At 47.4% G+C, this 72,089-nt stretch overlaps 2 protein-coding genes across 3 annotated transcripts; both read left to right on the forward strand.

The window, feature by feature from the left end:
• The first annotated feature begins 2,615 nt into the window (after positions 1–2,615).
• lg13h18orf21 (linkage group 13 C18orf21 homolog) lies at positions 2,616–34,425 on the forward strand. Of its 2 annotated transcripts, XM_024440888.2 has the most exons (6): positions 2,616–2,695; positions 2,847–3,022; positions 20,174–20,196; positions 20,720–20,931; positions 31,491–31,729; positions 32,477–34,425. In XM_024440888.2, the coding sequence occupies exons 2-6, from the start codon at positions 2,925–2,927 to the stop codon at positions 32,628–32,630; spliced, it is 726 nt and encodes a 241-aa protein (XP_024296656.1). In that variant the 5' UTR covers positions 2,616–2,695; positions 2,847–2,924; the 3' UTR covers positions 32,631–34,425. The 2 variants fall into 2 exon arrangements, with proteins under 2 accessions (XP_024296656.1, XP_024296655.1); XM_024440887.2 differs by having other exon boundaries at positions 2,645–3,022.
• A 1,865-nt stretch (positions 34,426–36,290) lies between these two features.
• Positions 36,291–55,544, forward strand: LOC112265857 (retinitis pigmentosa 9 protein homolog). Its single transcript, XM_042295214.1, has 5 exons — positions 36,291–36,588; positions 36,859–36,886; positions 37,045–37,171; positions 41,675–41,765; positions 54,998–55,544. The coding sequence occupies exons 1-5, from the start codon at positions 36,470–36,472 to the stop codon at positions 55,083–55,085; spliced, it is 453 nt and encodes a 150-aa protein (XP_042151148.1). The 5' UTR covers positions 36,291–36,469; the 3' UTR covers positions 55,086–55,544.
• Positions 55,545–72,089: the final 16,545 nt, after the last annotated feature.

Consider the following 72,089-nt stretch of genomic DNA (forward strand, 5'->3'; position numbering starts at 1 on the left):
TTGAATATATAACCCCTAATTAATGCACCCATCATTCATTGAAGAGCCCTTTCAGTTATTCGTTACTAGTAGGTGGATGATTGGTGAGACTAGAGACTCGAACATTTTTTGATGTTTATCTAAAAGTATAACATTTTTTGATATGCTAGAGCGCGCGAAAATGCACGTAAGCACTCTCCTCTCTCTCTCTCTCTGTCTCTGTCTCTCTCTCTCTCGCTCTCTCTCTCTCTCGCTCTCTCTCTCTCTCTCTCTGTCTCGCTCTCTCTCTCTATCTCTCTCTCTCCCTCTCTCTCTCTCTCTCTCTCTCCCTCTCTCTGTCTCTCTCTCTCTCTGTCTCTCTCTCTCTCTGTCTCTCTCTCTCTCGCTCTCTCTCTCGCTCTCTCTCTCTCTCTCTCTGTCTGTCTCGCTCTCTCTCTCTCTCTCTATCTCTCGCTCTCTCTCTCTCTCTCTCTCTCTCTCTCTCTCTCTCTCTCTCTCTCTCTCTCTCTCTCTCTCCCTCTCTCTGTCTGTCTCTCTCTCTCTCTCTCTCCCTCTCTCTGTCTGTCTCTCTCTCTCTCTCTCTCCCTCTCTCTGTCTGTCTCTCTCTCTCGCTCTCGCTCTCACTCTCTCGCTCTCTCTCTCGCTCTCTCTCTCTCGCTCTCTCTCGCTCTCTCTCTCGCTCTCTCTCTCTCTCTCTCTCGCTCTCTCTCTCTCTCTCTCTCTCATTCACACACACACATACAACATTGACTAAATGAAATGGAACTCAGCAATCCAATGTAACATTTGAAGTGAGAGAAAACCAGGGTAGGCTAAAGTATTTTTGATCCGCTGTAACGCACAACTGCTATACTCGGCTATTTTAATCTATTATAGGGTGGGGGCCCCGCATGTCTGACAGCACCTGATTAAGTGGAATATTTACTCTCCCACAAAGTGAGGGGCCATCACTTACACTTTAGACTACTCCATGTATTACCGTCAGATCACTGTCACAATCACATTGTGTCATTTAGCTATATGACTAAAAAGAGAAGAAACACTATGTGTCATTATGCGTTATCCCCTCCATAACAATTATAACATAAATAACATAAACGATACATAGATCGTTTTGGAGACATCAACATCACATCATATCAACGGTCTTAATCAGCGCAATAGGAATCGAAACATGTATTTAAAAATAATAATAAAAAATAATAATAAAATAATAGCATATAGGCGTATAATAAACAATGTGTAATAAAATCCACATAATTACCAGTAGTATGAGCGGATCGTTAAATCCCTCTAGTCCTGTCGAGAAGGTGCTCTTAAAAGGGACGTACCTCTGTTCGATGCTGCTTCGTGGACACCATCGGAAGGTGTCTCACTTCAGGGACTCGGGACGTGGGGCAGTCTCTAGCCTAGTCATCATCATCATCATGTCCTACAGAATATCATTCGTGTTTAACAATGCCGCACTTTTACTTATTCTGTCATCAACTCACATCTCTGCGTAGTCTTATATAGCGGGTCGGCTGCAAGACCGTGTTGCTTGCTTCGTTTGATATTTGCCGCACTCTGCGCGACGAGTGTCATCTGCTGCTGCGAGCGCGCGCGGTTTGACATTGACTTTGACTATTAATTTTGCTTACAGAAAAAAACTGACGAAAAGCAGAATTTACTTCATAAAAATGTTTCACTGAAAAATACATAATACACGGCATAAATAGAATACAGGACACAAAAACATAGTAGTGGATTTTTTTTTCTCAAAATATGAAAACTGAATTGTTAACAAATTGAATGATTGAAATTCGATTTTTTTAAAGAGATTTTAAGAGCTAGAGCTGTTGTACAGCGTTCTTTTTCTCAGAAGACTGGTGGAGAATTCAACTCTTTTGGGAGAGAGCAGGTCATACAGTGGGTTCCCCCATCGCTTTAAAATATCACATTTCATTTCCACTGCCCTTGGGGCAATTTTCTGCTGGAGGCAAGTCAATGCTATTATTTTCCAGGATCTATCAAGAGCTGGGCTTGTAAGACCATGGAGGTCTGTCTGTCCTTCTGTGATCTCAGATGCAGTTGAGGGTGTATCATTTCAAGCCAACAGTGCCAGTATTTGCGCTGAAAACTCGATTCCTCGAACAGTCCATTCTCATTCTGCTGGGCAGTGTTCAACATTCACCCTCAGTTCTATTGGTAGTAATGATGTCCAGTCTTTCATCTGGATCCATTTCTATGAGAGCAATCATTGAAGGTGCTGTAGGCCAGTTGACCTTCTATTACAAGCTGACCACAGTGACAGCTTACAATGACCAACCTTAGACTCATGGGGCACGGGATGTGAATGCTCTAATTTATTTCTAAGGGGTGAAATTATTTAAGGCCTAAAGCCAAGGATATCACATGATGATTCGGCTATTTGACTGGTATTTAGGCTATTGGCATAGACGAACATGCTGATTAGCCTAGCCTACTAAATAGAGGCTGTCATATAAGCATTATAGCATTATATGTTTGCAATTCCCCTAAATGTTTGAAGACATTCTCAAACTATTTTCCGTGTTTCATACTCGATGTAAATCATCATAATGGGTTGAGCGGGGTATCATACAAATTAATCGAACTACAGCCAGTGAGGCACACAGGGCTATTCCTCGCTTTCCCATAATGCTTGCGCTTAGCCTGAAGCATTGTGGGATTGCAACATTAGGACGGAAAGTGTAGGGTAGGCTATCATGCAAAGAGAATGATCACTGTTTAAACCTAAACAAATAATTTATCTATCATATATCTTATCGATTTCTATTGCTCTTGAAGATAATTTTCAAGGTAATGTGACTTCTAAACTCTTATTTCTCTTATCAACGCTCCAAAAGAGGTTAAACAAGGCGGCCAGGAAGTGAACAGCCTTTCTCACACGCGGATTCTCGAGTCGGTGGCAAAGACAGAGAAACATGGCTTTTACAGACCCCACAGGCTCAAGTCACACGTTTTTAAAGGATGCATCGCTACTGTATCAAGACATTTGTCCGGAGCAGTCACGTTTTCTCATGTAAGCGCTCTCTTTATTACATAGAACGTAATAGCTACATCTCGTTCATATTTGATGATGTAATGATCATATAGTGACACTAGGTGGCAGAGTAGCACAGTGCAATTAATTTAAAATTGTGTAACTTTACGAAATTCAATATCATGCCAAGTTAATTTGTTCCGTTTTTGTATTGTTCTTTTCAGTGTTTTAATTTTTTTTAGAACCAATGTAATTTGTATAGTTATTGTTGTCTTGAAACAATGTCATGCATTTTGTAACTACATATCCAGCAGGACACACATTAGCCATGGATACGCTACACACGCAAGCACGCGTTTGCCAATGTACAGAGGTAGTTCCTAACCAGGCCTGCTTTGTCTAATACCATTTTTTTAAGTTAGCATGCTCCTGTCCTGTATGTTTGCATACATCAATTCGAATAGCAGGCAGCCTTAATGAGCTAACCCAGCCGCCAGAAACTGTGCCGTACCATCTTGGTTCTTCTGGCTATCTGCTCGCCATCCCGAGCCCCCCGGGAAATCAATGCCATGACATTGCTAAGAGCTCGCTGCTCCGGAGCTCGAAGCTGATAGACCACTACAATGGTGCCAGTCTGTCACTTAATAATTTGTGGCACAAATCCAATGCATGTCACTATATTAGGATTTTCTTGCTTCATATCCAAGAAGGAAAAACGTAATTGCTTTCATACAGGAATGGCTTGAAATGTGAAGATGACAATCTATTTTCATAATGAGACAGATGTATTGGTTTTCTATCCAAAGTTGAAAAGGAAATGTGGTGCTCTATTAAATAAACACACTATACCAGCAACATGGACAGTGTGGCGGTATACAGGAGCAGTGGCATCTAGTGGTCAAAACGTGGTATGTTCACACTACTTTATGGTAAATAATGCAAGGGACTTAAATGATACACTTCTCTGAACAGGGGTTATTTTTATTTTTTTAACTCTCCAGATTCACAGGGAATTACATTACGTAGTATGGGGAAGCATTACCACAAGCCACAGCATCATACTACAGAGAACTGACACTGGTTGTTGGACTGGGATGTGGGGGGTCTGTGGGTGGCATTTTACATTTTTGGGGGGATTCCTTTGTCTTACTCATTGGTAGGAAGAAGTTTTGTTGAAATCGGATGTTGGGTACAATTTTTGTTGAATATCTGAATCCTATAAATTAAAATGGCTAATTTGTCTGCAATCAATTAGCTTAATTTTTCAGTGATCTAATTATATTTGAACAAAAAAAATCAGGAATGCTAATCATATCTGTTACTATGTACAGAAATGATTTCAGAACCGTCTGAGATGATGAGATGATAGCCTAGTGGTTAGAGCACTGGACTAGTAACCGAAAGGTTGCGAGATTGAATCCCTGAGCTGACAAGATAAAAATCTGTCGTTCTGCCCCTGAGCAAGGCAGTTAACCCACTGTTCCCAGGCCGTCATTGAAAATATGAATTTGTTTTTAACTGACTTACCTAGTTAAATAAAGGTCAAATAAAAATAGAGACCCACTAATCAAAACAGGAACTCATTCCATTTTCATCACCTTTTTGATTTCACAGAATGATGATGGCATTATACTGTAGTTAGAGAAAGTCACGTGTCATTTCCTGGAGCAATCCTCTAAGCCACTGGCTGCTGTAGTGTGGACTGTGTTTGAGTTGGGCCTGGGCCAGTAACCTCTGAATCCCTTGGTCTGTTTTTCCTCTCACTCACCTGAGCCAGAAAATTTGTGGTAGAATTTTAAAATGGAAATGAAAATAAAAGGCCCGGTCGGGATGGATTTACGGATGGATTTAAGGAACGTTACTTTTAGGTTACCCGTTAAGAGTTTATCCAGATTTTTGAGTCTCTCTGTGGAAAGAACCGATTTATGTGAAATGTGTTGAACAGATCCTACTGATATCACAGCTGTCCAAGCCTGGAGGGTTATATATGTTGAATAGATGGATCATTTTTTTTAAGCCATTCAAGGGGAACTCCACCAAAAACAATGTCTAATTCATTTTATTTAAAAAATCTGTTTGGACCTTTTATTTTTTGAAAGGATAATAGATTCTCCTTATGTGTTAAACGGATAGGGAAGATGCAGCACAGAAATAACCATGATGTGAACCCCGCACTCTCACATTATATAGACCAGGGATACTTAACTCTTAACCTATGAGGTCCGGAGCCGGCTGCTTTTCTGTTCTAACTTATAATGAATTGCACCCACCTGGTGTCCCAGGTCTAAATCAGTCCCTGATTAGAGGGGAACAATGGAAACATGCAGTGGAACTGGCTTCCAGGTCCAGAGTTGAGTTTAAGGGATATAGGATATAGACTAAGGGATATAGACTATGAGAACTATAGTTGTGGTCGGTGTTACCCATTGAGCCACACTCAAGCACAGATGATTTGACCTTTCTTACATGTCAAGTCTACAATTGTGTGTTCGGCTACTCATTGGTACCATATCTTGTTATAGGTTACATGAGGAACAAAACACAGAAACAAGTGTTGAGTGTACTAGCTGTCACGAGAGTAAGGAGAAAAGGATCCTCAACAAACCAACTTGGTGGCATGTCCTGTAAGGATGTGTAGAATAATACAGACATTCTATCATCTTATTTATGCACAGAGCAGTCATCCTGCGTACCGTACCTAAGGTTCCCTGAAGTTCCTCCCTGCTGTTTGTGTCTCCACTTATGGTTTCAGCCATGCGTCACTGGAGTGTTTGTTTCCAGTGTTCGTGTCATTACTCATATTTCCTGTCAAGCCACTGAGGGAGGTATGTGGGCTATGACAGGCCGAGGCCAAGCTGACCAAAGCAGCTCGTTATACCGTCACAGGCATAGCGCCGAGGCACTTTGGTGTCGATGACTTCTCTCCCCACCACCCTTCCCCCTCCAACCCTCACCTGCCCATCTCATTGGTCAGTGTCACCCCCTCCCTTCTCTCACCCCTTGACCCTGAGGGATTGCGCCTCTCCTAGCTTCCCCTGCCTGAGACCCAGACTGCTGCCCGTGATTGCTCGTGCAATCTCCAGTTGTGGGCCATGCCATCTGTAGAGCCACCAGGGGGTGGTAGGAGGGGGGTGGCTTGCCATCTGTAGAGCCACCAGGGGGTGTTGGGGGGGGCTTGCCCCCATCCCTCACCCTCTTTTCCCCTGCCACTCTAGCCAAGCTGTTGCATTGGACCATCTGCGTTATTATTTCTGAGGTTTGGTTAGTAAACGGGGCGTTGCTCTCTCTCCTCCACACTCTGATTGTATCAAATGTCCATAGAGGCCCAGAGACTGAGCCTTGCTGATTTCCAGACTTTAAACTCTTTGTTGATAGCATCTGGCCTAAAGTGGGCTCTGCCCTGTTCTAACTGGGTAGTGGGGGCCAGTGTTTATCTTCCACTAAGTATGCATTTAAAGGAGATTCATGTGAAGAATGTTAATTAGATTGGCACGGCAGAGAGCCCCACCTTTCTGTATCTCCAGGGGCTCATCTGGACAGTGGGATGGGATGTCTTTCATTGAGCCTCTACCAGGCAGACAATCAATCAAATGTATTTATAAAACCTTTTTTTACATCAGCTGATATATCAAAGTGCTGTACAGAAACCCATCCTAAAACCCCAAACAGCAAGCAATGCAGGTGTAGAAGTGGCCAGGAAAAACTCCCTAGAAAGGCAGGAACCTAGGAAGAAACCTAGATAGGAACCAGACTCTGAAGGGTGGCCAGTCCTCTTCTGGCTGTGCCGGGTGGCGGTTATAACAGAACATGGCCAAGATGTTCAAATGTTCATAAATGACCAGCATGGTCAAATAATAATAATCACAGTGGTTGTCGAGGGTGCAACAGGTCAGCATCTCAGGAGTAAATGTCAGTCGGTTTTTCCTAAGCCAATCATTCAGAGTTAGAGACAGCAGATGCGGTAGAGAGAGAGAGTCGAAAACAGCAGGTCTGGGACAGGTAGCACGTACAGTGAACAGGTCAGGGTTCCATAGCCGCAGGCAGAACAGTTGAAACTGGAGCAGCAGCACAGCCAGGTGGACTGTGGACAGCAAGGAGTCATCAGGCAAGGTAGTCCCGAGGCATGGTCCCAGGACTCAGGTCCTCCGGGAGGGGAGGGGGGAGAGAGAATTACAGGAAGCATAGTTAAATTCACACCGGAGAAGACCTGAGAAATACTCCAGATATAGCAGTTTGACCCAAGACCCCCGACAAACTATTGCAGCATAAATACTGGAGGCTGAGGTAGGAGGGATCGGGAAGTGGAAGTGTTTGTATTAACTGGAGTGATTGGTAGTTATGTGACTTAGGTCACTGCTGTTGATCTCACTTCTGAAGGTTTTCAGATGTTACATTCCGGTTAATAGATGATCGACCCAAAGTTAAAAGAAGTCAGAAGTTGATCATGTTTTCTAGAAAAGTGTAATTGTAACTCTGTATTGTTTGAATGATCTAATGTCAATTCCTTATGTGAACAAGCTGGTTAGTCCAACAGAGGAGTATGAGGAATCACGTTGTTCAACTGTAGGAAGACTATTCTGTCTCCTAGTTGTTCTCATCCAGCGCTTTTCCTGCATCTCACTGCCACTTGTTCCCACCGTCTCCTTCTCCCCCTCATTACCCCTGTTTGTGACACTAGCCCTTCCCCTCCAGCCCAATCTAAATACTTCAATACAGCCTGTAGTTTGGAGACATTACTGAGACTTGACCATGAGTCAGGCTGTCCAACATCAGATTTCAGTTCAAAGTCCCATCTCTCTATAGCCACGGTGTGTGACTAGCAAACCGCTGTCAGTGTCTCCGTGACAGTCCTTCGGCAGGTCAGCGTGAGATTAAAGCCCCACGCGAGGCCCCCTATCCCATCTCTCTATAGCCACGGTGTGTGACTAGCAAACCGCTGTCAGTGTCTCCGTGACAGTCCTTCGGCAGGTCAGCGTGAGATTAAAGCCCCACGCGAGGCCCCCTATCCCATCTCTCTATAGCCACGGTGTGTGACTAGCAAACCGCTGTCAGTGTCTCCGTGACAGTCCTTCGGCAGGTCAGCGTGAGATTAAAGCCCCACGCGAGGCCCCCTATCCCATCTCTCTATAGCCACGGTGTGTGACTAGCAAACCGCTGTCAGTGTCTCCGTGACAGTCCTTCGGCAGGTCAGCGTGAGATTAAAGCCCCACGCGAGGCCCCCTATCCCATCTCTCTATAGCCACGGTGTGTGACTAGCAAACCGCTGTCAGTGTCTCCGTGACAGTCCTTCGGCAGGTCAGCGTGAGATTAAAGCCCCACGCGAGGCCCCCTATCCCATCTCTCTATAGCCACGGTGTGTGACTAGCAAACCGCTGTCAGTGTCTCCGTGACAGTCCTTCGGCAGGTCAGCGTGAGATTAAAGCCCCACGCGAGGCCCCCTATCCCATCTCTCTATAGCCACGGTGTGTGACTAGCAAACCGCTGTCAGTGTCTCCGTGACAGTCCTTCGGCAGGTCAGCGTGAGATTAAAGCCCCACGCGAGGCCCCCTATCCCATCTCTCTATAGCCACGGTGTGTGACTAGCAAACCGCTGTCAGTGTCTCCGTGACAGTCCTTCGGCAGGTCAGCGTGAGATTAAAGCCCCACGCGAGGCCCCCTATCCCATCTCTCTATAGCCACGGTGTGTGACTAGCAAACCGCTGTCAGTGTCTCCGTGACAGTCCTTCGGCAGGTCAGCGTGAGATTAAAGCCCCACGCGAGGCCCCCTATCCCATCTCTCTATAGCCACGGTGTGTGACTAGCAAACCGCTGTCAGTGTCTCCGTGACAGTCCTTCGGCAGGTCAGCGTGAGATTAAAGCCCCACGCGAGGCCCCCTATCCCATCTCTCTATAGCCACGGTGTGTGACTAGCAAACCGCTGTCAGTGTCTCCGTGACAGTCCTTCGGCAGGTCAGCGTGAGATTAAAGCCCCACGCGAGGCCCCCTATCCCATCTCTCTATAGCCACGGTGTGTGACTAGCAAACCGCTGTCAGTGTCTCCGTGACAGTCCTTCGGCAGGTCAGCGTGAGATTAAAGCCCCACGCGAGGCCCCTATCCCATCTCTCTATAGCCACGGTGTGTGACTAGCAAACCGCTGTCAGTGTCTCCGTGACAGTCCTTCGGCAGGTCAGCGTGAGATTAAAGCCCCACGCGAGGCCCCCTATCCCATCTCTCTATAGCCACGGTGTGTGACTAGCAAACCGCTGTCAGTGTCTCCGTGACAGTCCTTCGGCAGGTCAGCGTGAGATTAAAGCCCCACGCGAGGCCCCTATCCCATCTCTCTATAGCCACGGTGTGTGACTAGCAAACCGCTGTCAGTGTCTCCGTGACAGTCCTTCGGCAGGTCAGCGTGAGATTAAAGCCCCACGCGAGGCCCCTATCCCATCTCTCTATAGCCACGGTGTGTGACTAGCAAACCGCTGTCAGTGTCTCCGTGACAGTCCTTCGGCAGGTCAGCGTGAGATTAAAGCCCCACGCGAGGCCCCCTATCCCATCTCTCTATAGCCACGGTGTGTGACTAGCAAACCGCTGTCAGTGTCTCCGTGACAGTCCTTCGGCAGGTCAGCGTGAGATTAAAGCCCCACGCGAGGCCCCCTATCCCATCTCTCTATAGCCACGGTGTGTGACTAGCAAACCGCTGTCAGTGTCTCCGTGACAGTCCTTCGGCAGGTCAGCGTGAGATTAAAGCCCCACGCGAGGCCCCCTATCCCATCTCTCTATAGCCACGGTGTGTGACTAGCAAACCGCTGTCAGTGTCTCCGTGACAGTCCTTCGGCAGGTCAGCGTGAGATTAAAGCCCCACGCGAGGCCCCCTATCCCATCTCTCTATAGCCACGGTGTGTGACTAGCAAACCGCTGTCAGTGTCTCCGTGACAGTCCTTCGGCAGGTCAGCGTGAGATTAAAGCCCCACGCGAGGCCCCCTATCCCATCTCTCTATAGCCACGGTGTGTGACTAGCAAACCGCTGTCAGTGTCTCCGTGACAGTCCTTCGGCAGGTCAGCGTGAGATTAAAGCCCCAAGCGAGGCCCCCTATCCCATCTCTCTATAGCCACGGTGTGTGACTAGCAAACCGCTGTCAGTGTCTCCGTGACAGTCCTTCGGCAGGTCAGCGTGAGATTAAAGCCCCACGCGAGGCCCCCTATCCCATCTCTCTATAGCCACGGTGTGTGACTAGCAAACCGCTGTCAGTGTCTCCGTGACAGTCCTTCGGCAGGTCAGCGTGAGATTAAAGACCCACGCGAGGCCCCCTATCCCATCTCTCTATAGCCACGGTGTGTGACTAGCAAACCGCTGTCAGTGTCTCCGTGACAGTCCTTCGGCAGGTCAGCGTGAGATTAAAGCCCCAAGCGAGGCCCCCTATCCCATCTCTCTATAGCCACGGTGTGTGACTAGCAAACCGCTGTCAGTGTCTCCGTGACAGTCCTTCGGCAGGTCAGCGTGAGATTAAAGCCCCAAGCGAGGCCCCCTATCCCATCTCTCTATAGCCACGGTGTGTGACTAGCAAACCGCTGTCAGTGTCTCCGTGACAGTCCTTCGGCAGGTCAGCGTGAGATTAAAGCCCCACGCGAGGCCCCCTATCCCATCTCTCTATAGCCACGGTGTGTGACTAGCAAACCGCTGTCAGTGTCTCCGTGACAGTCCTTCGGCAGGTCAGCGTGAGATTAAAGCCCCACGCGAGGCCCCCTATCCCATCTCTCTATAGCCACGGTGTGTGACTAGCAAACCGCTGTCAGTGTCTCCGTGACAGTCCTTCGGCAGGTCAGCGTGAGATTAAAGCCCCACGCGAGGCCCCCTATCCCATCTCTCTATAGCCACGGTGTGTGACTAGCAAACCGCTGTCAGTGTCTCCGTGACAGTCCTTCGGCAGGTCAGCGTGAGATTAAAGCCCCACGCGAGGCCCCTATCCCATCTCTCTATAGCCACGGTGTGTGACTAGCAAACCGCTGTCAGTGTCTCCGTGACAGTCCTTCGGCAGGTCAGCGTGAGATTAAAGCCCCACGCGAGGCCCCCTATCCCATCTCTCTATAGCCACGGTGTGTGACTAGCAAACCGCTGTCAGTGTCTCCGTGACAGTCCTTCGGCAGGTCAGCGTGAGATTAAAGCCCCACGCGAGGCCCCCTATCCCATCTCTCTATAGCCACGGTGTGTGACTAGCAAACCGCTGTCAGTGTCTCCGTGACAGTCCTTCGGCAGGTCAGCGTGAGATTAAAGCCCCACGCGAGGCCCCCTATCCCATCTCTCTATAGCCACGGTGTGTGACTAGCAAACCGCTGTCAGTGTCTCCGTGACAGTCCTTCGGCAGGTCAGCGTGAGATTAAAGCCCCACGCGAGGCCCCCTATCCCATCTCTCTATAGCCACGGTGTGTGACTAGCAAACCGCTGTCAGTGTCTCCGTGACAGTCCTTCGGCAGGTCAGCGTGAGATTAAAGCCCCACGCGAGGCCCCCTATCCCATCTCTCTATAGCCACGGTGTGTGACTAGCAAACCGCTGTCAGTGTCTCCGTGACAGTCCTTCGGCAGGTCAGCGTGAGATTAAAGCCCCACGCGAGGCCCCCTATCCCATCTCTCTATAGCCACGGTGTGTGACTAGCAAACCGCTGTCAGTGTCTCCGTGACAGTCCTTCGGCAGGTCAGCGTGAGATTAAAGCCCCAAGCGAGGCCCCCTATCCCATCTCTCTATAGCCACGGTGTGTGACTAGCAAACCGCTGTCAGTGTCTCCGTGACAGTCCTTCGGCAGGTCAGCGTGAGATTAAAGCCCCACGCGAGGCCCCCTATCCCATCTCTCTATAGCCACGGTGTGTGACTAGCAAACCGCTGTCAGTGTCTCCGTGACAGTCCTTCGGCAGGTCAGCGTGAGATTAAAGACCCACGCGAGGCCCCCTATCCCATCTCTCTATAGCCACGGTGTGTGACTAGCAAACCGCTGTCAGTGTCTCCGTGACAGTCCTTCGGCAGGTCAGCGTGAGATTAAAGCCCCAAGCGAGGCCCCCTATCCCATCTCTCTATAGCCACGGTGTGTGACTAGCAAACCGCTGTCAGTGTCTCCGTGACAGTCCTTCGGCAGGTCAGCGTGAGATTAAAGCCCCAAGCGAGGCCCCCTATCCCATCTCTCTATAGCCACGGTGTGTGACTAGCAAACCGCTGTCAGTGTCTCCGTGACAGTCCTTCGGCAGGTCAGCGTGAGATTAAAGCCCCACGCGAGGCCCCCTATCCCATCTCTCTATAGCCACGGTGTGTGACTAGCAAACCGCTGTCAGTGTCTCCGTGACAGTCCTTCGGCAGGTCAGCGTGAGATTAAAGCCCCACGCGAGGCCCCTATCCCATCTCTCTATAGCCACGGTGTGTGACTAGCAAACCGCTGTCAGTGTCTCCGTGACAGTCCTTCGGCAGGTCAGCGTGAGATTAAAGCCCCACGCGAGGCCCCCTATCCCATCTCTCTATAGCCACGGTGTGTGACTAGCAAACCGCTGTCAGTGTCTCCGTGACAGTCCTTCGGCAGGTCAGCGTGAGATTAAAGCCCCACGCGAGGCCCCCTATCCCATCTCTCTATAGCCACGGTGTGTGACTAGCAAACCGCTGTCAGTGTCTCCGTGACAGTCCTTCGGCAGGTCAGCGTGAGATTAAAGCCCCACGCGAGGCCCCCTATCCCATCTCTCTATAGCCACGGTGTGTGACTAGCAAACCGCTGTCAGTGTCTCCGTGACAGTCCTTCGGCAGGTCAGCGTGAGATTAAAGCCCCACGCGAGGCCCCCTATCCCATCTCTCTATAGCCACGGTGTGTGACTAGCAAACCGCTGTCAGTGTCTCCGTGACAGTCCTTCGGCAGGTCAGCGTGAGATTAAAGCCCCACGCGAGGCCCCCTATCCCATCTCTCTATAGCCACGGTGTGTGACTAGCAAACCGCTGTCAGTGTCTCCGTGACAGTCCTTCGGCAGGTCAGCGTGAGATTAAAGCCCCACGCGAGGCCCCCTATCCCATCTCTCTATAGCCACGGTGTGTGACTAGCAAACCGCTGTCAGTGTCTCCGTGACAGTCCTTCGGCAGGTCAGCGTGAGATTAAAGCCCCACGCGAGGCCCCCTCCCATCTCTCTATAGCCACGGTGTGTGACTAGCAAACCGCTGTCAGTGTCTCCGTGACAGTCCTTCGGCAGGTCAGCGTGAGATTAAAGCCCCAAGCGAGGCCCCCTATCCCATCTCTCTATAGCCACGGTGTGTGACTAGCAAACCGCTGTCAGTGTCTCCGTGACAGTCCTTCGGCAGGTCAGCGTGAGATTAAAGCCCCACGCGAGGCCCCTATCCCATCTCTCTATAGCCACGGTGTGTGACTAGCAAACCGCTGTCAGTGTCTCCGTGACAGTCCTTCGGCAGGTCAGCGTGAGATTAAAGACCCACGCGAGGCCCCCTATCCCATCTCTCTATAGCCACGGTGTGTGACTAGCAAACCGCTGTCAGTGTCTCCGTGACAGTCCTTCGGCAGGTCAGCGTGAGATTAAAGCCCCAAGCGAGGCCCCCTATCCCATCTCTCTATAGCCACGGTGTGTGACTAGCAAACCGCTGTCAGTGTCTCCGTGACAGTCCTTCGGCAGGTCAGCGTGAGATTAAAGCCCCAAGCGAGGCCCCTATCCCATCTCTCTATAGCCACGGTGTGTGACTAGCAAACCGCTGTCAGTGTCTCCGTGACAGTCCTTCGGCAGGTCAGCGTGAGATTAAAGCCCCACGCGAGGCCCCCTATCCCATCTCTCTATAGCCACGGTGTGTGACTAGCAAACCGCTGTCAGTGTCTCCGTGACAGTCCTTCGGCAGGTCAGCGTGAGATTAAAGCCCCACGCGAGGCCCCCTATCCCATCTCTCTATAGCCACGGTGTGTGACTAGCAAACCGCTGTCAGTGTCTCCGTGACAGTCCTTCGGCAGGTCAGCGTGAGATTAAAGCCCCACGCGAGGCCCCTATCCCATCTCTCTATAGCCACGGTGTGTGACTAGCAAACCGCTGTCAGTGTCTCCGTGACAGTCCTTCGGCAGGTCAGCGTGAGATTAAAGCCCCACGCGAGGCCCCCTATCCCATCTCTCTATAGCCACGGTGTGTGACTAGCAAACCGCTGTCAGTGTCTCCGTGACAGTCCTTCGGCAGGTCAGCGTGAGATTAAAGCCCCACGCGAGGCCCCCTATCCCATCTCTCTATAGCCACGGTGTGTGACTAGCAAACCGCTGTCAGTGTCTCCGTGACAGTCCTTCGGCAGGTCAGCGTGAGATTAAAGCCCCACGCGAGGCCCCTATCCCATCTCTCTATAGCCACGGTGTGTGACTAGCAAACCGCTGTCAGTGTCTCCGTGACAGTCCTTCGGCAGGTCAGCGTGAGATTAAAGCCCCACGCGAGGCCCCCTATCCCATCTCTCTATAGCCACGGTGTGTGACTAGCAAACCGCTGTCAGTGTCTCCGTGACAGTCCTTCGGCAGGTCAGCGTGAGATTAAAGCCCCACGCGAGGCCCCCTATCCCATCTCTCTATAGCCACGGTGTGTGACTAGCAAACCGCTGTCAGTGTCTCCGTGACAGTCCTTCGGCAGGTCAGCGTGAGATTAAAGCCCCACGCGAGGCCCCTATCCCATCTCTCTATAGCCACGGTGTGTGACTAGCAAACCGCTGTCAGTGTCTCCGTGACAGTCCTTCGGCAGGTCAGCGTGAGATTAAAGCCCCACGCGAGGCCCCTATCCCATCTCTCTATAGCCACGGTGTGTGACTAGCAAACCGCTGTCAGTGTCTCCGTGACAGTCCTTCGGCAGGTCAGCGTGAGATTAAAGCCCCACGCGAGGCCCCTATCCCATCTCTCTATAGCCACGGTGTGTGACTAGCAAACCGCTGTCAGTGTCTCCGTGACAGTCCTTCGGCAGGTCAGCGTGAGATTAAAGCCCCACGCGAGGCCCCCTATCCCATCTCTCTATAGCCACGGTGTGTGACTAGCAAACCGCTGTCAGTGTCTCCGTGACAGTCCTTCGGCAGGTCAGCGTGAGATTAAAGCCCCACGCGAGGCCCCTATCCCATCTCTCTATAGCCACGGTGTGTGACTAGCAAACCGCTGTCAGTGTCTCCGTGACAGTCCTTCGGCAGGTCAGCGTGAGATTAAAGCCCCACGCGAGGCCCCTATCCCATCTCTCTATAGCCACGGTGTGTGACTAGCAAACCGCTGTCAGTGTCTCCGTGACAGTCCTTCGGCAGGTCAGCGTGAGATTAAAGCCCCACGCGAGGCCCCCTATCCCATCTCTCTATAGCCACGGTGTGTGACTAGCAAACCGCTGTCAGTGTCTCCGTGACAGTCCTTCGGCAGGTCAGCGTGAGATTAAAGCCCCACGCGAGGCCCCCTATCCCATCTCTCTATAGCCACGGTTTGTGACTAGCAAACCGCTGTCAGTGTCTCCCGTGACAGTCCTTCGGCAGGTCAGCGTGAGATTAAAGCCCCACGCGAGGCCCCCTATCCCATCTCTCTATAGCCACGGTGTGTGACTAGCAAACCGCTGTCAGTGTCTCCGTGACAGTCCTTCGGCAGGTCAGCGTGAGATTAAAGCCCCACGCGAGGCCCCTATCCCATCTCTCTATAGCCACGGTGTGTGACTAGCAAACCGCTGTCAGTGTCTCCGTGACAGTCCTTCGGCAGGTCAGCGTGAGATTAAAGCCCCACGCGAGGCCCCCTATCCCATCTCTCTATAGCCACGGTGTGTGACTAGCAAACCGCTGTCAGTGTCTCCGTGACAGTCCTTCGGCAGGTCAGCGTGAGATTAAAGCCCCACGCGAGGCCCCCTATCCCATCTCTCTATAGCCACGGTGTGTGACTAGCAAACCGCTGTCAGTGTCTCCGTGACAGTCCTTCGGCAGGTCAGCGTGAGATTAAAGCCCCACGCGAGGCCCCCTATCCCATCTCTCTATAGCCACGGTGTGTGACTAGCAAACCGCTGTCAGTGTCTCCGTGACAGTCCTTCGGCAGGTCAGCGTGAGATTAAAGCCCCACGCGAGGCCCCCTATCCCATCTCTCTATAGCCACGGTGTGTGACTAGCAAACCGCTGTCAGTGTCTCCGTGACAGTCCTTCGGCAGGTCAGCGTGAGATTAAAGCCCCACGCGAGGCCCCCTATCCCATCTCTCTATAGCCACGGTGTGTGACTAGCAAACCGCTGTCAGTGTCTCCGTGACAGTCCTTCGGCAGGTCAGCGTGAGATTAAAGCCCCACGCGAGGCCCCCTATCCCATCTCTCTATAGCCACGGTGTGTGACTAGCAAACCGCTGTCAGTGTCTCCGTGACAGTCCTTCGGCAGGTCAGCGTGAGATTAAAGCCCCACGCGAGGCCCCCTATCCCATCTCTCTATAGCCACGGTGTGTGACTAGCAAACCGCTGTCAGTGTCTCCGTGACAGTCCTTCGGCAGGTCAGCGTGAGATTAAAGCCCCACGCGAGGCCCCCTATCCCATCTCTCTATAGCCACGGTGTGTGACTAGCAAACCGCTGTCAGTGTCTCCGTGACAGTCCTTCGGCAGGTCAGCGTGAGATTAAAGCCCCACGCGAGGCCCCCTATCCCATCTCTCTATAGCCACGGTGTGTGACTAGCAAACCGCTGTCAGTGTCTCCGTGACAGTCCTTCGGCAGGTCAGCGTGAGATTAAAGCCCCACGCGAGGCCCCCTATCCCATCTCTCTATAGCCACGGTGTGTGACTAGCAAACCGCTGTCAGTGTCTCCGTGACAGTCCTTCGGCAGGTCAGCGTGAGATTAAAGCCCCACGCGAGGCCCCCTATCCCATCTCTCTATAGCCACGGTGTGTGACTAGCAAACCGCTGTCAGTGTCTCCGTGACAGTCCTTCGGCAGGTCAGCGTGAGATTAAAGCCCCACGCGAGGCCCCCTATCCCATCTCTCTATAGCCACGGTGTGTGACTAGCAAACCGCTGTCAGTGTCTCCGTGACAGTCCTTCGGCAGGTCAGCGTGAGATTAAAGCCCCACGCGAGGCCCCTATCCCATCTCTCTATAGCCACGGTGTGTGACTAGCAAACCGCTGTCAGTGTCTCCGTGACAGTCCTTCGGCAGGTCAGCGTGAGATTAAAGCCCCACGCGAGGCCCCTATCCCATCTCTCTATAGCCACGGTGTGTGACTAGCAAACCGCTGTCAGTGTCTCCGTGACAGTCCTTCGGCAGGTCAGCGTGAGATTAAAGCCCCACGCGAGGCCCCCTATCCCATCTCTCTATAGCCACGGTGTGTGACTAGCAAACCGCTGTCAGTGTCTCCGTGACAGTCCTTCGGCAGGTCAGCGTGAGATTAAAGCCCCACGCGAGGCCCCCTATCCCATCTCTCTATAGCCACGGTGTGTGACTAGCAAACCGCTGTCAGTGTCTCCGTGACAGTCCTTCGGCAGGTCAGCGTGAGATTAAAGCCCCACGCGAGGCCCCCTATCCCATCTCTCTATAGCCACGGTGTGTGACTAGCAAACCGCTGTCAGTGTCTCCGTGACAGTCCTTCGGCAGGTCAGCGTGAGATTAAAGCCCCACGCGAGGCCCCCTATCCCATCTCTCTATAGCCACGGTGTGTGACTAGCAAACCGCTGTCAGTGTCTCCGTGACAGTCCTTCGGCAGGTCAGCGTGAGATTAAAGCCCCACGCGAGGCCCCTATCCCATCTCTCTATAGCCACGGTGTGTGACTAGCAAACCGCTGTCAGTGTCTCCGTGACAGTCCTTCGGCAGGTCAGCGTGAGATTAAAGCCCCACGCGAGGCCCCCTATCCCATCTCTCTATAGCCACGGTGTGTGACTAGCAAACCGCTGTCAGTGTCTCCGTGACAGTCCTTCGGCAGGTCAGCGTGAGATTAAAGCCCCACGCGAGGCCCCCTATCCCATCTCTCTATAGCCACGGTGTGTGACTAGCAAACCGCTGTCAGTGTCTCCGTGACAGTCCTTCGGCAGGTCAGCGTGAGATTAAAGCCCCACGCGAGGCCCCTATCCCATCTCTCTATAGCCACGGTGTGTGACTAGCAAACCGCTGTCAGTGTCTCCGTGACAGTCCTTCGGCAGGTCAGCGTGAGATTAAAGCCCCACGCGAGGCCCCCTATCCCATCTCTCTATAGCCACGGTGTGTGACTAGCAAACCGCTGTCAGTGTCTCCGTGACAGTCCTTCGGCAGGTCAGCGTGAGATTAAAGCCCCACGCGAGGCCCCCTATCCCATCTCTCTATAGCCACGGTGTGTGACTAGCAAACCGCTGTCAGTGTCTCCGTGACAGTCCTTCGGCAGGTCAGCGTGAGATTAAAGCCCCACGCGAGGCCCCCTATCCCATCTCTCTATAGCCACGGTGTGTGACTAGCAAACCGCTGTCAGTGTCTCCGTGACAGTCCTTCGGCAGGTCAGCGTGAGATTAAAGCCCCACGCGAGGCCCCCTATCCCATCTCTCTATAGCCACGGTGTGTGACTAGCAAACCGCTGTCAGTGTCTCCGTGACAGTCCTTCGGCAGGTCAGCGTGAGATTAAAGCCCCACGCGAGGCCCCCTATCCCATCTCTCTATAGCCACGGTGTGTGACTAGCAAACCGCTGTCAGTGTCTCCGTGACAGTCCTTCGGCAGGTCAGCGTGAGATTAAAGCCCCACGCGAGGCCCCTATCCCATCTCTCTATAGCCACGGTGTGTGACTAGCAAACCGCTGTCAGTGTCTCCGTGACAGTCCTTCGGCAGGTCAGCGTGAGATTAAAGCCCCACGCGAGGCCCCCTATCCCATCTCTCTATAGCCACGGTGTGTGACTAGCAAACCGCTGTCAGTGTCTCCGTGACAGTCCTTCGGCAGGTCAGCGTGAGATTAAAGCCCCACGCGAGGCCCCCTATCCCATCTCTCTATAGCCACGGTGTGTGACTAGCAAACCGCTGTCAGTGTCTCCGTGACAGTCCTTCGGCAGGTCAGCGTGAGATTAAAGCCCGACGCGAGGCCCCCTATCCCATCTCTCTATAGCCACGGTGTGTGACTAGCAAACCGCTGTCAGTGTCTCCGTGACAGTCCTTCGGCAGGTCAGCGTGAGATTAAAGCCCCACGCGAGGCCCCCTATCCCATCTCTCTATAGCCACGGTGTGTGACTAGCAAACCGCTGTCAGTGTCTCCGTGACAGTCCTTCGGCAGGTCAGCGTGAGATTAAAGCCCCACGCGAGGCCCCTATCCCATCTCTCTATAGCCACGGTGTGTGACTAGCAAACCGCTGTCAGTGTCTCCGTGACAGTCCTTCGGCAGGTCAGCGTGAGATTAAAGCCCCACGCGAGGCCCCCTATCCCATCTCTCTATAGCCACGGTGTGTGACTAGCAAACCGCTGTCAGTGTCTCCGTGACAGTCCTTCGGCAGGTCAGCGTGAGATTAAAGCCCCACGCGAGGCCCCCTATCCCATCTCTCTATAGCCACGGTGTGTGACTAGCAAACCGCTGTCAGTGTCTCCGTGACAGTCCTTCGGCAGGTCAGCGTGAGATTAAAGCCCCACACGAGGCCCCCTATCCCATCTCTCGCCGCTGCCCGTGCCGCCCTGTTTGTTGCCTGACTGCAAATATCAGGAGTCACTTTTGGCGTAGTGTACTGTGGCTAATTGTAGCGTGACTTATGAAAGGCCTAGTCAACAGTTTATCCTAAATAAGAGGCAGACAGTAGAGACAGCCCAGACTACAGGGAGGTGGGAAGCCCTGTATTGTAGATACATCCTTGTTTGCTTTTCTCCCGGATGTTTTCCGCCAAACGTTGGAAGCCCTTGGCAAACTTTTTCCACAATAGCAAATGTCCCTTAGCAGTGTGGTTGGAGTTAGGCATACTTGTTAAAAGTGAATTGTGTTTACATTTTCAACACTGAATAGGAGTGTTTAGTAAGAGTGTTTCAAGAGTATCAAAACGCACCTCGAGTCTTGCTTCAGTTTACAGATGAATCAACATTAACTTACAAATTCAGGTTTGGCAGAATTTTTGAAAAGTAAACTTCACCTTCAAACTCCGCATTGATGCCCCTCAAGGCGTTGTGAAAGAAAAACAACCCAAAACACAAACTCCAAGCTATGGGAGTCTCCTCAGATCAAACACTGTTCTATCTAAGCAGATAAATAATTAAGTGACAGCTGTTTCACAACAAAAACCTAACTTTTCTTCTGTGTTTGTTTCTCAGGGGGAGACACCAGAGAATGAAAGGTAAGAAGTAGCTATAACCTTGGCAAAATCATTTTGTCAGTTATAATTTAGGCTGGTTTATTTCTCTTGCATTTATCCTATGTTCATCACACCTATTGCTTAAGCACAGTATGAGAATGCACATACAGCATGGTGCTGTAGGCACTAGGCATGAGGGAAGAAAACACTATAATCCCATGTTAATTACACTGGTGGGTACTGGTAGCTGTCCCCATCAGAGAGAGAGAGAGAGACACACACTCTCGGTACTGCACAGTTCTCATCATCACAATTATTTACTATTTCATACTCATGATCCCCTGGACTCAATATATTTCATTTGACACTCAACTCTATCCCAAATGTTTATTTTGTGTTAAATGTAACGACGGCCTCAGCACTGTTATATTTTGTAAATTTCCCTTTACCATAGTTCACATTATTTTTTTCATCTAACCTAACCTACACCCTCATACTGTACCATAAACACATACATTACTTCACATCCCTCAATGTGTACTTTATTCTTCCTCTCCTCTCCCAGCTCCAGCCAAGTTCCAGCCCATCCCTGAAGAAGAGCTCTGTCCCTTCTGTTTCCAGTGGCGTCGCCCAGACAACCACCACATGCGGCTGCATCCCAAGCGGCATGCATCGGTGAGGGTGCAGAGCGTGTTGCGGAGGGAGGGCAAGGGCAAGAGGCTCAGCCTGGCTCAGATGGACATCTTACGGAGGTTCAGGGGCTCCTCATCAGCTCTGGTGAGACTTGTATTCATTTGTGCAAAATGTAACAAAAATGTTGCTACAGAGAAAAAAAATTGCAACAAAAACAAGTGTTTCTTATTGGACAAGTTCAGGTAGCCCCTCCCCGCTTTGGTCCCTTTTTTCTGTTAAGTTTTTAGTGAATATGACCAAAGACTATCTAGTATATTGACAAGATCGTTAAGTAACCGCTCTAACAATGGAAATACATGTCCTCACAGATGGAAGGCAGGCGGGAGGAGGCGAGATCAGGTGGGACCACTCCAGCCAATGAGAGGGCAGATGCATGCGTGGACAACGGGCACAACTTTTGTTGTTTTTTTGCCACGCGCGTTCACTTATCAGTGCATTCGTAACAAGCTAACCATTACAAAACTTCTATTCGATCAACTAAGCAAATTAACATTTACATTTTTTGTTGACCAAATACGACACTCATTAACCTCCATACAAAAATTGTGGTCTTAATTTCGGTCGGCGTAAACCCTCTCATTTCACCTCTTCCTCTCTGATATGTGCCTGATCTCTACCTCTGCAGTTTCCATCCACTTCACTGATAAGCCAGTTCAGATAAGAAAACTCCACTACATGACCAAAAGTATGTGGACACCTGCTCGTCTAACATCTCATTTCAAAATCATGAGCATTAATATGGAGTTGGTCTCCTCTTTGCTGCTATAAAAGCCTCCACTGTTCTGGGAAGGCTTTCCACTAGATGTTGGAACATTGCTGCGGGGGCTTTCTTCCATTCAGCTACAAGAGCATTAGTGAGGTCGGGCACTGATGTTGGGTGATTAGTCCTGGCTCGTAGTCGGCGTTCCAATTAATCCCTAAAGTGTTCGATGGGTTTGAGGTCAGGGCACTGTGGAGGCCAGTCAAGTTCTTCCACACCGATCTCGACAAACCATTTCTGTATGGACCTCGCTTTGTGCCTGGGGGCAGTGTCATGCTGAAACAGGAAGGGGCCTTCCCCAAACTGTTGCCACAAAGTTGGAAGCACAGATTCCTCTAGAATGTCCTTATGCTGTAACGTTAAGATTTCCCTTCACAGGAACTAAGGGGCCTAGATCGAAACATGAAAAACAGGCCCAGACCATTATTCCTCATCCACCAATTTTATAGTTGGCACTATGCATTGGTGCAGGTAGGGTTCTCCTGGCATCCGCCAAACCCAGATTTCTCCATCTGACTGCCAGATGGTGAAGTGTGATTCATCACTCCAGAGAACACGTTTCCACTGCTCCAGAGTCCAATAGTGGAGAGTTTGCACCACTCCAGCCGACGCTTGGCATTGCGCATGGTGATATTAGGCTTGTGTGCGGCTGCTCGGCCAAGGAAACCCATTTCATGAAGCTCCCGACGAGCAGTTCTTGTGCTGACGTTGCTTTCAGAGGCAGTTTGGAACTCGGTAGTGAGTGTTGCAACCGAGCACAGACAGTTTTTATGCACTTCAGCACTCGGTGGTCTCGTTCTGTGAGCTTGTGTGGCCTACCATTTTGCAGCTGAGCCTTTGTTTTTCCTAGACGTTTCCACTTCACAATAACAGCACTTACAGTTGACCGGGGCAGCTCTAGCAGGGCAGACATTTAACGAACTGACATGTTGGAAAGATGACGGCGCCACGTTGAAAGTCACAGGGCTCTTCAGTAAGGCCATTCTACTGCCAATGTTTTCCTATGGAGATTGCACAACTGTGCTTGCATGACACCTGTCAGCAACAGGTGTGGCTGAAATAGCAGAATCCACAAATTTTTATGGGGTGTCCACATACTTTTGTGTATACATAGTGTATGTCAAGAGTAGCGTGGTCAGAGGGCAGTTTTCTCCATCAGGGACACAGAATCAGGAAAGTACCATTTTGATTTGACAAGGCCCTCTAGATGTCGGAGCTGAAAATGGCTTAATGAAGACTCATATCGGGCGAAACTTTGCCTCATTGAAAATCTCTGGCAGCATCTAATGCATTGTCCCATACTGGCATTGTCCCATACCTTTTTTGGGTATGTGAAAATGAAAAGTTTTATAGTAAGTGAAATTTTGAAAATGTAGTGTGCTTTAAATTCCACGATGTCATATTCGTTCAGGCTTTTCATCTAGTAGAATTTGCTGCACACTACTGAGGAAGAGAATCATGTTTTCACAACAACGTGTTTGACAACAGCTGATAGTAGGTGATTGTATGTAGTATGATAAGCACACAGTACGTTTCAGTACATAGTAGGCAAGACAGATTTTGGTCACTGCCAGTGTGTTGAAGTCAGGTTGGGTATTCCCCTTTCCTGTACAGTGGCCAGCTATTCCCCTTCCAAACCACTAGTCTCCCATCAACTTTCTAGAGGGAAACCCTCAGAGAGCGAGCCAACAGATTGCTATGTCAATAAATCAATCACAATTTATAAAGCCTTTCTTTGTAACTGCAGTGCTTCTACATGGTCTTGTTTGGTATGCAGCTCTGGACCCGTACAGACTCAGTCCTCACTCTGGTCAGGCTCACTGAGGAATCCCTAGGCAGCCAGGGTCTTGTTGTGATGGGTCAGCTAGATGACGATCACAGAGGAACAGGTCTTGTTTGGTATGCAGCTCTGGACCCGTAGAGACTCAGTCCTCACTCTGGTCGGGCTCACTGAGGAACAGGTCTTGTTTGGTATGCAGCTCTGGACCCGTAGAGACTCACTCTGGTCAGGCTCACTGAGGAATCCCTAGGCAGCCAGGGTCAGGTTGTGATAGGTCAGCTAGATGACGATCACAGAGGAACAGGTCTTGTTTGGTATGCAGCTCTGGACCCGTAGAGACTCAGTCCTCACTCTGGTCGGGCTCACTGAGGAACAGGTCTTGTTTGGTATGCAGCTCTGGACCCGTAGAGACTCACTCTGGTCAGGCTCACTGAGGCTCAGTTGTGAATCCAGCTAGGCAGCCAGGGTCTTGTTGTGATGGGTCACAGAGGAACAGGTCTTGTTTGGTATGCAGCTCTGGACCCGTAGGTCACTCTGGTCAGGCTCACTGAGGAATCCCTAGGCAGCCAGGGTCTTGTTGTGATGGGTCAGCTAGATGGCAGCTGAGGAACAGGTCTTGTTTGGTATGCAGCTCTGGACCCGTAGAGACTCACTCTGGTCAGGCTCACTGAGGAATCCCTAGGCAGCCAGGGTCAGGTTGTGATAGGTCAGCTAGATGACGATCACAGAGGAACAGAAAGCATTTAGTTAGTGGAGACCGAGAGGGACAAAGCCAAAGGAGATTAACGCTTAGGTTACGTCAGTCAAACACAAGTAGTTCGACGAGAGAGTAGTTATTTTGGCCAATTCGGTTGCAAAAGGTACACAAGTGGAAATTATACCGCTAGATATCTGTATTGCTTGATCTCTGTAGGTAGTTTTTTAGGACCAAGGACCTCTCCTGAAGTGTGGTTTACTTCACTTCAAATGTGTGTTAGTTTCATCCAGAGAAAGCACTGTGTATTTGAACAGTACTAGAGCAAGTGGCTTCATTATCAGTATGAATTCATTGTTACTCTGGATGAGCTTCCTGAACAAAAGAACTCTATTGTGTAGACGTTGATATTTTCCCTCCTTTCGTCTGACTCGTAAGTGAATCCTCTTTAGCTGCATTTTTCGCAGAGATATTTTTACCGTTCAACTTCGAGATCCCTGGTCACTCGGCCAGACATAAAGTAGCAGTGAGTAGCCGAGCTCCACAAGCTGTGTACGTGCGAGGCCCCCGTAGACATGCGTGGTTGTGAGTGTACTGAATAACCCTTAAAGCAGATGAGGCACTCTGAAGATAATTGGAAGAATCCTCTCTCTCCTATCTCTCTCTTCTCTCCTGGTATTTGTCAACACCTTCTAGTGGGAGCTGCTGATGAGACAGACAGGAAGATTAGATTTATCACCCTCTCTCTTACTCCACAACCCCCCTCCCTCCTTGTCATTATTTGCCAACCGAAGTCTTTCGCTCAGGAAGAGGGTGATAAATAATGTAAGGAGAGCGAGATGAAGGGTCACAGATCCCAGCTTTAAGAGGGCTTTGTTTTTATGTCTCATTTCTGTTTGTAATTTTAGGATTAGTGGAGATGTTTCCTAGGCCTATATGGCTGTTGAGTAGGACTTGGTTAGTGGCATTCACTAGGCCATTTGGCCAGTAAATGTAGGAAGTATTTTAGTATAATGAAGTTATAGATCTATTTTCTAGTTACAGCTTCTGTATTTCGAGAATGCCCTTTTAGAGTTCTTGTGGTTACACACACACACACTACATTATATTCAGTTATATGTAGCCTATTTACTCATGTATTTGTATCTCCTGGTGTAAAGCCCCTTGATTGTATATCACTCCACATTAGTTGCCCCCAGGTTTCAAGAGGAAGATGAATGAGTTTCCCATAGCTTAATTCTGTCTGATGTGAAGCTCGTGGGTCTATGTATGCAACTGGTGCAGAGAGATAAGGAAATGTTTGCTATGGTCCGTGCCACTGAATCTTTTACTTCTGTAGGTGTGTAATAGTTGGATGGTGAAACTTTCATCCAGCCAATCAGAAAAGCAAGGTGAAGCACGTCAGGGATTCTTCAAAGTCAGGACAATACTTGTCCTGCAAAAAAAACAATTTGTATAGGATTTTGCAAGCTGTAGGCATTTATAGATAAATGTGTGGTGGAGCATACCGTAAAAATGATTTGGCAATCAGAGTTTATTCGAAAAACACATTTAATCATCTTTTGTTGCAATAAAGACAAAAGGAAAAATCCACCTGTCGAGCAGATAAATCTGTTGATGTTTTGAACATTTCTTCTATAGCTGCCGATTCCATTACACGCTGCAAGGATTTCGTTTTTCATTGATGCTTACAGTGCCTTGCGAAAGTTTTCGGCCCCCTTGAACTTTGCGACCTTTTGCCACATTTCAGGCTTCAAACATAAAGATATAAAACTGTATTTTTTGGGAAGAATCAACAACAAGTGGGACACAATCATGAAGTGGAATGACATTTATTGGATATTTCAAACTTTGATGGAGTCTGCAAAAGACCTGAGACTGGGACGGAGATTTGTCTTCCAACAAGACAATGATCCAAAACATAAAGCAAAATCTACAATGGAATGGTTCAAAAATAAACATATCCAGGTGTTAGAATGGCCAAGTCAAAGTCCAGACCTGAATCCAATCGAGAATCTGTGGAAAGAACTGAAAACTGCTGTTCACAAATGCTCTCCATCCAACCTCACTGAGCTCGAGCTGTTTTGCAAGGAGGAATGGGAAAAAATGTCAGTCTCTCGATGTGCAAAACTAATAGAGACATACCCCAAGCGACTTACAGCTGTAATCGCAGCAAAAGGTGGCGCTACAAAGTATTAACTTAAGGGGGCTGAATAATTTTGCACGCCCAATTTTTCAGTTTTTGATTTGTTAAAAAAGTTTGAAATATCCAATAAATGTCGTTCCACTTCATGATTGTGTCCCACTTGTTGTTGATTCTTCACAAAAAAAAATACAGTTTTATATCTTTATGTTTGAAGCCTGAAATGTGGCAAAAGGTCGCAAAGTTCAAGGGGGCCGAATACTTTCGTAAGGCACTGTATGTATCAGTGTGCATAATGTGGCTTATATTTGTGGTCCGATGTGTGTGGCTGGCTGTCGGTCATTGAGTTTGTAGGTACATTTACTCTGTGTGTGCAACTTGCCAGAGTGCCTGTGTTGGTGGAAAGTGTGAAACACCGGTAGCCTTGGGACCAGTCCACACTGTGGCTTCGTGGTTGATCATGTTCAGAGTTTCCTCTTCTACTCAGCCAGGTGACTGACAGACAGGTGTTGAGCTGTGGCTGGACTCCTCTCGATACTGACTTGAGCCTCAACACCCACAGTGACCAGTACCAGTTGAATATGCATGACAATAATTCCCTAAACTCCTCTGTGAACACTGACCAGAGCACTCATCAATTGTATGTTTTGTATTTAGATCAAAGGAAAATAACTTGTGAAATATGCAAGGAGAACAGACATTTGCTTTTGACCCCTGTTCACATAGACAATATCTGTGGTATATTTTGTTGATCTGGTCCCAGATCTGTTTGTGCTGTCAAAAAGACGTGGAACCAGGGTATTTTGCTGCCGATCGCATCATTTAAAGTCTAAAAGAACCAGTAGGTGCTGTTGACATTTCAAGGCCTGATCGCCAGTCCAAAAGGATCTAGGCTATGTGCTATAAAGAAATTCCAAACTTGACCGGTCTCTCTGGAGGTCTGCTGCGGAGTAGGGTGAACTTACCCCCAAGATAGACTCTGATCAAATGGTTAAGGTTTGGATTGGGTGAGCTGATCCTAGACCTGTACGTAGGGGAAACTTTACCCAATAGCCCCTGTTGCTAGGGAATGGATGGTGAAGGATTGTATGGGGCCACACGAGTTACCGCTCATCACCACTGTAACCTGACACTGGAGTTAATAGACGTTGAGCTCATCACAAGGCCTCTTTAATTGTTTATATACAGTGCATAAATTGCACCTGCAGTTCAGCCAAGTTATTGGTCATGAATTGATTACTTTTCTCTAGGCATGTTTTTTTTCACACTCAAGTGATGGACAGACATTCTGGGAAGGAGAAAAGGGTTTACTTTTGTTCTTCATTTGGTGGCTCGAGGAGATTGACATTTGCAGTGGTCAACTTTCGGTCATAAATTGGTGACCTTTGTCTAGTCACATTTTTGTTCATGCTCAATGATGAAGGGTTAATCTTTTTGGTCTTTTATTGACGCCTCTTGTGTGGTTTTGTTTGCCCTTCAAATTCTTGGCCTGCCCATATTAGTTGCTGTATATCCTGATCCCTGGCAAACTATCAGATGTCTAGACCCCTCAGTCTACATACCCTGTCTACATGCTGCTAGCTAGACCGCTCTAGGTCTGTACCCCTCTAGCCAGAATCAACAGAATAGATTGAGCTGATGAACACACTGCGCTCAATGTCCTCAGCCAGTGTCTCACGTGTAGGTACTCAGCACACAGACGATACATGGATTAGGGGTCAATTAGATGATGATTGGGCAAGATTTTATTTGAGTCGGTATCATGATTCTCGTTACTATTCGACAAACGTTTAGGCCTAATTGATAGGTCTTTCCGGAGGAGGGTTAGTGTGTTGTCTTTATTCTCATGGTGGATTTCTGATTTGGTTAAAGGTAGAGCTAAGTTAGAGGAGGGAGATAAAAGCTGTTCTCTTTAACAATTGTTCATACCAGACCAAGTGCAAATCATCACTGGGCAAAATAAACTTTTCTTAGGCGCCGTCATGACACACTAGATAGAGGATTGTATCGCCTGCCAGCTGATGATGATAACCTATCCACCACAGGTACCTGGGCACCCTAAACACGCCCACCCCCTTGGCCGCTCTCTGTCAGGGCTCTCAAACTCCTTAATGAGTTGAAATGTAGGATTAAAGGGATACTTCAGGATGTTGGCAATGAGGCCCTTTATCTACTTCCTCAGTCAGATGAACTGGTGGAGACCTTTGTCTCTGTGTGCAGTTTACCCCAAAATCCAGAAACTCCCAAGTGATTCCAAACATTGAAACTAGTTCAGTGGAGTTTCTCTCCCTTTCTCTCTCTCTCCCTGCAGCACTGTACTGAAACAGCTGCAGGAAATGGGTCATGAGACCTGTGAGGTTGCTGGATGCAGGCCTCTCACACAGCCTCATCAATGATTATCTTCACAAATGCAGAGGTGCATCAATGGTGCACCAGATATGTTCAACATCACTATCAACGACCTACTCGCCTAACACTATGACTGTATCCATATTGTGTTTCTATTCCTTTTAAATTGATTGAACGAATATGGTCAAAATAGTCATTTCTCTGTCGGGAGTCCCCTGCCTATGATGATATATGAAAATGGCACCCCTTATTGTTGTGTGTTTTTAGGGCATATCAACATTGACTCACTTCCATATATGGCCTTACCAAACCCGGCTAAATGCTTTCAGGGTATCCAAGAGTTTCGCTCTGTTTTCATAGTGTTTTTTCCCCAGCACTTTAATCCAGAGTTTTCCTGGAGGGTGTATATATGGATATATATGACTGTTGCCAGTGACAACAGTCAACCCATCTACAGGCTCCACCCCCTTCCACCCCTCCTGTTGATCGATTGGCTGGCTAGCTGTTGGGCTCCGGATGGACTCGACCTCTGTGCTTCTCTCTGCTATATAAGGCTGGACACACAGGGCTCAGTAGTAAACATTCTCACTCAGGTAATCACTGGTTCAGTGAAACTCTACTCTGCCAAATCAAATCTCAGCAGCAACATGGCTACCTTTTTGTATCGGTGAGTTGTTCCACAGCATCAGCATTCAGCACTGTCAACAGCCTGACTTGGAATCTTATGACACTGCGTGATTTGTTTCTGTTTCGGAACATCTATGGATGCATGCAGTTTTCCTTAAGGAAATGAATTAGTGTCGGTATCAGAGGGTTTGGGATGTCATTAGGCATGTGCTTGTCAGTGAAATTGTGCATGGCCAAAGCCATACAGTACATCTGTTAGGTCTAGATTGCATTGCATTTTGTTTACTTGCACACAATATTTGCTGTAGAAGCACAACAGGAGGACATGCTTGAAAGTCCATATTACACACACGACAGGCCATTTTGTAACCTAGATATAGGATAGATGCAGAGAGAAACTGAGTTTAGTAAGCCAATGTTTTCCTCCTGAGACAAGTCTTACAAGTAATTGTCTGCTGTGAGAAGTGGGGTGGGGGGGTGACTGAGTCGGGCCTCTGGTTGCCTGCGTCACTCAGGTTATATGAGCGCCTTCTCCTTTTAGCCCTCTGTCACACAGTAGCTTCTCTGTCCTCTCTCCCTGGCCCCTCTGTCCTCTCTCCCTGGCCCCTCTGTCCTCTCTCCCTGGCCCCTCTGTCCTCTCTCCCTGGCCCCTCTGTCCTCTCTCCCTGGCCCCTCTGTCCTCTCTCCCTGGCCCCTCTGTCCTCTCTCCCTGGCCCCTCTGTCCTCTCCCCTGGCCCCTCTGTCCTCTCTGGCCCCTGGCCACTCTGTCCTGGCCACTCTGTCCTCTCTCCCTGGCCACTCTGTCCTCTCTCCCTGGCCACTCTGTCCTCTCTCCCTGGCCACTCTGTCCTCTCTCCCTGGCCACTCTGTCCTCTCTCCCTGGCCACTCTGTCCTCTCTCTCTGGCCTCTCACCCTGGCCCCTCACTCTGGCCTCTCACCCTGGCCCCTCACTCTGGCCTCTCACCCTGGCCCCTCACTCTGGCCCCTCACCCTGGCCCCTCACCCTGGCCTCTCACTCTGGCCTCTCACCCTGGCCTCTCACTCTGGCCTCTCACCCTGGCCCCTCACTCTGGCCTCTCACCCTGGCCCCTCACTCTGGCCCCTCACTCTGGCCCCTCACTCTGGCCTCTCACTCTGGCCCCTCACTCTGGCCTCTCACCCTGGCCTCACACCCTGGCCCCTCACTCTGGCCCGCCCTTCTGGCCCCTCACCCTGGCCCGCCACTCTGGCCTCACACCCTGGCCCCTCTGGCCCCTCACCCTGGCCCCCACTCTGGCCTCTCAACCTGGCCCCTCTGGCCTCTCAACCTGGCCCCTCTGGCCTCTCACTCTGGCCTCTCACCCTGGCCCCCCTGGCCTCTCACCCTGGCCTCTCACCCTGGCCCCTCTGGCCTCTCACCCTGTTCTCTCACCCTGGCCCCTCTGGCCTCTCACCCTGGCACCTCTGCACTCAGGTCTCAGGGGACATTTTGTTAGTGCAATCGATGGGATGGACAGAATGGGGCAGTCTGCAGGTGACCCACCCAGGCTCTGAAAGTGCATTGGATTGCACTTCATCTGTAGTTGTATGGAATATTGATGTGATTCTGTGTATCAGAGAAACTGTTATATTTAGACATCTGGGGCTGTGTAGCTGCTGAAAATAGGCTAAGCCCAATAACCTGTCAAAACACAATCATGATCGTCATCCTGTTTCTATTGACATGTGTGAATGGAAAAAGAGTGGTCTGGATGTGGGTTTTCAGAACAGGGAGACCGGGCCTGTGTGCTCCTGGTGCCCAGGGAGTTAATCTTGGAGTTAATGTATATACTGTGTTAAGACCCAATCACTGGAAACTTTAATAAATGGATCACTAGTCACTTTAAACGATGCCACTTTAAATAATACCACTTTAATAGTGTTTACATATCTTATAGTACTCATATCACGTGTGTATATACTGTATTTTATACCTTCTACTGCACCTTGCCTATGCCGCTCGGCCATCGCTCATCCATATACTTATTTACATATTCTCATTCACCCCTTTAGATTTGTGTGTATTAGGTTGTTGTTGGGAATTGTTAGATATTACTGAACTGTTGGAACTAGAAGCTCAAGCATTTCGCTACACTCGCATTAACAGCTGCTAGCCATGTGTATGTGACCAATAATATTTGATTTAATCTTGGAGACACGTTGTGTCCTCTTGTCATCTCCACATGAGAATCATGTTCCCTGTGTGAATCCACCTGTAAATAGAGACATCATTACTTCTAATTTACTCCACTCCTCCTCTCACCGTCCCAGGTGGTTACATGCCACACCTGTAACAGCACGTCCAAGCATAACGGCATCAACAGAAACTTCATAGCCACTCTCTCCAAGAGCCACTGCACCCCCTGGAGCGCAGGCAAACACAAGACTCCCCAGTCCACCAACAGAACCAACGCCATGGGCATCCCAAAGTCTGCCTCCAAACACAAGACTCCCCAGTCCACCAACAGAACCAACGCCTCCAAAGACAAGACGCCCTGCAGTACGCCAAGGTAAACAAACCATACCAGGCCACCGGTACCTCAAATGTTACCCATTTTTACTTCTATTGACCATCTCGCTTGGCTGAAAATCTGCATTTTTAAGGGACTTCTTGAGATGTGAGGGCAATAGATGGTATCACTCAACTGATGGCCACTGTGTGGTCACTGAACACAGTGATTTAGAAACAATTGATTTCAATCTTGGAGGTGTTTCCTGATGAATTACGCATTTGGTTAATGATGTTCGTCTCCCATATGAGACACTGTAGAAGCCTATTTCACTTACTCAAAATCCCCAAAATTAATTTAATATAACTGTAATTCATTTTGAAGTTTTCGCCAATGATGTTTTAGTTGAGCAATTGTACATCTAAGTAAGCTATTTCTCAAAACTCTGATGTAAACAAAGTCGGGGCTGCTGGGCAGCTCTGTCTCACTGTCGATGCTATTGGATAGAGAGTAATCACCGCAGCTGTTCACCCCATGTTAGTGGACAAATGAACATCGGCACATCAAAACCCAACTTTCATTTACCTGTTGTGGCGCACAGATGTTCCAAACTCCATTTTAGGCGAGACTGATTTAAAAAAAATCCTATTTACATTAGTCAATTTTGACACGAGAATAACTGTTTCTGACTCATATTGATGCCACACAGGCTGTTATCAAAGAATGTGTTGCTTTTTAAAGGCCATCGCTCTTTAACCTTTAATCAGTGTCAGCTTGCAGATTCTGACAGTATTCCTGTATTTTCAGGTCAACCTCTAAGACCCCTGGTTCCTCCTCGGCCTCAAAGCCCGCAGGTGTGAAGAAGTTGGCCTTCTCCCGCCTCAAGAGGTTCCTCATGCTGGAGGACAACCAAAAGACCAAGACCAAGGGAGGACTCAAAGACTTCCTCTCCTCCCTCTGAATGACTGACAAACACTGGGCTCCGTTGCATGGGCCCAAGAGTCAGCCATGACACTGAACCAGTCTCTCTCTGGCCTGCTTAGAATGGTCCTGCTGGAATTCAGAACAACAAGGCTATAGGGGGGAGGAGTCGGCTGTCAGTCAATAAGCGCCACAGCGCCACCTGTTGAGAGTATTAAAGGGGCATGTTTTTTTTCTTCACATGCCACCCCCCAACTGCCCCTGAGGTCCCCCTTCCGTAGAGCTGTCCCAACTGGGAATGGTCCCACATCACTCAGGAATTCCACTGTCCCAACTGGGAATGGTCCCACATCACTCAGGAATTCCACTGTCCCAATTGGATGGTGGGATTGGCATCGGATGGCAAAGCTCACCCCTCTCTTCCATGGCATTTATGATGAGACAAGCAAAATAAATTGTTTGGAGTTATAGGACGTTTTGATTGAGAGGGTGATTTTTATTTGTTACAATCACATTTATGATAAATAGGACTTAGTTAATGCTTGAGTTTCATACTACTTTATCACTTGGTTGTTGTCCTCTGGTTTACATTTTTTTCTGGGTTTATTTTGGGGAACTCCACAGGGCATGTCTTCTTGAAACTCTCTCTCTTGTTGGATCACCAGCCAGGTAGGGCTGATCATTTGTTACTATCTTATGATCACTGTGCCAAACACATGTTTGTTTACTGATGGTTTTGAGAATCATATTTGGGTGAATCGGACACATCAACTGTTTATAATGAAATAGGCGATAGGCCTGAAACTTGTGATGCGATTTAACTACATTTTTTTAAATTTTACAATAGTTCTGTTTCTTGTTATTGATGGTTTTCATTTCTTACCTGTTAGTAAGTTCATATTCACAATTACTATTAGACTGCATGTTGTAATGGCTGCTTTGATCCAACACAATTTATAACAGATTTTCTGTGGTTGTAATTAATCCAATGTGTGGGTCTGTATCATTGCATATAATCCTGAATGACCTCACATTTATATTCCTTCTACACTTTGCTTCTCTGAAATAAACTTTTTCAATTGAAATATTACTGTGTTGAATGACAGAACTCATGAAGATACAGTGCCTTCTGAAAGTATTCAGACCCCTTGACATTTTCCACATTGTTAGGTTACAGCCTTACTCTAAAATTGATACATTTGTTTTTTCCCCCCTAGTCAATCTACACACAATAACCCATAATGACAAAGCAAAAACAGGTTGACATTTTTTGATGGAGGCCACTGTGTTCTTGGGGACCTTGAATGCTGCAGAAGTTCTTGGTAACCTTCACCAGATCTGTTTTTTTGACACTACTGTGGTGGAGGTCTGCGGACAATTCCTTCGACCTCATGGCTTGGTTTTAGCTCTGACATGCACCGTCAACTTTTGGACTTATATAGTCAGGTTTGTACTTTTCCAAATCATGTCCAATCAATTGAATTTCTCACAAGTGGACTCCAAGTTGTAGAAACATCTCAAGGATGATCAATGGAAACAGGATGCACCTGAGCTCAATTTCGAGTCTCATAGCAAAGGGTCTAAAAACTTATGTAAATAAGGTATGTTTTTTATGTTGAATAAATATGCAACGATTTCTAGAAACCTGTTTTCACTTATCATTATGGGGTATTGTGTGTAGATTGCTGAGTTTTTTTCTAAATATATTTTTTGATCCATTTTAGTTTCTGAAGGCACTAAGTCGACTGTCAGTGTTGCAATGTGTTCACAGTGGCAGTTTTCACAAAACAGAAGTCTCTCATTAAGTGCTAGAAATAAAAACTTTTTAAAGGGTACTTGTTTTTGATACATGGTACATGTTTTGAACACGGTTTGTTTACAATATTGTTTACAAACAATGGAGTAAAGCAAGTTTATGGGTTTTGCCAGTTGAACAGTTTATGAGACATTTTTAAGTAGTGTGTATGTATGTATATATATATATATATAGGCAATTAGCAAGACACCCCCAATAAAGGAGTGGTTCTGCAGGTGGTGACCACAGACCACTTCTCAGTTCCTATGCTTCCTGGCTGATGTTTTGGTCACTTTTGAATGCTGGTGGTGCTTTCACTCTAGTGGTAGCATGAGACGGAGTCTACAACCCACACAAGTGGCTCAGGTAGTGCAGCTCATCCAGGATGGCACATCAATGCGAGCTGTGGCAAGAAGGTTTGCTGTGTCTGTCAGCGTAGTGTCCAGAGCATGGAGACAGGCCAGTACATCAGGAGAGGTGGAGGAGGCCGTAGGAGGGCAACAACCCAGCGGCAGGACCACTACCTCCGCCTTTGTGCAAGGTAGAGCAGGAGGAGCACTGCCAGAGCCCTGCAAAATGACCTCCAGCAGGCCACAAATGTGCATGTGTCTGCTCAAATGGTCAGAAACAGACTCCATGAGGGTGGTATGAGGGCCCAACGTCCACAGCTGGGGGTTGTGCTTACAGCCCAACACCGTGCAGGACGTTTGGCATTTGCCAGAGAACACCAAGATTGGCAAATTCGCCACTGGTGCCCTGTGCTCTTCACAGATGAAAGCAGGTTCACACTGAGCACGTGACAGATGTGACAGAGTCTGGAGATGCCGTGGAGAACGTTCTGCTGCCTGCAACATCCTCCAGCATGACCGGTTTGGCGGTGGGTCAGTCATGGTGTGGGGTGGCATTTCTTTGCGGGGCCGCACAGCCCTCCATGTGCTCGCCAGAGGTAGTCTGACTGCCATTAGGTACCGAGATGAGATCCTCAGACCCCTTGTGAGACCATATGCTGGTGCGGTTGGCCCTGGGTTCCTCCTAATGCAAGACAATGCTCGACCTCATGTGGCTGGAGTGTGTCAGCAGTTCCTGCAAGAGGAAGGCATTGATGCTATGGACTGGCCTGCCTGTTCCCCAGACCTGAATCCAATTGAGCACATCTGGGACATCATGTCTCGCTCCATCCACCAACGCCACGTTGCACCACAGACTGTCCAGGAGTTGGCGGATGCTTTAGTCCAGGTCTGGGAGGAGGTCCCTCAGGAGACCATCCGCCACCTCATCAGGAGCATGTCCAGGCGTTGTAGGGAGGTCATACAGGCACGTGGAGGCCACACACTACTGAGCCTCGTTTTGACTTGTTTTAAGGACATTACATCAAAGTTGGATCAGCCTGTAGTGTGGTTTTCCACTTTCCTTTTGAGTGTGACTCCAAATCCAGACCTCCATGGGTTGATAAATTTGATTTCCATTGATCATTTTTGTATGATTTTGTTGTCGGCACATTCAACTATGTAAAGAAAAAAGTATTTAATAAGAATATTTCATTCATTCAGATCTAGGATGTGTTATTTTAGTGTTCCCTTTATTGTTTTGAGCAGTGTATATATAGTCATTGATTCTTGAAGAATATCATTCATTTAAGAGTCCAAAAAGAGATGTATCTATCCCGGGCTGCCCCTTCAATACCTCTACATACAGACTGTTTATAAGCATATTATAGAGTTGATTCTACAGTTGGTAGCTGGAAATACTGTCGGGTAACTGCAATACAACTCAAAAGAAGGGTACAGTATGAATACTTTGTAAACCACTACAGACCTCACCTTTTTATTCAAAGTATAGTCCTGGATGTATATGATAATACGCAAATAAACACCTGCGAAAACCCGGCATAGATATTAAAACCAGGGTGAAAACAGCCTCAATTGGGACCAGGCATGCTCGACTCTCTCTGAGATGTAGACGGCGCTGCGATGGCATGCGCAATCAGAAGCAGAAAATAACTACGCTTTGTCCCGAATGTATTGGTGTTCGAGAAATCGTATCAAACTGAAATTAAAGGGTTATTTTATTAACACAGTTATCCAATGTCGTTGCAATGTCTAGTCGAAAGAGGCACAATGAATCAAAAGACGATGTGGAAAAACTCAAGAAACAAGCGACAAAAACTGAACCAAGAAGTGCAAAAGCTGAATCATGTGAAGACGTAAGTAAACCACACGTGCTTCGGTGGTAACGAACTTGTGGATGAATAAAACATAACAGTGTAGTTGATCGGCCTTGTGATTTACCAAGAAACTGCCTATCATTGTTATATTACTGTAGCTTTCAGCAAAGACAATTTAACTAGATCGGTTCTGTAGCATGGCTCGACAAGGTGCTTTGCCCCTGACTTGAACAGGGGTACCTACCTAAACACAAAGTATATTATCATATTTATTCTCACCACCATTGTTTTCTTTTCCCCTCTATGCAGTTATGAAAAACCTCCTGGATTCAGTAAGGTATAGTAAGGGCAGGTCATTATGACTGCTCACTGCCAGGTAAATCATTACTGTGATAGACGAGCTGTAGCTAGCTAGCTATCAGTGAAGGGATTGCTATGGAAACTGGAATATGTGTCATCTTGCTTCTACTTGAAACACAGGGGCTGTTTTTTTAGGAAGACTACAAACCAGAGGACTGTATTCCTGCTGATCCAGGAAATGAGGATGGTAGAGACTTCCTGGCTCAGGCCCACACCAAGGGGCTGTGGATGCCTCAGGGGAAGGGGGTGAAAGTGATGCAGTGTGAGTAGAAACACACAGTTATTATGTGGCACCCTGGGGCCTGCTAAAAAGTCATCACGTTATTTGTCACGTGCATGACTACATCCGGTGTCGACCTTACTGTGAAATGCTTATTTACAAGCCCTTAACCAACAATGTAGACCTTACTGTGAAATGCTTATTTACAAGCCCTTAACCAACAATGTAGACCTTACTGTGAAATGCTTATTTACAAGCCCTTAACCAACAATGTAGACCTTACTGTGAAATGCTTATTTACAAGCCCTTAACCAACAATGTAGACCTTACTGTGAAATGCTTATTTACAAGCCCTTAACCAACAATGTAGACCTTACTGTGAAATGCTTATTTACAAGCCCTTAACCAACAATGTAGACCTTACTGTCAAATGCTTATTTACAAGCCCTTAACCAACAATGTAGACCTTACTGTGAAATGCTTATTTACAAGCCCTTAACCAACAATGTAGACCTTACTGTGAAATGCTTATTTACAAGCCCTTAACCAACAATGTAGACCTTACTGTGAAATGCTTATTTACAAGCCCTTAACCAACAATGTAGACCTTACTGTGAAATGCTTATTTACAAGCCCTTAACCAACAATGTAGACCTTACTGTCAAATGCTTATTTACAAGCCCTTAACCAACAATGTAGACCTTACTGTGAAATGCTTATTTACAAGCCCTTAACCAACAATGTAGACCTTACTGTCAAATGCTTATTTACAAGCCCTTAACCAACAATGTAGACCTTACTGTGAAATGCTTATTTACAAGCCCTTAACCAACAATGTAGACCTTACTGTGAAATGCTTATTTACAAGCCCTTAACCAACAATGTAGACCTTACTGTGAAATGCTTATTTACAAGCCCTTAACCAACAATGTAGACCTTACTGTGAAATGCTTATTTACAAGCCCTTAACCAACAATGTAGACCTTACTGTGAAATGCTTATTTACAAGCCCTTAACCAACAATGTAGACCTTACTGTCAAATGCTTATTTACAAGCCCTTAACCAACAATGTAGACCTTACTGTGAAATGCTTATTTACAAGCCCTTAACCAACAATGTAGACCTTACTGTGAAATGCTTATTTACAAGCCCTTAACCAACAATGTAGACCTTACTGTGAAATGCTTATTTACAAGCCCTTAACCAACAATGTAGACCTTACTGTGAAATGCTTATTTACAAGCCCTTAACCAACAATGTAGACCTTACTGTCAAATGCTTATTTACAAGCCCTTAACCAACAATGTAGACCTTACTGTGAAATGCTTATTTACAAGCCCTTAACCAACAATGTAGACCTTACTGTCAAATGCTTATTTACAAGCCCTTAACCAACAATGTAGACCTTACTGTGAAATGCTTATTTACAAGCCCTTAACCAACAATGTAGACCTTACTGTGAAATGCTTATTTACAAGCCCTTAACCAACAATGTAGACCTTACTGTGAAATGCTTATTTACAAGCCCTTAACCAACAATGTAGACCTTACTGTGAAATGCTTATTTACAAGCCCTTAACCAACAATGTAGACCTTACTGTGAAATGCTTATTTACAAGCCCTTAACCAACAATGTAGACCTTACTGTCAAATGCTTATTTACAAGCCCTTAACCAACAATGTAGACCTTACTGTGAAATGCTTATTTACAAGCCCTTAACCAACAATGTAGACCTTACTGTCAAATGCTTATTTACAAGCCCTTAACCAACAATGTAGACCTTACTGTGAAATGCTTATTTACAAGCCCTTAACCAACAATGTAGACCTTACTGTGAAATGCTTATTTACAAGCCCTTAACCAACAATGTAGACCTTACTGTGAAATGCTTATTTACAAGCCCTTAACCAACAATGTAGACCTTACTGTGAAATGCTTATTTACAAGCCCTTAACCAACAATGTAGACCTTACTGTGAAATGCTTATTTACAAGCCCTTAACCAACAATGTAGACCTTACTGTGAAATGCTTATTTACAAGCCCTTAACCAACAATGTAGACCTTACTGTCAAATGCTTATTTACAAGCCCTTAACCAACAATGTAGACCTTACTGTGAAATGCTTATTTACAAGCCCTTAACCAACAATGTAGACCTTACTGTGAAATGCTTATTTACAAGCCCTTAACCAACAATGTAGACCTTACTGTGAAATGCTTATTTACAAGCCCTTAACCAACAATGTAGACCTTACTGTGAAATGCTTATTTACAAGCCCTTAACCAACAATGTAGACCTTACTGTCAAATGCTTATTTACAAGCCCTTAACCAACAATGTAGACCTTACTGTGAAATGCTTATTTACAAGCCCTTAACCAACAATGTAGACCTTACTGTGAAATGCTTATTTACAAGCCCTTAACCAACAATGTAGACCTTACTGTGAAATGCTTATTTACAAGCCCTTAACCAACAATGTAGACCTTACTGTGAAATGCTTATTTACAAGCCCTTAACCAACAATGTAGACCTTACTGTGAAATGCTTATTTACAAGCCCTTAACCAACAATGTAGACCTTACTGTGAAATTGCTTATTTACAAGCCCTTAACCAACAATGTAGACCTTACTGTCAAATGCTTATTTACAAGCCCTTAACCAACAATGTAGACCTTACTGTGAAATGCTTATTTACAAGCCCTTAACCAACAATGTAGACCTTACTGTGAAATGCTTATTTACAAGCCCTTAACCAACAATGTAGACCTTACTGTGAAATGCTTATTTACAAGCCCTTAACCAACAATGTAGACCTTACTGTGAAATGCTTATTTACAAGCCCTTAACCAACAATGTAGACCTTACTGTCAAATGCTTATTTACAAGCCCTTAACCAACAATGTAGACCTTACTGTGAAATGCTTATTTACAAGCCCTTAACCAACAATGTAGTTCAAGAAAGAGTTAAGAACATATTTACTAAATAAACAAAAAGCTAAAAATAAAATAATAAGTAACAATAAAATAACAAGGCTATATACAGGTGTACCGGTACCGAGTCAATGTGCTTGGGTACAGGTTAGTCAAGGTCATTTGTACATGTAGGTAGGAGTAAAGTGACTATGCATAGATAATAAACAGAGAGTAGCAGCAGTGTAAAAACAAAGGGGAGTCAATGTAAATAGTCCGGATGGCCATTTGATTAGTTGTTCAGCAGTCGTATGACTTGGGGGTAGAAGCTATTATGGAGCCTTTTGGACCTAGACTTGGTGCTCCTGTACCGCTTGTCGTGCGGTAGCAGAGAGAACAGTCTATAGACTGAAGTCTTTCACAATGTTTTGGGCCTTCCTCTGCATTATATAGTGAAAAGGGTGCCATTTGAGATGAATACCTACCAGGGGAGGACGGCTCACAATAATGTCCGGAACAGAGCAAATTTAATGGCATCATGGAAACCATCAGTGTGCTGTGGATGAAGTAGGACGAGGAGAGGAAGCCACTTTAGACAATTGAGATGCACCCTAAAATGTAGGTAACACAGGAGGTTGGTGACACCTTAATTGGGGAGGACGGGCTCGTGGTAAAGGCTGGAAACCATGTGTTTGATATATTTCATACCTTTCCACTTAATCCACTCCAGTTATTACCACGAGCCCGTCCTCCTCAATTAAAGTGTCACCAACGTCCTGTGATAACTACATTTTAGGGTGCATTTCAATAGTCTAAAGTGGCTTCCTCTCTTCATCCTCCTTCAACTACAGCCCACTGATGTGAAATAACCTTAAAAAACGTAGTGCTTCTGCGACTGACTGGGATTAAATAGATTAAGTGGGTCACTATCACAGATCTAGAAAATGTACAGCTTGTAGTGGGCAGAGGTCCATCCATGCTTATGTGATCATGTACGGCGCTCTATTGAAATATAGCAGAAAGACAAAGAGAGTTGTCTTCACCACTGGATAGTCCTGGTCCTTATCTTCTCAATACTGTCACTTAAATCCAACCCCACTGAGAGAGACAGGAGAGTGGCTATGGGTTCGTCTCAAATGGCACCCTATTCGCTATCTAGTGCATTACTGTTGATCAGGGTACATGGTACACTCATAGGGCTCTGGTCAAAATAATTGCACTATAAAGGGTATTAAGTGGCATTTGGGACACACTCTAGGCTTAGCTTGATAGACCCATCCCTTTTGAATGAGCTCAGGGTCACGTCGGTGTAGCAGAGATTCACATCTGTTCTGCTTGTCCCTCAAAGAATGAAGGCTGCCCCCCCCCCTCGTGTTCTTCTTCGTAAAGCGTACTAGGTTAGTCTACATTCCTGTGGAATTACAAAGTCTTACCTGTTCCACATAATACTTTTAGAAGATGTTTGACTATTTATTCCTTTTGATTTTGAATTGCATTTAGATGTAGGCTAAGTGATGAACAGGTGTATATGAATCTATTCCACGTTCCAACACTAGCTTGTTTTGGTGATTTCTTAGAGAGCAGGAGGGAGTGTGCTTGTGGTACCAACATGACACTTCTCCCTTGTGCAGGTTGGAGATGCAGCGTTATGGACACAGGACGGGGGACCGAGAGTGTCCCTTCTTCATCAATGGAAACCAGAACCTGGAGCAGTTCAGAGTGGTGAGTCTCCTCCATCTTTCAACTCATCTCGGTTAACCCAGAACTAAAGTCTTGTGTAATTGGTCAGCTGCTCTATGAAGTTCTGGGTCCATACGTGTTAAGAGATGCTAGAACGAGGAGCTCCACCCTCTCTCTTTGCAAGTTACTGGCAAGTCTATGGGCCGAATTGTCCCCTACCATTCCTATGGGCCGAATTTTCCCCTACCATTACTGTGGGCTGAATTGTACCCTACCCTTCCTATGGGCTGAATTGTACCCTACCCTTCCTGTGGGCCGAATTGTCCCCTACCCTTCCTGTGGGCCGAATGGTCCCCTACCCTTCCTGTGGGCCGAATTGTCCCCTACCCTTCCTGTGGGCTGAATTGTCCCCTACCCTTCCTGTGGGCCGAATTGTCCCCTACCCTTCCTGTGGGCCGAATTGTCCCCTACCCTTCCTGTGGGCCAAATTGTCCCCTACCCTTCCTTTGAGCTGAATTGTCCCCAACCCTTCCTGTGGGCCGAATTGTCCCCTACCCTTCCTGTGGGCCGAATTGTCCCCTGCCATTCCTGTGGGCCGAATTGTCCCCTACCCTTCCTGTGGGCTGAATTGTCCCCTACCCTTCCTGTGGGCTGAATTGTCCCCCACCATTCCTATGGGCTAAATTGTCCCCTACCCTTCCTGTGGGCTGAATTGTCCCCTACCCTTCCTGTGGGCTGAATTGTCCCCTGCACTTCCTGTGGGCTGAATTGTCCCCCGCCCTTCCTGTGGGCTGAATTGTCCCCTACCCTTCCAAAACGTGAACGATGCTACACACCTACGAAATCGTGGTTTGTTCAAATAATCAAAGATGCAAACCATTTATGTTTACCTAATCTGCCCACAAGAGATTATTTAAACTAATCATCAAGCCTTTTGACAAGTTGAATATAATGTGTTGTCTCAAACCAAAAAATGTGTCCCTAGGACTAGGATTGGTCCTGTCTCAACCATAACATTGTGGGAACGTCTGCTCCTGGTCCCAACCATAACCTGGTCCCAACCATAACCTCATGGGGACGTCTGCTCCTGGTCCCAACCATAACCTTGTGGGAACGTCTGCTCCTGGTCCCAACCATAACCTGGTCCCAACCATAACCATAACCTCCAAGTACGTCTGCTGGTCCCAACCATAACCTGGTCTCAACGTCTGCTGGTCCCAACCATAACCTGGTCTCAACCATAACCTCGTGGGAACGTCTGCTCCTGGTCCCAACCATAACCTTGTGGGGACGTCTGCTCCTGGTCCCAACCATAACCTGGTCCCAACCATAACCTCGTAGGGGCGTCTGCTCCTGGTCCCAACCATAACCTTGTGGGGATGTCTGCTCCTGGTCCCAACCATAACCTCGTGGGGATGTCTGCTCCTGGTCCCAACCATAACCTTGTCCCAACCATAACCTCGTGGGGACGTCTGCTCCTGGTCCCAACCATAACCTCGTGGGAACGTCTGCTCCTGGTCCCAACCATAACCTTGTGGGGACGTCTGCTCCTGGTCCCAACCATAACTTCAAGGGGACGTCTGCTCCTGGGCCCAACCATAACATTGTGGGGACATCTGCTCCTGGTCCCAACCATAACCTGGTCCCAACCATAACCTCGTGGGGACGTCTGCTACTGGTCCCAACCATAACCTGGTCCCAACCATAACCTTGTGGGGACATCTGCTCCTGGTCCCAACCATAACCTTGTGGGGACGTCTGCTCCCTGGGCCCAACCATAACCTGGCGGGGACGTCTGCTCCTGGTCCCAACCATAACCTGGTCCCTACCATAACCTCGTGGGGACGTCTGCTCCTGGTCCCAACCATAACCTGGCGGGGACGTCGCTCTGGTCCCAACCATAACCTGGTCCCAAACATAACCTTGTGGGGACGGTCTGCTCTGCTTGTCCCAACCATAACCTGGTCCCAACCATAACCTGGCCCAACCATAACCTGGGACATCTGCTTCTGGTCCCAAACATAACCTTGTGGGGACGTCTGCTCCTTGTCCCAACTATAACCTGGTCCCTACCATAACCTGGCGGGGAGGTCTGCTCCTGGTCCCTACCATAACCTGGTCCCAACCATAACCTGGTCCCTACCATAACCTGGTCCCTACCATAACCTGGTCCCAACCATAACCTGGTCCCAACCATAACCTGGTCCCTACCATAACCTGGTCCCAACCATAACCTGGCGGGGACGTCTGCTCCTGGTCCCAACCATAACCTGGTCCCAACCATAACCTGGCGGGGAGGTCTGCTCCTGGTTCCTACCATAACCTGGTCCCAACCATAACCTGGTCCCAACCATAACCTGGCGGGGACGTCTGCTCCTGGTCCCAACCATAACCTGGTCCCAACCATAACCCGGTCCCTACCATAACCTGGTCCCAACCATAACCTGGTCCCAACCATAACCTGGTCCCAACCATAACCCGGTCCCTACCATAACCTGGTCCCCCTACCATAACCTGGTCCCAACCATAACCTGGTCCCAACCATAACCTGGCGGGGAGGTCTGCTCCTGGTCCCTACCATAACCTGGCAGGGAGGTCTAGGTGCCTGACTGCCTTGGACCATGAGCATGCTTGCTTGATGCAACTGGATACAGTAAGGGTGCATCCCAAATCACACCCGTTTCCCCATTTGTGCACTACTTTTGACCAGGGCCCATAGGGATTTGGTCAAAAGTAGTGCACTACATTGGGAAACGGGTGGCATTTGGGATGCAACCAGCATCTCTATCCTCTGCAGCTGGATGCTTCTGGACTCAGCAGATTCACACAGTGCAGTTGTGCTGTAGCCCTACTTGCTACGATGCCACTGCAATGATTAACATAAGTGCAAGCGTATCTTATTTTCATACATTCCATTGTGATACAACAACCGGATTTTAAAATGCTGATGTGGCAGAGGAGAGCATTGAATGGGGGGAAATAATGTTGCCTAAGAGCAGTAGCTGAATGGCGTTTTATCTCGCCATGCTTGTTATCATTGGAGTGTTTGCAATGTGTGTTATCCTGTACATTTAGTAAATAAGTACCTAAACCATCTCTTTCTTGTAGGCACACGAAGACCCAATGTACGACATGATCAGAGAAAACAAACAGAATGAAAAAGAACAACCTTCTGGTTTTATTATCAACAATCTGTTTGGATAGATGTCTCCTCTGCTGTTTAGATAGATGTCTCCTCTGCTGTTTAGATAGATGTCTCCTCTGCTGTTTGGATAGATGTCTCCTCTGCTGTTTGGATAGATGTCTCCTCTGCTGTTTGGATAGATGTCTCCTCTGCTGTTTGGATAGATGTCTCCTCTGCTGTTTAGATAGATGTCTCCTTTGCTGTTTGGATAGATGTCTCCTCTGCTGTTTGGATAGATGTCTACTCTGCTGTTTAGATAGATGTCTCCTCTGCTGTTTAGATAGATGTCTCCTCTGCTGTTTGGATAGATGTCTCCTCTGCTGTTTGGATAGATGTCTCCTCTGCTGTTTGGATAGATGTCTCCTCTGCTGTTTAGATAGATGTCTCCTCTGCTGTTTGGATAGATGTCTCCTCTGCTGTTTGGATAGATGTCTCCTCTGCTGTTTAGATAGATGTCTCCTCTGCTGTTTGGATAGATGTCTCCTCTGCTGTTTGGATAGATGTCTCCTCTGCTGTTTAGATAGATGTCTCCTCTGCTGTTTAGATAGATGTCTCCTCTGCTGTTTAGATAGATGTCTCCTCTGCTGTTTAGATAGATGTCTCCTCTGCTGTTTAGATAGATGTCTCCTCTGCTGTTTAGATAGATGTCTCCTCTGCTGTTTAGATAGATGTCTCCTCTGCTGTTTGGATAGATGTCTCCTCTGCTGTTTGGATAGATGTCTCCTCTGCTGTTTGGATAGATGTCTCCTCTGCTGTTTGGATAGATGTCTCCTCTGCTGTTTGGATAGATGTCTCCTCTGCTGTTTGGATAGATGTCTCCTCTGCTGTTTGGATAGATGTCTCCTCTGCTCTTTAGATAGATGTCTCCTCTGCTGTTTGGATAGATGTCTCCTCTGCTGTTTGGATAGATGTCTCCTCTGCTGTTTAGATAGATGTCTCCTCTGCTGTTTGGATAGATACTCCTCTGCTGTTTGGATAGATGTCTCCTCTGCTGTTTAGATAGATGTCTCCTCTGCTGTTTAGATAGATGTCTCCTCTGCTGTTTGGATAGATGTCTCCTCTGCTGTTTAGATAGATGTCTCCTCTGCTGTTTGGATAGATGTCTCCTCTGCTGTTTGGATAGATGTCTCCTCTGCTGTTTGGATAGATGTCTCCTCTGCTGTTTGGATAGATGTCTCCTCTGCTGTTTGGATAGATGTCTCCTCTGCTGTTTGGATAGATGTCTCCTCTGCTGTTTGGATAGATGTCTCCTCTGCTGTTTAGATAGATGTCTCCTCTGCTGTTTGGATAGATGTCTCCTCTGCTGTTTGGATAGATGTCTCCTCTGCTGTTTGGATAGATGTCTCCTCTGCTGTTTGGATAGATGTCTCCTCTGCTGTTTGGATAGATGTCTCCTCTGCTGTTTAGATAGATGTCTCCTCTGCTGTTTGGATAGATGTCTCCTCTGCTGTTTGGATAGATGTCTCCTCTGCTGTTTAGATAGATGTCTCCTCTGCTGTTTGGAGGTGATCATAGTTAATGTAGTCTGGACTGTATACTGTGCTGTTTGGAGGTGATCATAGTTAAGGTAGTCTGGACTGTATACTGTGCTGTTTGGAGGTGATCATAGTTAAAATCAAATCAAATCAAATTTTATTTGTCACATACACATGGTTAGCAGATGTTAATGCGAGTGTAGCGAAATGCTTGTGCTTCTAGTTCCGACAATGCAGTAATAATCCAACAAGTAATCTAACTAACAATTCCAAAAAAAAACTACTGTTTTATACACAGTGTAAGGGGATAAAGAATATGTACATGAAGATATATGAATGAGTGATGGTACAGAGCAGCTTAGACAAGATACAGTAGATGGTATCGAGTACAGTATATACATATGAGATGAGTATGTAAACAAAGTGGCATAGTTAAAGTGGCTAGTGATACATGTATTACATAAGGATGCAGTAGATGATATAGAGTACAGTATATACGTATACATATGAGATGAATAATGTAGAGTATGTAGACATTATATTAGGTAGCATTGTTTAAAGTGGCTAGTGATATATTTTACATCATTACCCATCAATTCCCATTATTAAAGTGGCTGGAGTTGAGTCAGTGTGTTGGCAGCAGCCACTCAATGTTAGTGGTGGCTGTTTAACAGTCTGATGGCCTTGAGATAGAAGCTGTTTTTCAGTCTCTCGGTCCCAGCTTTGATGCACCTGTACTGACCTCGCCTTCTGGATGATAGCGGGGTGAACAGGCAGTGGCTCGGGTGGTTGTTGTCCTTGATGATCTTTATGGCCTTCCTGTGACATCGGGTGGTGTAGGTGTCCTGGAGGGCAGGTAGTTTGCCCCCGGTGATGCGTTGTGCAGACCTCACTACCCTCTGGAGAGCCTTACGGTTGTGGGCAGAGCAGTCGCCGTACCAGGCGGTGATACAGCCTGACAGGATGCTCTCGATTGTGCATCTGTAGAAGTTTGTGAGTGCTTTTGGTGATAAGCCGAATTTCTTCAGCCTCCTGAGGTTGAAGAGGCGCTGCTGCGTCTTCTTCACAATGCTGTCTGTGTGGGTGGACCAATTCAGTTTGTCTGTGATGTGTACGCCGAGGAACTTAAAACTTACTACCCTCTCCACTACTGTTCCATCAATGCGGATAGGGGGGTGTTCCCTCTGCTGTTTCCTGAAGACCACAATCATCTCCTTAGTTTTGTTGACGTTGAGTGTGAGGTTATTTTCCTGACACCACACTCCGAGGGCCCTCACCTCCTCCCTGTAGGCCGTCTCGTCGTTGTTGGTAATCAAGCCACTGTTGTGTCGTCCGCAAACTTGATGATTGAGTTGGAGGCGTAAGTGGCCACACAGTCGTGGGTGAACAGGGAGTACAGGAGAGGGCTCAGAACGCACCCTTGTGGGGCCCCAGTGTTGAGGATCAGCGGGGTGGAGATGTTGTTGCCTACCCTAACCACCTGGGGGCGGCCCGTCAGGAAGTCCAGTACCCAGTTGCACAGGGCGGGGCTTGGAGGGTACTATGGTGTTGAATGCCGAGTTGTAGTCGATGAACAGCATTCTCACATAGGTATTCCTCTTGTCCAGATGGGTTAGGGCAGTGTGCAGTGTGGTTGAGATTGCATCGTCTGTGGACCTATTTGGGCGGTAAGCAAATTGGAGTAGGTCTAGGGTGTCAGGTAGGGTGGAGGTGATATGGTCCTTGACTAGTCTCTCAAAGCACTTCATGATGACGGAAGTGAGTGCTACGGGGCGGTAGTCGTTTAGCTCAGTTACCTTAGCTTTCTTGGGAACAGGAACAATGGTGGCCCTCTTGAAGCATGTGGGAACAGCAGACTAGTATAGGGATTGATTGAATATGTCCGTGAACACACCGGCCAGCTGGTCTGCGCATGCTCTGAGGGCGCGGCTGGGGATGCCGTCTGGGCCTGCAGCCTTGCGAGGGTTAACACGTTTAAATGTTTTACTCACCTCGGCTGCAGTGAAGGAGAGTTCGCATGTTTTCGTTGCAGGCCGTGTCAGTGGCACTGTATTGTCCTCAAAGCGGGCAAAAAGTTATTTAGTCTGCCTGGGAGCAAGACATCCTGGTCCGTGACTGGGCTGGTTTTCTTCTTGTAGTCCGTGATTGACTGTAGACCCTGCCACATACCTCTTGCGTCTGAGCCGTTGAATTGAGATTCTACTTTGTCTCTATACTGACGCTTAGCTTGTTTGATAGCCTTGCGGAGGGAATAGCTGCACTGTTTGTATTCGGTCATGTTACCAGTCACCTTGCCCTGATTAAAAGCAGTGGTTCGCGCTTTCAGTTTCACGTGAATGCTGCCATCAATCCACGGTTTCTGGTTAGGGAATGTTTTAATCGTTGCTATGGGAAGGACATCTTCAACGCACGTTCTAATGAACTTGCACACCGAATCAGCGTATTCGTCAATGTTGTTATCTGACGCAATACGAAACATATCCCAGTCCACGTGATGGAAGCAGTCTTCGAGTGTGGAATCAGCTTGGTCGGACCAGCGTTGGACAGACCTCAGCGTGGGAGCTTCTTGTTTTAGTTTCTTTCTGTAGGCAGGGATCAGCAAAATGGAGTCGTGGTCAGCTTTTCCGAAAGGAGGGCGGGGCAGGGCCTTATATGCGTCGCGGAAGTTAGAGTAACAATGATCCAAGGTTTTTTCAGCCCTAGTTGCGCAATCGATATGCTAATACAATTTAGGGAGTCTTGTTTTCAGATTAGCCTTGTTAAAATCCCCAGCTACAATGAATGCAGCCCCAGGATGTAGAGATTCCAGTTTGCAAAGAGTCAAATAAAGTTCGTTCAGAGCCATCGATGTGTCTGCTTGGGGGGGAATATATACGGCTGTGATTATAATCGAAGAGAATTCTCTTGGTAGATAATGCGGTCGACATTTGATTGTGAGGAATTCTAAATCAGGTGAACAGAAGGATTTGACTTCCTGTATATTTCTGTGATCACACCACGTCTCGTTAGCCATAAGGCATACGCCCCCGCCCCTCTTCTTACCAGAAAGATGTTTGTTTCTGTCGGCGCGATGCGTGGAGAAACCAGCTGGCTGCACCGCCTCCGATAGCGTCTCTCCAGTGAGCCATGTTTCCGTGAAGCAAAGAACGTTACAGTCTCTGATGTCCCTCTGGAATGCTACCCTTGCTCGGATTTCATCAACCTTGTTATCAAAAGACTGGACATTGGCGAGAAGAATGCTAGGGAGTGGTGCACGATGTGCCCGTCTCCGGAGTCTGACCAGAAGCCCGCCTCGTTTCCCTCTTTTACGGCATCGTTTTTTGGGGTCGCCGGCTGGGATCCATTCCGTTGTCCTGGTTGAAAGGCAGAACACAGGATCCGCTTCGTGAAAATCATATTCTTGGTCGTATTGATGGTGAGTTGACGCTGATCTTATATTCAGTAGTTCTTCTCGACTGTATGTAATGAAACCTAAGATGACCTGGGGTACTAATGTAAGAAATAACATGTAAAAAAAACAAAAAACTGCATAGTTCTCTTGGCCGAGTTAAGGTAGTCTGGACTGTATACTGTGCTGTTTGGAGGTGATCATAGTTAAGGTAGTCTGGACTGTATACTGTGCTGTTTGGAGGTGATCATAGTTAAGGTAGTCTGGACTGTATACTGTGCATAGGGCTCTTTTAAAAGGACAGTTCTTCTGTAACTTGTCTTTGTTACATCAATTCAGAAAAGCAATTTTGCAGCACGGTCACAGGGGACTTAACGATTATTGTTGTTTTTCTCCCAACAATGCTGATGCTAAGCTGTGGTGATCATCGGCTTCTGTAGACTGTTACTTTCCAGTTAGTTCCAGTAAATTTGTCATTCGAGTGAACGATCCCTTTCATTTTCCAACTGTTTCAATCAGAATTGTTTATTATTCATTGAGAGCCTTTGAGCACAGAAGAAGAATAACAACCAACTAATGTGAAATAAAAGGCTGTCATCAAAGGACACCCCCCCCTGGTCATCTGAGGACACACCTCTGGTCATCTGAGGACACCCCCCCTGGTCATCTGAGGACACGCCTCTGGTCATCTGAGGACAAACCTCTGGTCATCTGAGGACACACCTCTGGTCATCTGAGGACACACCTCTGGTCATCTGAGGACACCCCCTGGTCATCTGAGGACACACCTCTGGTCATCTGAGGACACCCCCTGGTCATCTGAGGACACCCCCTGGTCATCTGAGGACACCCCTGGTCATCTGAGGACACCCCCTGTCATCTGAGGACACACCTCTGGTCATCTGAGGACAAACCTCTGGTCATCTGAGGACAACCCCCTGGTCATCTGAGGACACACCTCTGGTCATCTGAGGACAAACCTCTGGTCATCTGAGGACACCCCCTGGTCATCTGAGGACACGCCTCTGGTCATCTGAGGACACACCTCTGGTCATCTGAGGACACACCCCTGGTCATCTGAGGACACCCCCTGGTCATGGTCATCGGAGGACACCCCCTGGTCATCTGGAGGACACCCCCTGGTCATCTGAGGACACACCCCTGGTCATCTGAGGACACCCCCTGGTCATCTGAGGACACCCCCTGGTCATCGGAGGACACACCCCCTGGTCATCTGAGGACACCCCCTGGTCATCTGAGGACACCCCCTGGTCATCTGAGGACACCCCCTGGTCATCTGAGGACACCCCCTGGTCATCTGAGGACACCCCCTGGTCATCGGAGGACACACCCCTGGTCATCTGAGGACACCCCCTGGTCATCTGAGGACACCCATCCACACCCCTGGTCATCTGAGGACACCCCCTGGTCATCGGAGGACACCCCCCTGGTCATCTGAGGACACACCCCTGGTCATCGGAGGACACACTGAAGTCAACACCCTAATTGAATTAGATTAAATTGATCACATCCTGATAGCTGTCAGAGTACTTAATCAAACGGGTGAATAAAAGTATGTTTAAAAATGGTTCTGAACGACGTTGGAAGTGAACTTGGGTGTCTACGGAGAAGTTTTAAACTGCCATCTGAACTGATGAAAGTGCAACATGCGATGTATGATAGGAGAGAGGCCGAGTGTGTTCTACAGGATCTTATGAGCTGATCAAATGAATGTTATGATGGTGTGAGAGACGGAGTGAAATGTGACGGTGGTAGACTCCGCTCTGCCTCACAGTCCTTGCCTTGAACAGTCCTAATGATTACTTCACTGTCCTCTGGGTGGATGATGTCAACGTGGACGAGAACAATTCTCCTCCAGCTCCACAGATGAATTATTAATGAAGCTTGGGAACAGCCGTGTTGGAAGTTTGGGTTGTTTTCAGTGTCTTGCAACTTGCACAAGCGCTCTTGTTCCTCTCTGAGCATACCGAATCAATGGAAATGTAAAGTTTTGGGCTAATCAAAGAACAGGGAGGCCTCTGTCTCTGAGTTGTTTGATCATTGGGTTTCTTGATATATTCATATTTTATTGCTGGCTACTCTGCTGGCTGCCTGAAACAAGATCTATCTCTGTCTCGCTCTCTTTGTCTCGCTCTCTCTGTCTCGCTCCCTCTGTCTCACTCTCTCGGTCTCTGTCTCGCTCTCCGTCTCGCTCTCTCCGTCTCTCTCTCACTCTCTCCCCCTCGCTCTCGCACTTTCCGTCTCCATCTCGCTCTCTCTGTCTCCCTCTCTCTCGCTCCCTCGGTCTCCCTCTCGCTTTCCCTCTCGCTCTCCCTCTCCGTCTCCCTTTCCGTCTTACTTTCTGTCTCCCTCTCGCTCTCCGTCTCGCTCTCGCTCTCTCTGTCTCCCTCTCACTCTCTCTGTCTCCCTCTCGCTCTCTCTGTTTCCCTCTCGCTCTCTCGGTCTCGCTCTCGGTCTCGCTCTCTCTGCTCCCTCTCGGTCTCCCTCTCGCTCTCTCCGTCTCCCTCTCGCTCTCTCCGTCTCCCTCTCGCTCTCTCCATCTCCCTTTCGCTCTCGCTCTCTGCCTCGCTCTCCGTCTTGCTCTCTCTGCTCCCTCTCGGTCTCCCTCTCGCTCTCTCGGTCTCCCTCTCGCTCTCTCCGTCTCCCTCTCGCTCTCTCTGTTTCCCTCTCGCTCTCTCGGTCTCGCTCTCGGTCTCGCTCTCTCTGCTCCCTCTCGCTTTCCCTCTCGCTCTCCCTCTCCCTCTCCGTCTCCCTTTCCGTCTTGCTTTCTGTCTCCCTCTCGCTCTCCGTCTCGCTCTCGCTCTCTCTGTCTCCCTCTCACTCTATCTGTCTCCCTCTCGCTCTCTCTGTTTCCCTCTCGCTCTCCACCCCCCACTCTCTCTCCAACCCCCACCCCCACTCTCTCTCTCTCTCCACCGCCCCCACTCTCTCTCCAACCCCCACCCCCCACTCTCTCTCTCTCCCACCCCCACTCTCTCTCCTCTCCAACCCCACCCCCACTCTCTCTCTCTCCAACCCCCACCCCCACTCTCTCTCTCTCCAACCCCACTCTCTCTCTCTCCACCCCACTCTCTCTCTCCAACCCCACTCTCTCTCTCCAACCCCAACCCCCACTCTCTCTCTCCAACCCCACCCCCACTCACTCTCTCTCTCTCTCTCTCCACTCCCCACCCCTCACTCTCTCTCTCCAACCCCACTCTCTCTCCAACCCTCAATCTCTCTCTCTCTCTCCAACCCCCACTCTCTCTCTCTCTCTCCAACCCCACTCTCTCTCTCAACCCCCACTCTCTCTCTCAACCCCACTCTCTCTCCACCCCCACTCTCTCTCTCTCTCTACCCCCACCTCCCACTCTCTCTCTCCACCCCCACTTACTCTCTCTCCACCCCCACTCTCTCTCTCTCCACCCCCCACTCTCTCTCCCTCTCCAACCCCCCCCACTCTCTCTCTCTCCAACTCCCACCCCCACTCTCTCTCTCCAACCCCACTCTCTCTCTCCAACCCCCACCCCCACTCTCTCTCTCCAACCCCACCCCCACTCTCTCTCTCTCCACCCCTCATCCCTCACTTCACACTCTCTCGCCAACCCCACTCTCTCTCCAACCCTTTCTCTCTCTCTCTCTCTCTCTCTCTCCAACCCCCACCCCCCACTCTCTCTCTCCAACCCCACCCCCACTCACTCTCTCTCTCCACCCCCACTCTCTCTCTCTCTCCCACCCCCACTCTCTCTCTCTCACCCCCCACCCCTCACTCTCTCTTGCCAACCCCACTCTCTCTCCAACCCTCACTCTCTCTCTCTCTCTCTCTCTCTCTCCCCCCCACCCCCACTCTCTCTCTCCAACCCCACTCTCTCTCCACCCCCACTCTCTCTCCACCACCCACTCTCTCTCTCCACCCCCACTCTCTCTCGCTCTCTCTCTCCACCCCCACTCTCTCTCTCCAACCCCACTCTCTCTCCACCCCCACTCACTCTCTCTCCCTCTCCAACCCCCACCCCCACTCTCTCTTTCTCCAACTCCCACCCCCACTCTCTCTCTCCAACTCCCACCCCCACTCTCTCTCTCCAACCCCACTCTCTCTCTCTCCAACTCACCACTCTCTCTCTCCAACCCCACTCTCTCTCTCTCCAACCCCCACCCCCACTCTCTCTCTCTCTCCAACCCCACCCCCACTCTCTCTCTCTCCACCCCTCACCCCTCACTTCACACTCTCTTGCCAACCCCACTCTCTCTCAACCCTCTCTCTCTCTCTCTCTCTCTCCAACCCCCACCCCCCTCTCTCTCTCTCCAACCCCACCCCCACTCACTCTCTCTCTCCACCCCCACTCTCTCTCTCTCTCCACCCCCACTCTCTCTCTCGCCACCCCCACCCCCACTCTCTCTCGCCAACCCCACTCTCTCTCCAACCCTCACTCTCTCTCTCTCTCTCTCTCTCTACCCCCACCCCCACTCTCTCTCTCCATCCCCACTCTCTCTCCACCACCCACTCTCTCTCTCCACCCCCACTCTCTCTCTCTCTCCACCCCCCCACTCTCTCTTTCCACCCCCACTCTCTCTCCACCCCCCACTCTCTCTCCAACCCTCACTCTCTCTCTCTCTCTCTCTCTCTCTCTCTCTCTCTCCCCCACCCCCCACTCTCTCTCCAACCCCACTCTCTCTCCACCACCCACTGTCTCTCTCCACCCCCACTCTCTCTCTCTCTCTCTCCCCACCCCCACCACCACTCTCTCTCTCCACCCCCACTCTCTCTCCACCCCCACTCTCTCTCCACCCCCCACTCACTCTCTCTCTCTCTCCACCCCACTCTCTTTCTCCACCCCCACTCTCTCTCCACCCCCACTCTCTCTCTCTCACCCCCACTCTCTCCCACCCCCACTCTCTCTCCACCCCCCACTCTCCACCCCCACTCTCTCCTCCACCCCCACTCTCTCCACCCCCCTCTCTCTCTCTCTCTCCCCACTCTCTCTCTCTACAACCCCCACCCCCACTCTCTCTCCACCACCCACTCTCTCTCTCCCCCCCTCACTCTCTCTCTCGCTCTCCACCCCCACTCTCTCTCCACCCCCACTCTCTCTCCACCCCCCCCACTCTCTCTCTCCACCCTCTCTCTCTCTCTCTCTCTCTCTCTCTCTACAACCCCCACCCCCCCACTCTCTCTCCAACCCCACTCTCTCTCTCCCTACCCCTACTCCCACCTACCTCTCTCCAGGATCCAGCAGCTGCAGCAGCTCCTGCAGGATGCTACCTCTTCCTCTGACAGCTCCTCCTCCTCCAGTGAGAGCAAGAAGAGGAAATAGAAGAAAAAGAAACACCACAAGTTCTCCAAAACCAGTGACTGTTCTGAGTCTGACTGAGCTGTTGGAACCTTACTGGATTGTTCTTGCAGGGAGAGGTGACTACACTACACTGCAGTGTCTGTCAGTCAGTGAGCGGCTACGGTGGTTCTTACCCAATGGCTCAGTGTCGCTTCAATGGTGCACTATGAAGTGCACACTAGATGACCCTCTTTGGTTCAGCCTTCCCCTCTGCCTTCCTTCCCTCCACCTTCAAATAATGCTTGACTTGTACCATCCCTCATATGGTTAATGAGTTCATTAGTCCTCTACTCCATTAGATCATACCGAATAGGATCCTATGGACGTGCAGTGGTGATTGTGAATGTAGGGCCCCTCAGGAGAGGAACTCTAACAGCATTGGTAACGACATGTTATTTGTCACATGCGCTGAATAAAATGGGTGTAGACCTTCCAGTGAAATGCTTCCTGACAAGCTTTCTCAACAGAATTAAGTAACAAGATCAAAACATGAGAAATAAAACACACAAGAATGAAGCTATTATACAGGGAGTACCAGTACCATATACAGGGAGTACCAGTACCATATACAGCTAGTACCAGAACCATATACAGGGAGTACCAGAACCATATACAGGGAGTACCATATACAGGGAGTACCAGTACCATATACAGGGAGTACCAGTACCATATACAGGGAGTACCAGAACCATATACAGGGAGTACCAGAACCATATACAGGGAGTACCAGAACCATATACAGGAGTACCAGAACCATATACAGGGAGTACCAGAACCATATACAGGGAGTACCATATACAGGAGTACCAGTACCATATACAGGGAGTACCAGTACCATATACAGGAGTACCAGTACCATATACAGGGAGTACCATATACAGGGAGTACCAGTACCATATACAGGGAGTACCAGTACCATATACAGGGAGTACCAGTACCATATACAGGGAGTACCAGTACCATATACAGGGAGTACCAGTACCATATACAGGGAGTACCAGTACCATATACAGGGAGTACCAGTACCATATACAGGGAGTACCAGAACCATATACAGGGAGTACCAGTACCATATACAGGGAGTACCAGTACCATATACAGGGAGTACCAGTACCATATACAGGGAGTACCAGTACCATATACAGGGAGTACCAGTACCATATACAGGGAGTACCAGTACCATATACAGGGAGTACCAGTACCATATACAGGGAGTACCAGTACCATATACAGGGAGTACCAGTACCATATACAGGGAGTACCAGAACCATATACAGGAAGTACCATATACAGGAGTACCAGTACCATATACAGGGAGTACCAGTACCATATACAGGAGTACCAGTACCATATACAGGAGTACCAGTACCATATACAGGGAGTACCAGGGAGTACCAGTACCATATACAGGAGTACCAGTACCATATACAGGAGTACCAGTACCATATACAGGGAGTACCATACCATATACAGGGAGTACCAGTACCATATACAGGAGTACCAGTACCATATACAGGAGTAGTACCATATACAGGGAGTACCAGTACCATATACAGGAGTACCAGTACCATATACAGGGAGTACCAGTGGGAGTACCAGTACCATATACAGGAGTACCAGTACCATATACAGGGAGTACCATATACAGGAGTACCAGTACCATATACAGGAGTACCAGTACCATATACAGGAGTACCAGTACCATATACAGGAGTACCAGTACCATATACAGGGAGTACCAGTACCATATACAGGGAGTACCAGAACCATATACAGGGAGTACCAGTACCATATACAGGGAGTACCAGAACCATATACAGGAGTACCAGAACCATATACAGGAGTACCAGTACCATATACAGGAGTACCAGTACCATATACAGGGAGTACCAGTACCATATACAGGGAGTACCAGTACCATATACAGGGAGTACCAGTACCATATACAGGAGTACCAGTACCATATACAGGGAGTACCAGTACCATATACAGGAGTACCAGTACCATATACAGGAGTACCAGTACCATATACAGGAGTACCAGTACCATATACAGGGAGTACCAGACCATATACAGGAGTACCAGTACCATATACAGGGAGTACCAGTACCATATACAGGGAGTACCAGTACCATATACAGGGAGTACCAGTATATACAGGAGTACCAGTACCATATACAGGAGTACCAGTACCATATACAGGAGTACCCATATACAGGAGTACCAGTACCATATACAGGGAGTACCAGTACCATATACAGGAGTACCAGTACCATATACAGGGAGTACCAGTACCATATACAGGAGTACCAGTACCATATACAGGGAGTACCAGTACCATATACAGGAGTACCATATACAGGAGTACCAGTACCATATACAGGAGTACCAGTACCATATACAGGGAGTACCAGTACCATATACAGGAGTACCAGTACCATATACAGGAGTACCAGTACCATATACAGGAGTACCAGTACCATATACAGGAGTACCAGTACCATATACAGGGAGTACCAGAACCATATACAGGGAGTACCATATACAGGGAGTACCAGTACCATATACAGGGAGTACCAGTACCATATACAGGAGTACCAGTACCATATACAGGGAGTACCAGTACCATATACAGGAGTACCAGTACCATATACAGGAGTACCAGTACCATATACAGGGAGTACCAGTACCATATACAGGGAGTACCAGTACCATATACAGGGAGTACCAGGAGTACCAGTACCATATACAGGAGTACCAGTACCATATACAGGAGTACCAGTACCATATACAGGAGTACCAGAACCATATACAGGAGTACCAGTATACACAGGGAGTACCATATATACAGGGAGTACCAGTACCATATACAGGAGTACCAGTACCATATACAGGAGTACCATATACAGGGAGTACCAGTACCATATACAGGAGTACCATATACAGGAGTACCAGTACCATATACAGGGAGTACCAGTACCATATACAGGGAGTACCAGTACCATATACAGGAGTACCAGTACCATATACAGGAGTACCAGTACCATATACAGGAGTACCAGTACCATATACAGGAGTACCAGTACCATATACAGGAGTACCAGTACCATATACAGGAGTACCAGTACCATATACAGGGAGTACCAGTACCATATACAGGAGTACCATATACAGGAGTACCAGTACCATATACAGGGAGTACCAGTACCATATACAGGGAGTACCAGTACCATATACAGGGAGTACCAGTACCATATACAGGAGTACCAGTACCATATACAGGGAGTACCAGTACCATATACAGGAGTACCAGTACCATATACAGGAGTACCAGTACCATATACAGGAGTACCAGTACCATATACAGGGAGTACCAGTACCATATACAGGAGTACCAGTACCATATACAGGAGTACCAGAACCATATACAGGAGTACCAGTACCATATACAGGAGTACCAGTACCATATACAGGAGTACCAGTACCATATACAGGAGTACCAGTACCATATACAGGGAGTACCATATACAGGAGTACCAGTACCATATACAGGAGTACCAGTACCATATACAGGAGTACCAGTACCATATACAGGGAGTACCAGTACCATATACAGGAGTACCATATACAGGGAGTACCAGTATATACAGGAGTACCAGTACCATATACAGGAGTACCAGTACCATATACAGGAGTACCAGTACCATATACAGGAGTACCAGTACCATATACAGGAGTACCAGTACCATATACAGGAGTACCAGTACCATATACAGGGAGTACCAGTACCATACAGGAGTACCAGTACCATATACAGGAGTACCAGTACCATATACAGGAGTACCAGTACCATATACAGGAGTACCAGTACCATATACACCAGTACCATATACAGGGAGTACCAGTACCATATACAGGAGTACCAGTACCATATACAGGAGTACCATATACAGGAGTACCAGTACCATATACAGGAGTACCAGTACCATATACAGGGAGTACCATATACAGGAGTACCAGTACCATATACAGGAGTACCAGTACCATATACAGGAGTACCAGTACCATATACAGGAGTACCAGTACCATATACAGGAGTACCATATACAGGGAGTACCAGTACCATATACAGGGAGTACCAGTACCATACAGGAGTACCAGTACCATATACAGGAGTACCAGTACCATATACAGGAGTACCATATACAGGAGTACCAGTACCATATACAGGAGTACCAGTACCATATACAGGAGTACCAGTACCATATACAGGAGTACCAGTACCATATACAGGGAGTACCAGTACCATATACAGGAGTACCAGTACCATATACAGGAGTACCAGTACCATATACAGGGAGTACCAGTACCATATACAGGAGTACCATATACAGGAGTACCAGTACCATATACAGGAGTACCAGTACCATATACAGGAGTACCATATACAGTACCAGTACCATATACAGGAGTACCAGTACCAGTATACAGGAGTACCAGTACCATATACAGGAGTACCAGTACCATATACAGGGAGTACCAGTACCATATACAGGAGTACCAGTACCATATACAGGAGTACCAGTACCATATACAGGAGTAGTACCATATACAGGGAGTACCAGTACCATATACAGGGAGTACCAGTACCATATACAGGAGTACCATATACAGGGAGTACCAGTACCATATACAGGAGTACCAGTACCATATACAGGAGTACCAGTACCATATACAGGAGTACCAGTACCATATACAGGGAGTACCAGTACCATATACAGGAGTACCATATACAGGGAGTACCAGTATACAGGGAGTACCAGTACCATACCAGGAGTACCATATACAGGAGTACCAGTACCATATACAGGAGTACCAGTACCATATACAGGAGTACCAGTACCATATACAGGAGTACCAGTACCATATACAGGAGTACCATACAGGAGTACCAGTACCATATACAGGAGTACCAGTACCATATACAGGAGTACCATATACAGGAGTACCAGTACCATATACAGGAGTACCAGTACCATATACAGGAGTACCAGTACCATATACAGGAGTACCAGTACCATATACAGGAGTACCAGTATACAGGGAGTACCAGTACCATATACAGGGAGTACCATATACAGGAGTACCAGTACCATATACAGGAGTACCAGTACCATATACAGGGAGTACCAGTACCATACAGGAGTACCAGTACCATATACAGGAGTACCAGTACCATATAGGGAGTACCAGTACCACAGGAGTACCAGTACCATACAGGAGTACCAGTACCATATACAGGAGTACCAGTACCATATACAGGAGTACCAGTACCATATACAGGAGTACCAGTACCATATACAGGAGTACCAGTACCATATACAGGAGTACCAGTACCATATACAGGAGTACCAGTACCATATACAGGAGTACCAGTACCATATACAGGAGTACCAGTACCATATACAGGAGTACCAGTACCATATACAGGAGTACCAGTACCATATACAGGAGAGTACCATATACAGGAGTACCAGTACCATATACAGGAGTACCATATACAGGAGTACCAGTACCATATACAGGAGTACCAGTACCATATACAGGAGTACCATATACAGGAGTACCAGTACCATATACAGGAGTACCAGTACCATATACAGGGAGTACCATATACAGGGAGTACCAGTACCATATACAGGGAGTACCAGTACCATATACAGGAGTACCATATACAGGAGTACCAGTACCATATACAGGAGTACCAGTACCATATACAGGAGGAGTACCAGTACCATATACAGGAGTACCAGTACCATATACAGGAGTACCAGTACCAGTACCATATACAGGAGTACCAGGAGTACCAGTACCATATACAGGAGTACCAGTACCATATACAGGAGTACCAGTACCATATACAGGAGTACCAGTACCATATACAGGAGTACCATATACAGGAGTACCAGTACCATATACAGGAGTACCAGTACCATATACAGGAGTACCATATACAGGAGTACCAGTACCATATACAGGAGTACCAGTACCATATACAGGAGTACCAGTACCATATACAGGAGTACCAGTACCATACAGGAGTACCAGTACCATATACAGGAGTACCATATACAGGGAGTACCAGTACCATATACAGGAGTACCAGTACCATATACAGGAGTAGTACCATATACAGGAGTACCAGTACCATATACAGGAGTACCAGTACCATATACAGGAGTACCAGTACCATATACAGGGAGTACCAGTACCATATACAGGAGTACCAGTACCATATACAGGAGTACCAGTACCATATACAGGAGTACCAGTACCATATACAGGAGTACCAGTACCATATACAGGAGTACCAGTACCATATACAGGAGTACCATATACAGGGAGTACCAGTACCATATACAGGAGTACCAGTACCATATACAGGAGTACCAGTACCATATACAGGAGTACCAGTACCATATACAGGAGTACCAGTACCATATACAGGAGTACCAGTAGGAGTACCAGTACCATATACAGGAGTACCAGTACCATATACAGGAGTACCAGAACCATATACAGGGAGTACCATATACGGGAGTACCATATACAGGAGTACCAGTACCATATACAGGGAGTACCATATAGTACCAGTACCATATACAGGAGTACCAGTACCATATACAGGGAGTACCATATACAGGAGTACCAGTACCATATACAGTGAGTACCAGTACCATATACAGGAGTACCAGTATATACAGGAGAACCAGTACCATATACAGGAGTACCATATACAGGAGTACCAGTACCATATACAGGAGTACCAGTACCATATACAGGAGTACCAGAACCATATACAGGAGTACCATATACAGGGAGTACCATATACAGGAGTACCAGTACCATATACAGGGAGTACCATATACAGGAGTACCAGTACCATATACAGGGAGTACCAGTACCATATACAGGGAGTACCATATACAGGAGTACCAGTACCATATACAGGAGTACCAGTACCATATACAGGAGTACCAGAACCATATACAGGAGTACCAGTACCATATACAGGGGTACCAGACCATATACAGGAGTACCAGAACCAAATACAGGAGTACCAGTACCATATACAGGAGTACCAGAACCATATACAGGGAGTACCAGTACCATATACAGGGAGTACCAGTACCATATACAGGAGTACCATATACAGGGAGTACCAGTACCATATACAGGAGTACCAGTACCATATACAGGAGTACCAGTACCATATACAGGAGTACCATATACAGGAGTACCAGTACCATATACAGGGAGTACCATATACAGGAGTACCAGTACCATATACAGGAGTACCAGTACCATATACAGGAGTACCAGTACCATATACAGGAGTACCAGAACCATATACAGGAGTACCAGTACCATATACAGGAGTACCAGTACCATATACAGGAGTACCAGTACCATATACAGGGAGTACCAGTACCATATACAGGAGTACCAGTACCATATACAGGAGTACCAGTACCATATACAGGAGTACCAGAACCATATACAGGGAGTACCAGTACCATATACAGGAGTACCAGTACCATATACAGGGAGTACCAGTACCATATACAGGAGTACCAGTACCATATACAGGAGTACCAGTACCATATACAGGAGTACCAGTACCATATACAGGAGTACCAGTACCATATACAGGAGTACCAGAACCATATACAGGGAGTACCAGTACCATATACAGGAGTACCAGTACCATATACAGGGTACCAGTACCATATACAGGAGTACCATATACAGGGAGTACCAGTACCATATACAGGGAGTACCATATACAGGGAGTACCAGTACCATATACAGGGAGTACCAGTACCATATACAGGGAGTACCATATACAGGAGTACCAGTACCATATACAGGAGTACCAGTACCATATACAGGAGTACCATATACAGGAGTACCAGTACCATATACAGGAGTACCAGTACCATATACAGGAGTACCAGAACCATATACAGGGAGTACCATATACAGGAGTACCATATACAGGAGGAGTACCAGTACCATATACAGGGAGTACCATATACAGGAGAGTACCAGTACCATATACAGGAGTACCAGTACCAGTACCATATACAGGAGTACCAGTACCATATACAGGAGTACCAGTACCATATACAGGAGTACCAGTACCATATACAGGAGTACCAGTACCATATACAGGAGTACCAGGAGTACCATATACAGGGAGTACCATACCAGTACCATATACAGGAGTACCAGTACCATATACAGGAGTACCAGTACCATATACAGGAGTACCAGTACCATATACAGGAGTACCAGTACCATATACAGGGAGTACCATATACAGGGAGTACCAGTACCATATACAGGAGTACCAGTACCATATACAGGAGTACCAGCACCATATACAGGGAGTACCAGAACCATATACAGGAGTACCAGTACCATATACAGGAGTACCAGTACCATATACAGGGAGTACCAGTACCATATACAGGGAGTACCAGAACCATATACAGGAGTACCAGTACCATATACAGGGAGTACCAGTACCATATACAGGGAGTACCAGTACCATATACAGGAGTACCAGTACCATATACAGGGAGTACCATATACAGGAGACCAGTACCATATACAGGGAGTACCATATACAGGGAGTACCAGTACCATATACAGGAGTACCAGTACCATATACAGGGAGTACCAGAACCATATACAGGGAGTACCATATACAGGGAGTACCATATACAGGGAGTACCAGTACCATATACAGGGAGTACCATATAGTACCAGTACCATATACAGGAGTACCAGTACCATATACAGGGAGTACCATATACAGGGAGTACCAGTACCATATACAGGAGTACCAGTACCATATACAGGGAGTACCATATACAGGAGTACCAGTACCATATACAGGAGTACCATATACAGGGAGTACCAGTACCATATACAGTGAGTACCAGTACCATATACAGGAGTACCAGAACCATATACAGGAGTACCATATACAGGAGTACCATATACAGGGAGTACCATACAGGAGTACCAGTACCATATACAGGGAGTACCATATACAGGAGTACCAGTACCATATACAGGGAGTACCAGTACCATATACAGGGAGTACCATATACAGGGAGTACCAGTACCATATACAGGAGTACCAGCACCATATACAGGGAGTACCAGAACCATATACAGGAGTACCAGTACCATATACAGGGTACCAGACCATATACAGGGAGTACCAGTACCATATACAGGGAGTACCAGTACCATATACAGGAGTACCAGAACCATATACAGGAGTACCAGTACCATATACAGGGAGTACCAGTACCATATACAGGAGTACCATATACAGGGAGTACCAGTACCATATACAGGGAGTACCAGTACCATATACAGGAGTACCATATACAGTACCAGTACCATATACAGGAGTACCAGTACCATATACAGGGAGTACCAGAACCATATACAGGAGTACCAGTACCATATACAGGAGTACCAGTACCATATACAGGAGTACCAGTACCATATACAGGTAGTACCAGAACCATATACAGGAGTACCAGTACCATATACAGGGAGTACCAGTACCATATACAGGAGTACCAGTACCATATACAGGAGTACCAGTACCATATACCAGCACCATAGGGAGTACCAGAACCATATACAGGAGTACCAGTACCATATACAGGGAGTACCAGTACCATATACAGGAGTACCAGTACCATATACAGGAGTACCAGTACCATATACAGGAGTACCAGTACCATATACAGGAGTACCAGTACCATATACAGGAGTACCAGTACCATATACAGGGAGTACCAGAACCATATACAGGAGTACCAGGAGTACCATATACAGGAGTACCAGTACCATATACAGGAGTACCATATACAGGAGTACCAGTACCATATACAGGGAGTACCAGTACCATATACAGGGAGTACCATATACAGGGAGTACCAGTACCATATACAGGAGTACCAGTACCATATACAGGGAGTACCATATACAGGAGTACCAGTACCATATACAGGAGTACCAGTACCATATACAGGAGTACCAGAACCATATACAGGAGTACCAGTACCATATACAGGAGTACCAGTACCATATACAGGAGTACCATATACAGGAGTACCAGTACCATATACAGGAGTACCAGTACCATATACAGGAGTACCAGTACCATATACAGGAGTACCAGTACCATATACAGGAGTACCAGTACCATATACAGGAGTACCAGTACCATATACAGGAGTACCAGTACCATATACAGGAGTACCAGTACCATATACAGGGAGTACCATATACAGGAGTACCAGTACCATATACAGGGAGTACCAGTACCATATACAGGAGTACCAGCACCATATACAGGGAGTACCAGTACCATATACAGGGAGTACCAGTACCATATACAGGGAGTACCAGTACCATATACAGGAGTACCAGTACCATATACAGGAGTACCAGAACCATATACAGGAGTACCAGTACCATATACAGGGAGTACCAGTACCATATACAGGAGTACCAGTACCATATACAGGAGTACCAGTACCATATACAGGGAGTACCAGTACCATATACAGGAGTACCATATACAGGAGTACCAGTACCATATACAGTGAGTACCAGTACCATATACAGGGAGTACCAGTACCATATACAGGGAGTACCATATACCAGTACCATATACAGGAGTACCAGTACCATATACAGGAGTACCAGTACCCATATACAGGAGTACCAGTACCATATACAGGGAGTACCAGTACCATATACAGGAGTACCAGTACCATATACAGGAGTACCAGTACCATATACAGGAGTACCATATACAGGAGTACCAGTACCATATACAGGAGTACCATATACAGGAGTACCAGTACCATATACAGGAGTACCAGTACCATATACAGGGAGTACCAGAACCATATACAGGAGTACCATATACAGGAGTACCATATACAGGAGTACCAGTACCATATACAGGGAGTACCATATACAGGAGTACCAGTACCATATACAGGGAGTACCAGTACCATATACAGGGTACCAGTACCATATACAGGAGTACCAGTACCATATACAGGGAGTACCAGTACCATATACAGGGAGTACCAGAACCATATACAGGGAGTACCAGTACCATATACAGGGAGTACCAGTACCATATACAGGAGTACCAGAGTACCATATACAGGAGTACCAGTACCATATACAGGAGTACCAGTACCATATACAGGGAGTACCAGTACCATATACAGGGAGTACCAGTACCATATACAGGAGTACCATATACCAGGAGTACCAGTACCATATACAGGAGTACCAGTACCATATACAGGGAGTACCAGTACCATATACAGGAGTACCAGTACCATATACAGGAGTACCAGTACCATATACAGGAGTACCATATACAGGAGTACCAGTACCATATACAGGAGTACCAGTACCATATACAGGAGTACCAGTACCATATACAGGAGTACCAGTACCATATACAGGAGTACCAGTACCATATACAGGGAGTACCAGTACCATATACAGGGAGTACCAGTACCATACCAGTACCATATACAGGGAGTACCAGTACCATATACAGGGAGTACCAGTACCATATACAGGAGTACCATACAGGAGTACCAGTACCATATACAGGGAGTACCATATACAGGAGTACCAGTACCATATACAGGAGTACCAGTACCATATACAGGAGTACCAGTACCATATACAGGAGTACCAGTACCATATACAGGAGTACCAGTACCATATACAGGAGTACCAGTACCATATACAGGAGTACCATATACAGGAGTACCAGTACCATATACAGGAGTACCAGTACCATATACAGGGAGTACCATATACAGGAGTACCAGTACCATATACAGGAGTACCAGTACCATATACAGGAGTACCATATACAGGAGTACCAGTACCATATACAGGGAGTACCAGTACCATATACAGGGAGTACCAGTACCAGGGAGTACCATATACAGGAGTACCAGTACCATATACAGGAGTACCAGTACCATATACAGGGAGTACCATATACAGGAGTACCAGTACCATATACAGGAGTACCAGTACCATATACAGGGAGTACCAGTACCATATACAGGAGTACCAGAACCATATACAGGAGTACCATATACAGGAGTACCAGTACCATATACAGGAGTACCATATACAGGAGTACCAGTACCATATACAGGAGTACCAGTACCATATACAGGAGTACCATATACAGGAGTACCAGTACCATATACAGGAGTACCAGTACCATATACAGGGAGTACCAGGGAGAACCATATACAGGAGTACCAGTACCATATACAGGAGTACCAGTACCATATACAGGGAGTACCAGTACCATATACAGGGAGTACCATATACAGGAGTACCAGTACCATATACAGGAGTACCAGTACCATATACAGGGAGTACCATATACAGGAGTACCAGTACCATATACAGGAGTACCAGTACCATATACAGGAGTACCAGTACCATATACAGGAGTACCAGTACCATATACAGGAGTACCAGTACCATATACAGGAGTACCATATACAGGAGTACCATACCATATACAGGAGTACCAGTACCATATACAGGGAGTACCATATACAGGAGTACCAGTACCATATACAGGAGTACCAGTACCATATACAGGAGTACCAGTACCATATACAGGGAGTACCAGTACCATATACAGGGAGTACCATATACAGGAGTACCAGTACCATATACAGGAGTACCATATACAGGACCAGTACCATATACAGGAGTACCAGTACCATATACAGGAGTACCATATACAGGGAGTACCAGTACCATATACAGGAGTACCAGTACCATATACAGGAGTACCATATACAGGAGTACCAGTACCATATACAGGAGTACCAGTACCATATACAGGAGTACCAGTACCATATACAGGAGTACCATATACAGGAGTACCAGTACCATATACAGGAGTACCAGTACCATATACAGGGAGTACCATATACAGGAGTACCAGTACCATATACAGGAGTACCAGTACCATATACAGGAGTACCAGTACCATATACAGGAGTACCAGTACCATATACAGGAGTACCAGTACCATATACAGGAGTACCAGTACCATATACAGGGAGTACCAGTACCATATACAGGAGTACCAGTACCATATACAGGAGTACCAGTACCATATACAGGAGTACCAGTACCATATACAGGAGTACCAGTACCATATACAGGAGTACCAGTACCATATACAGGAGTACCATATACAGGGAGTACCAGTACCATATACAGGAGTACCAGTACCATATACAGGAGTACCAGTACCATATACAGGAGTACCAGTACCATATACAGGAGTACCAGTACCATATACAGGAGTACCAGTACCATATACAGGAGTACCAGTACCATATACAGGAGTACCATATACAGGGAGTACCAGTACCATATACAGGAGTACCAGTACCATATACAGGAGTACCAGTACCATATACAGGGAGTACCAGTACCATATACAGGAGTACCAGTACCATATACAGGAGTACCAGTACCATATACAGGAGTACCATATACAGGAGTACCAGTACCATATACAGGAGTACCAGTACCATACAGGGAGTACCATATACAGGAGTACCAGTACCATATACAGGGAGTACCATATACAGGGAGTACCAGTACCATATACAGGAGTACCAGTACCATATACAGGAGTACCATATACAGGAGTACCAGTACCATATACAGGAGTACCAGTACCATATACAGGGTACCAGTACCATATACAGGAGTACCAGGAGTACCATATACAGGGAGTACCAGTACCATATACAGGAGTACCAGTACCATATACAGGAGTACCATATACAGGAGTACCAGTACCATATACAGGAGTACCAGTACCATATACAGGAGTACCAGTACCATATACAGGGAGTACCATATACAGGGAGTACCAGTACCATATACAGGAGTACCAGTACCATATACAGGAGTACCATATACAGGGAGTACCAGTACCATATACAGGAGTACCAGTACCATATACAGGGAGTACCAGTACCATATACAGGAGTACCAGTACCATATACAGGGAGTACCATATACAGGAGTACCAGTACCATATACAGGGAGTACCATATACAGGGAGTACCAGTACCATATACAGGAGTACCAGTACCATATACAGGAGTACCATATACAGGAGTACCAGTACCATATACAGGAGTACCATATACAGGGAGTACCAGTACCATATACAGGAGTACCAGTACCATATACAGGGAGTACCAGTACCATATACAGGAGTACCAGGAGTACCAGTACCATATACAGGGAGTACCAGTACCATATACAGGAGTACCAGTACCATATACAGGGAGTACCAGTACCATATACAGGAGTACCATATACAGGGAGTACCAGTACCATATACAGGAGTACCAGCACCATATACAGGGAGTACCAGTACCATATACAGGGAGCACCAGTACCATATACAGGGAGTACCAGAACCATATACAGGGAGTAACATATACAGGGAGTACCAGTACCATATACAGTGAGTACCAGTACCATATACAGGGAGTACCAGTGCCATATACAGGGAGTACCAGTACCATATACAGGGAGTACCAGTACCATATACAGGGAGTACCATATACAGGGAGTACCAGTACCATATACAGGGAGTACCTGAACCATATACAGGAGTACCAGCACCTTATACAGGGAGTACCAGAACCATATACAGGGAGTACCAGAACCATATACAGGGAGTACCATACCATATACAGGGAGTACCAGTACCATATACAGGGAGTACCAGTACCATATACAGGGAGTACCAGTACCATATACAGGGAGTACCATATACAGGGAGTACCAGTACCATATACAGGAGTACCATATACAGGAGACCAGTACCATATACAGGAGTACCAGTACCATATACAGGAGTACCAGTACCATATACAGGAGTACCAGAACCATATACAGGGAGTACCATATACAGGGAGTACCATATACAGGAGTACCAGTACCATTTACAGGGAGTACCATATACAGGGAGTACCAGTACCATATACAGGGAGTACCAGTACCATACACAGGGAGTACCATATACAGGGAGTACCAGTACCATATACAGGGAGTACCATATACAGGGAGTACCAGTACCATATACAGTGAGTACCAGTACCATATACAGGGAGTACCATATACAGGGAGAACCAGTACCATAAACAGGGAGTACCAGTACCATATACAGGGAGTACCATATACAGGGAGTACCATATACAGGGAGTACCAGTACCATATACAGGGAGTACCAGTACCATATACAGGGAGTACCAGTACCATATACAGGGAGTACCAGTACCATATACAGGGAGTACCAGTACCATATACAGGGAGTACCATATACAGGGAGTACCAGTACCATATACAGTGAGTACCAGTGCCATATACAGGGAGTACCATATACAGGGAGTACCAGTACCATATACAGTGAGTACCAGTACCATATACAGGGAGTACCAGAACCATATACAGGGAGTACCATATACAGGGAGTACCAGTACCATATACAGGAAGTACCAGTACCATATACAGGGAGTACCATATACAGGGAGTACCAGTACCATATACAGTGAGTACCAGTACCATATACAGGGAGTACCAGTACCATATACAGGAGTACCAGAACCATATACAGGGAGTAACATATACAGGGAGTACCAGTACCATATACAGTGAGTACCAGTACCATATACAGGGAGTACCAGTGCCATATACAGGGAGTACCAGTACCATATACAGGGAGTACCAGTACCATATACAGGAGTACCAGTACCATATACAGGGAGTACCATATACAGGAGTACCAGTACCATATACAGGAGTACCAACCATATACAGGAGTACCAGCACCTTATACAGGGAGTACCAGAACCATATACAGGGAGTACCAGAACCATATACAGGGAGTACCAGTACCATATACAGGGAGTACCAGTACCATATACAGGGAGTACCAGAACCATATACAGGGAGTACCAGAACCATATACAGGGAGTACCAGTACCATATACAGGGAGTACCAGAACCATATACAGGGAGTACCAGTACCATATACAGGGGGTACCAGACCTATATACAGGGAGTACCAGAACCAAATACAGGGAGTACCAGTACCATATACAGGGAGAACCAGAACCATATACAGGGAGTACCAGTACCATATACAGGGAGTACCAGTACCATATACAGGGAGTACCATATACAGGAGTACCAGTACCATATACAGGAGTACCAGTACCATATACAGGGAGTACCATATACAGGAGAACCAGTACCATATACAGGGAGTACCATATACAGGAGTACCAGTACCATATACAGTGAGTACCAGTACCATATACAGGAGTACCAGAACCATATACAGGAGTACCATATACAGGGAGTACCATATACAGGAGTACCAGTACCATATACAGGGAGTACCATATACAGGAGTACCAGTACCATATACAGGAGTACCAGTACCATATACAGGAGTACCATATACAGGAGTACCAGTACCATATACAGGAGTACCATATACAGGAGTACCAGTACCATATACAGGAGTACCAGTACCATATACAGGAGTACCAGTACCATATACAGGAGTACCAGAACCATATACAGGAGTACCATATACAGGGAGTACCATATACAGGGAGTACCAGTACCATATACAGGGAGTACCATATACAGGAGTACCAGTACCATATACAGGACCAGTACCATATACAGGGAGTACCATATACAGGGAGTACCAGTACCATATACAGGAGTACCATATACAGGAGTACCAGTACCATATACAGGAGTACCAGT

This window comes from Oncorhynchus tshawytscha, linkage group LG13 (assembly GCF_018296145.1).
Source record: "Oncorhynchus tshawytscha isolate Ot180627B linkage group LG13, Otsh_v2.0, whole genome shotgun sequence".
Classification (NCBI taxonomy): domain Eukaryota; kingdom Metazoa; phylum Chordata; class Actinopteri; order Salmoniformes; family Salmonidae; genus Oncorhynchus; species Oncorhynchus tshawytscha.

Bases quoted from the DNA above. Each gene is read 5' to 3' on its own strand.
- lg13h18orf21 (XM_024440888.2), top strand. From the start codon at position 2,925: ATGGCTTTTACAGACCCCACAGGCTCAAGTCACACGTTTTTAAAGGAT. The intron at 20,197-20,719 runs GTAAGAAGTAGC...CTCCTCTCCCAG, and splicing joins GAGACACCAGAGAATGAAAG to CTCCAGCCAAGTTCCAGCCC. The intron at 20,932-31,490 runs GTGAGACTTGTA...TCACCGTCCCAG, and splicing joins GGGGCTCCTCATCAGCTCTG to GTGGTTACATGCCACACCTG.
- LOC112265857 (XM_042295214.1), top strand. From the start codon at position 36,470: ATGTCGTTGCAATGTCTAGTCGAAAGAGGCACAATGAATCAAAAGACG. The intron at 36,589-36,858 runs GTAAGTAAACCA...CCCTCTATGCAG, and splicing joins AAGCTGAATCATGTGAAGAC to TTATGAAAAACCTCCTGGAT. The intron at 37,172-41,674 runs GTGAGTAGAAAC...TCCCTTGTGCAG, and splicing joins GGGGGTGAAAGTGATGCAGT to GTTGGAGATGCAGCGTTATG.